At 37.5% G+C, this 72089-nt stretch overlaps 1 protein-coding gene and 1 long non-coding RNA gene across 2 annotated transcripts; both read left to right on the top strand.

Moving 5' to 3' along the window:
• Nucleotides 1-54125: 54125 nt before the first annotated feature.
• LOC111909248 (uncharacterized) lies at nucleotides 54126-56935 on the top strand. The gene is made up of 3 exons (XR_002856148.3): nucleotides 54126-55554; nucleotides 56030-56090; nucleotides 56762-56935. It is a non-coding gene; the product is annotated as an uncharacterized LOC111909248 (long non-coding RNA).
• Nucleotides 56936-65312: 8377 nt separating this feature from the next.
• LOC111909249 (probable LRR receptor-like serine/threonine-protein kinase At2g24230) lies at nucleotides 65313-68804 on the top strand. The gene has a single exon (XM_023905040.3). It carries the CDS (start codon nucleotides 66021-66023, stop codon nucleotides 68592-68594), a length of 2574 nt encoding a protein of 857 aa, XP_023760808.1. The 5' UTR covers nucleotides 65313-66020; the 3' UTR covers nucleotides 68595-68804.
• The last annotated feature ends 3285 nt before the right edge of the window (nucleotides 68805-72089 follow it).

Genomic DNA, 72089 nt, shown 5'->3' with positions numbered 1-72089 from the left:
AATTAAGGTTGGCCAGAACCCTATAGCACAAAGCAAGCAGCATTCGTGCATCGAGTAACCACTTCAAACATAACCTAATCAGGCCATCCTACCGCTGACTAGATAGTCCTAGCATACATCTCATACAACAGGAATATAAGGCATCCTTCCTAGATCCTTAGCCCTATTCTAGCATGCATTCCACATAATCATAAATCATATAACATATAAAGTATGGGTATCTTGGGGAAAACTTACTTGAACCCGGCCGGTCGCACGCATCATACACCCTGTCTTTCTCAAAATTCCTTCACTTAGATTTTAGAAAACCATTTTCCTTGTAAAAATCTTTTAGTCCCTTGATTTGAGTCCAGACACCCCCCGAGGGTGTGTCTGAATCCCTCAAACCAGGGCTCTGATACCAACTTGTAACATCCCAAAAATTGAGTCCAAAAATTTTATTTTTAAATTAAGTAAATCATAATTTATGTTACCAAAACATTGTCACTATTTCATCATTCATAAAATCATAAAATCATGTCTCGAAAACCATATCATCAGGAACAAGAAAATCAGAGTACAATCCCAGAAAATTCGATGCGGAAACCATGTGTGTGATGCGCTGCTACGCCACCGGCTCTTTCCCCTTGGATGAAGAGGTACCTAAAACCAAAACTAAAACTGTAAGCACAAAGCTTAGTGAGTTCCCCCATCATACAACATACCACATAACATCGTCGGTATCTTTCAACCGGTAACTGCCATCGGTATCTTTCAACCGGTAACCATCATCGGTATCTTTCAAACGATACACATCATCAGTATCTTTCAACCGCTACACACCATTGGTATCTTTCAACCGGTAACTGGGGACTATTTCACCCCTAGCACTAGCATACAGTAACGAGAGGTAATCATACAGTCAGACATAACTGGGTAGGGACAACTAATCCCTTTTTCACACATAGTATATCGCACAGGCATATCTCATGACCATAACACATTAACATACCAAGATAATTATCACATAGACAATCATCTTAAACATAACTACCTACTGGTGGGCCGGTATTGGTGCCTTAGATCCACCCCCACTGGAAGGTAACTCACCTCGTAGTAGTAGCTGTTGATCTGTGCGGGAACTCTTTGTCAGTTGCTGCTGCTCCGGAAATCCTCCGGCTATAATTCCCACAAAACACTCAATCAGAGTCTGATAACTACTCTTATGGTATAATGACTATTTTACCCCTGACCTAGTCAAAGTCAAGCCAAAGTCAACTTCCAGTTGACCTGACTCGCCGAGTTGGGCCGCCAACTCGTCGAGTCCTTATCCATCTTATTGTCCTCATTCTCGTCCCTACTCTTCGAGTTAGGCAATGAATAGATGAGTTCTCCTCCTATTCGAACATTGAATGATCCTTCATCCGACTCGCCGAGTTGTATGAACAACTCGCCAAGTTCATCTTCATGTGCTGGGAGATTGCCTTGGACTCGCTGAGTCTGTTCATGTACTCGCCGAGTCCCATAAACTTCAGGTCTAAGGCTAAGTCCAATGCGTTGGGTCACTCCTTTGAATCCTCTAAAACTCTTACATCACCTAACTGAGTTCCTTTGAACCCTACAGAAAAGGGAGTCAAGTCTCGGACTCGTCGAGTCCCAAGAACGACTCGCCGATTCGATAACGTCCAACTTTATTTCTTCGATTTCTGGAGTGCAACTCTTGTCCAAATGATAGATCTATGCCCCTAAAATTGATCTAGCACGTAAAGTTACAAACTTTACGTGCATGCATGGGACTTTGAGCCTAGAATGCCCAAAAAGAAGCTCTTAAGATGCATGGAGCCTTCCATGGGTGAAAAAGCAACCCCTAACTTCCTTGTGACCCCTCCAAGGTCCTAGATCCGAAGCCTTGACCCTCCAACCATGCTTGCAATCATGGTTGGTTACAAAATATGGTTTAAAAGCCCTAAATCTCCCCAAAAAGGGATCTAACAAAAGAATAAGCAAGGTATAGACTTTATACCTTCTGGAAACTGTAAATGATGAACCAACAAGGACTCCTTTGGTCTTCTCTTGATCCCTCTATGTTCTTCCTTCTTCATTGTGATCAAAACCACCAAAAATCACCACAAATGCCTTAGATCTTCACACACACAATTAGGGTTCTATATGGAGGGTTTCTGGAAGCAATAGGGACGAGTGGGGGCTGAATGAGATGATTAAATAGGGTGCAAACCCTCAGATCAGGGTTTTGTCTAGTCAGAGTCTACTCGTTGAGTCCGGACACCGACTCGACGAGTCCACCACTTAAACCCCGGGTCTAAACCGCTTCTACTCGACGAGTTGGGCCGCCAACTCGTCGAGTCCCAAGCCAAAATGCAAAATTCTTAAATAAAAGAAATACATACCAGGAACTAGGTGCTACAAAGGGCTTTCACATCCCGAACCTACAATTAATTTTAGGAATGGAAGAATCTACAACACCAATGGAAAATCATAGACCTAATAAAGGAGAACATGCTACCCACTCCCAACCCTACAACATCTCTCGAAGCGAGGACTCTATCCCACCAAACCAAATGCATATGACGATCATACAAATCCCCCCTACCCAGAAAAATCTAGCGCTCATTGCCTCCAAAGCGTTCAGAACCGTGATCGGGGTAAGAAACATGGACATCAAATAGCTACTTAAAGAACCCATAAATGACTTGATCAAAGTACCCCAACCACCAAAGGAAAGGCATTTAGCCTTCCAATTATCCAATCTACTCCAGAAATGATCCATAATCGAAGACCAAGAATCAATCCTACAAATATTCTGACCCATAGGCTTCCAAATGCATAAAAGGAAGGGTACCGAAAGCACAACCCATACGATGTGCAAGTAAATAGATCTGATCAACATGAACCCCCACTCCATACAATTTACTCTTGAGTAAATTTATTTTAAGATTCGAAATCATAAAAATCAACAAACAATATGATACACATTTTCAGGATCACAAGTTGTTATCAAGACTACGTCATCAACATTAAGGAGATGAGAGATACATATACCATCAATCTAAATACCTTATAAACATTAGACATTTTTTCCCTAACGAAAGTAACATGAAAACCCGCCATAGTCAAAATGAATAAGAACAGAGAGAGTGGATCACCCTATCTTAAACCTCCGTGCAACTAAAATTATTGAGAATGTGACCCATTCACGAGCACCGAAGCTCTTGCTGAAGACAAAAGCTTGGTAATCCATCCACAACAAATCGACTCGATACCCATAATTTTCATAATATCCAAAAGATACTTTCAATAAAGAGTGTCATAGACTTTTCAAAACCCACTTTAAAAATCAGGGGTTGATTTTTAGAAACCCTACTCCAAGCCACAATCTCATTAAGAATAAATAACCCATCTAAAATATGTCTACCTTTGATAAAGGCGGACTGGTTCATACTTACTACACTGACAATAACCTCCTCCAATCTATTAGCTAAAAGTTTACAAATAATCTTGTATTGGCAACCGATTAGACTAATACGTCTAAAATCTCTGACAGCCTTCAGGTTTCTAAATTTCAAGATAATTAGGAGTCTGATAAAGTGGAGAGAAAAGAGGGATATATAACCGGCCGAGGCCCACACTATTTTGAGAAAAGAGTCTGGAAATACTATCGAAATTCCTCCTTCACACGTCCCAAATCATCAACCCAAATTCCATCCTGTAAAACGCCAAGAATAGTGAATTAACGTCTTTTACGATTAATAGCTCCATGAAAATAACACGAGTTCTCATCTCCCTCAATACCTCCATTAAGTCTTCAAATTCTAAGCTAGATCCACTTGGGTAAGATGATCCAAATTTGTAATCTCCTTAAGAACCGTAACTCGCTGCTCACGTAAGGCTACCATACCCTCGTCATCCATAAGATGCATATTAATGGACTCCAACAACTCCTGCAAATCTTTATATTTAAACCACTTTTGAAATCGACTGCTAAAATTCTAAACATACAAATTAGATTTAAGAAGTTGCAATTTCTTCTTAACTTTAATCCACGAATGAGAAGACGACACCCATGTTGAAGATTGTAACAGAGAGTCTCAGACTACAACATCAAAACCATCCATATCAAACCAATAATGGACTAGACGAAAAGGAACCGGGCCATAATCAACTTTGTGCTCCAATAAGAGAATATGAAGATGATTTGGAATTTTATTCTCTAAAACCGTACCCAAGAGATGAGGGAACAAACTCAAAAAACCATTGGAGACCAAGTATCTTTCCAACTTACTGAACTTTTTGCCCCACTTATCACTCAAAGTAAAATGAGCGTCACCCAAGGGAATGACAATCAACTCAAATTGATCAATTAACTGGTTGAAACTCCTAGCAGATGTGAGATAAAATTGAGAACCCATTCTCTCCGACTCATCTCGAACTTCATTAAAATCTTCTATCAAAACACACTCAATTGGAGAAGAAACAATCATCTAAAGAGTTTGGGTCCAAAGTTGTCTCTTACAGTCTACTCCTTGTGGAGCATAAATTGAAATAACATAACCTCAAAACCAGAAATCAACCACAAAAAAATGAACATCCTTTTATGAGAAATACGATCTAGATCCCAAATAGCAAAAATATCACCCAAAGTGCCACAAGAAGATGAAACTACATGTGAAAAAGAATTATTACACCAAAAAATGTAGCATCCCGGTTTTCATTGCAAAATTTTCGTTTTTATTTATTCAGTTAAATCATAGTATGAGTAAATTATGCGGAAAACATGATGCAAATGTATGTGTGCACATTTAAGTCTTTCCCTTCTCACGATCCGGAGAAATACTTGAAATCATTTGTAAACAACTAGGTAAGCACGAAACTTAATGAGTTCCCCAAAATATCATATATCACAATACATAAACATACATAGAAACAATGGCTTTACATTGCCAAAACGCTTTGCTAAAATGTTCGGGACTCATAGGGTTGGATCTCGGAGATCGAGAGAGAGTGATTTGAGAGGAAATGAGTGAGGAAGGGAAGATCATTCAACTGCTATTTATAGGTAGATTTTAAGGGTGCACCGTACATGGTGTCTGGAGTGCGCCACACTTTGTGACGTTGCTCTTATCAGACGATGCCACATGTTCGCTTCTTGCTAGGCCACATCCCTTTGTTGGCTACCGCCTCCAACCTCGTCGCATGTCCAATTCTAGGTCAGCCATATGTCACTCGCTCGTTTTGGCATGTCAGCATGTCGCTTGAAGAGTTTGGCCCTCTCTTTGCCACATGTCACACTCTGGTGCCATCACGTCACCCCTAGCAGACATTTTTCGTGAATCTTCAAATAGCCATAACTTCCACATACAAGCCTCGATTTCGATGTTCTTTATATCCATGTGTAGGTAATTCCGAGTACTGCAACTTTACTTTAGATCTCAAAAATCTAATTCTCACTCTATTTTAAATTCAAATTTTATGGAGCTTACCTTGTTAAAATACGTGCAAAAAACATTACTCATTCATACGAACTTCGTTCTCGACTGTCTCTATATCGATGAATTCGTATTTTCGAGATCTTCAACTCTCTTTTACATTGTTTTGGCTAACAATCAACCGATTTTTATTTTGATTTATGTGTGGCCTAATGATGTATTGTGCCGCACCGAAACTTAGAAAAATCATAACTTCTTCCTACAAAGTCAGATTTACACGTTATTTATATCTACATAATTTTCATTACGACCACTATAACTTTCATGATGATTACTTTAGCTAAAAAGTAATATATTCCTACTTCGAATTTTATAAATAAATGGTTATATTAAAATCTACTGTAAAATGAAAATGACGTGTTACAAAAGGACCGAACCATACATAAATCAATATCTTCCATCATCGTTTCTTGTATTGCTAAAAAGTTAACTTTATGATTATGAAAAAAAGTTCTAATCCACCACCGCTTGTCTTTACAACCCGCTCTTTGGATGTTAATAAAAAGACAATTCATGTTAAAACCACTTTATCCCCGTTTCCCTCAACTATTTCTTTCACTCGGTCGAAACACCCTTCCAAATTATACCCCATTGCTTTTCCCATTTGCAAAGTATTTTGAATTTCACTAAAAAAACGAACAGTTATTATATGACTTCTCCGAGAACCCATCATTGCCATTAAAATTAGAAAAACCCGGTGGATGGGATAAGTTGTCCTCCAAATCTACTATCCCAGATACCCTACCAAAACCACCGGAGAAACCTACGAGAACAGTCCCATTTATACTTTTTGCAACAACTATAATAGAATCAGATGTAACATACGACTCATCATTAGGTCTTGGATCTGTTATGACGCCAACAACAACGAAAGCAACAATAGCTATGGTCATCAAAACAATAGCAGCAAACAAGTATGTTGTCAGTACGTCGGAGCATGAGTTGGGGTTGGGGGCGTGACTTTAACAACAGTAGGAGATGTAGAACATGTATCAAACTCAATAGCTATTGTAATGAAAGATGAGATTCTTATGGAATTTATACCATGTTCGTTCCGAAAATGCCCCTCACGGTGATCTTTAGCGTCCTTGCTAAAATTAGCGGATCGACCACCTCTATACTCAAATGAATCTTTATTATTCACCTCATCATCCTTCATTCTATCTAAAGTTCCATAAATACCAAATGGATCACACGAACCATCATCTTTTTCATGAAAAGAATGAAATTTTCCTTCTTCCTCAAAATGACCACGATCATCTACGTTTTAGACAAGATGGAATAATTGAGTTCTCATTAAACTCAATATTCCCATCTGGAGGGTGCAGTTATAGAGTATCCCTACGAGAGAAGACTTTCTTATAGAACCATTATGGTGGAGTCGATTATGTATTCGGTGTGGTCTCGTGCAGTGGAGATCATTGTTCATCTTTTTAAAGGTTGTTTTGAGTTGATTGATTTATGGTGTCGTATTGCTATCTGGTGGAGTGGTTATCTTTCTCATCAGATTTATGTACAATCTTTACTTTCTTGGTCTGATTCTGTCTCGTTGAGGGGCGGACAATGAAAGACTTTTGATAGTCGTTTTGACTACTTTTTGGTGTTTTTTGAATTTTTAGAATTCCATCTTTTTTTGGAACGATAATCCCTAAGAAGTCTTTACATTTTTATGATGTGATAGATATGACGTTTTTTGGATTTCACGTAGATCTAGCAATGATAAATTAGATTGAAATATTTGGCTTCATGACTCTACCTTAGCGTTAATTTTTTTTTTTTGTAATAACTTCTTTTCTAGTTTATTGTTAGTTTAATATAATTGTATCGTTCGAAAACAAAATTAAATTAAACCTAGAAAAAAAACACCAAATTGGTCATATTGCTACCAAAAAGTAATGTACTATTTAATAAGTTAAATTATGAGTAAATACCAGTTTTGGTCCCTATGATTGCCCTTACTTCGTAGTTTTAGTCTAAGTTTTGAAAAATTGATGTGAATGGTTCCCATGATTTTGAAATCCATCAAGATTGATCACTTAGCTTATAACCAATATTTCGCATCTGTTAATTACCTGTAAAATGACAAATGTATTGATTTTATATTTTTTTCCCTGTTATATATATATATATATATATATATATATATATATATATATATATATATATATATATATATATATATATATATATATATATATATATATATATATATATATAGTTAGGTTCAAATATTTTCACTATCTATTGTGTCTATTGTGTGCCTGTATGATTGATTCTGGACCAATCATTTTAATTATTTTAACAAAGTAATTAATGCATATTAAATGTTGAAGATGTAATTAATACATATTATATCTTCAACATGTAATATGCATTAATTACTTTCTTAAAATAACTAAAATGATTGGTCTAAAATCAGTCATACATGCACACAATAGATAGTGAAAACAAAATAACATAACCCTATATATATATATATATATATATATATATATATATATATATATATATATATATATATATATATATATATATATAGTTGTCATGTACGTAATGTTAGATATAAAACCATCAAAAACTATACAGTTTTAACGAAATGCAATCAAATCTCTCTACCTTATTTCTTGCATCCTCTGTTAATAAAAATATAAATAGAATCTAATTAATTTTTAAGAAACTTTTTGCTTAGTAAATGAAATTCAAAAACAAGAGCAAAAAATGAAGAAAATAATATCTCATCCATATCCTTTCAAATCTTTCATGTAGAAAGATCAAAAACTACATTATATACTCAGTTAGATAGATACTTATATTTATACTTAATAGCTATTAAGTGATAATAATAATTCCAATTTAGAATTATCAATTATAATAAGATATCTTTATATATAATAAGATATCTTTATATTATAAATATAAAATATAAATAACAATAACAAGTAGAAATAGTAAATCGAGGTAACCATTCTATGACAACTCTTAAATTTCCCTCTATTTTGGTGCCTTTAGTAGGCCTAGTATTTCTGGCAATCGCAATGGCTTCTTTATTTCTTCATGTTAAAAAAAACAATATTGTTTAGAGCTGATGGCACAAAATCTCATCTATTTTTGTTTTCAAAACTGACGCTTGTATCATAACACATATATCTATTTAGCAAAATATGGTATAAGCGGCTTCCGCCGAAAAACTCTTATGTCTCCAAAAAATGCTATAAGGATCAACGGATTCTAGCTAGTGATGATCGCGGTTTGGTTTGAAACCGTGAAACCGGCCAAACCGTTCATCGGTTTGGTTTCAGGATTTATATTTTTATTTACGGTTTGACTTGCGGTTTTGAACTTTTCAAACCGTCGTGAACGGTTTGGGTTACGGTTTTTAAAATTTCAAACCGGATAAAAACCGGACCGGAACGTGTATATATATATATATATATATATATATATATATATATATATATATATATATATATATATATATTAATTTTTTTATATATAATTGTATTTTGTTATATTATATACTAATTTTTTTATATAGATAATTAGATATTAGATAATAAATTTAAAAGCCCATTTACTGTATGAATCGATACAATAATGCTTGATGTAATAGAGCAATGTTTATTGTTTTCATTTACTGCTTTTTATCTATTGTTTGGTAGTTTTGACAACTTTAATATATCATTTTTTTAAACAATATTTGGTAGAATTTATACTATTTTGACAGTTTCAATATTGCTGTCTTTTTAATAATATTTGGCTGATTGTTTGTTGTAACAATATAACAGTTTTTTAACAATCTAATCGACTCGACTAAAATGGGCCTAAAAAGCTCAAACCGTGAAACCAAACCGTTAGTAACGGTTTGGTTTTATTCGATTTTAATTTTTAAACGGTTCGGCTTCGGGTTTTGTTTGAAAAAAACCGTAACTAACGGTTTGGCTTCGGTTTGAGCTAAAAACCGAAAAAACCGAACCGTGCACCCCTAATTCTAGCTATTTTCAAATAGACCCGTATTGACGGATAGCTGAACTGTAAAGTTGGTCTATCTATATCTATTTGGCTATCTTTAGTGAGAATCGTACAAGGGTATGTTATTAGTTTATATCTAACGAATTTAATGAATTACTCCTAAAGGATCACATCAAACTAGTGCTAGTTGATGCGAGTTACTTCGAGAAAAAAAGGACTAAAGTCAAATTCATTTGGTGTATTCTTTCAATTCCAAAAAAATCAACTGGATCAAGTATGAGTTGTGGATCAGAACATATATTGATAGAACCTATAACGGGGGCTCGAAAAACAAGTAATTTCTACTGGGCTGTTATCCTTTTTTTTTAGGTTCATTAGGATTCTTGTTGGTTGGAACCTCGAGTTATCCTGGTAGAAATTTGATATCTTTATTTCCGTCTCAGGAAATAGTTTTTTTTTCCACAAGGAATTTGATGTTTTTCTACAGAATCACGGGTCTTTTTATTAGCTCCTATTTATGGTGCACAATTTCATGGAATGTAGGTAGTGGTTATGATCGATTTGATAGAAAAGACGAGTTTATGCTAAGCTTTGTATATAGTTTTATGGAATTCTATAAGTTTAATTTTGCACCATAAACCATATATAAAAATATTTTACCAACTATTTGTAGGTCTTCAAACTGAAATTTAATACCGAAAACTACATTGAAAGATTGAAATTATTCATTAAAAAAATCACTAAACCTCTTTCCATAAGCCATCATAGAAAAACCATAGAAATATACATAAGACAAGTATTAAAGGAAGTTATGAAACCTACTAACGGTCTAATAAAAAAACACATTTGAAATAGATAGATATTTGAGATGAATCACGAAATGAAATACTAGGAAGAAGCCAAAAATGAAAAAAAAATGTATTTTTTTTAATCAAAATGAAGTCAATTTTAATGGTTCTATAGCTAACATTACATACATGACAACCACATATATATATATATATATATATATATATATATATATATATATATATATATATATATATATATATATATATATATATATATATATAGTGGTGGTTAGTGACATTAGTGAGTTTAAGGGTAGGGGTATGCGTTACTGTTAGAACCTTGGTATCATCAACGAGTTCTAAGATGGGACACACACACACACACACACACACACATATATATATATATATATATATATATAAAATAAAATAAAAAGGGCCCACTATCTACCTGTCCCATCCTTGAACTCGTCGATAATACCAATGTTCTAACACTACCGTCGATTCCTACCCTTGAATTCACCGATGTCACTAATCATCACCATTAAAAATGCCGACCACCATCATCACCACCACCACTACTAAAACACCCTCCACCACTAGCATATTCACATACTCGTTGCCCCAACCCCTCCCTACACCTTCTTCGTCTTTGGAAACCATCATCACCACTGCAAGTCTATTTAAAAAAAAAGACCTTAGTCATATATGTGGTTATGGGAGGCTAGCTAAACTATTTCAGCAACCTTGTCTCGTCCTCTTTATCTATGACACCAATATGAACAGTAGTGGGTGAAGGAAAGGAGTCAGAGGTTTAGTGGTTAGGGTAGGAGAATGATACCAACGAGAGAAGGAGAGCGGCAACAATGTGAAGTGAAGGTGGTGTCCGTTGATGGTGTCGGTCATCGGAGATAAATGTAGTCACTGAAGATGTAGATGTGTGTCGTCGGTTGTCTGCTACCGGCTACCGAAGAGGGGAAGAGGAACAAATGTGATTAAATTACAAGTTTAGCCTTTTTAATTTATAGCTTTGTTTTTAATTTGAATATGAATATGATTAAATTATAAATTAGCAATTTAGTAACAGGAAATTCTAGTTATTTTATACACATTTAACAGACATAGAGCAAAACTGTATTTGCTCTTAAAATTGAAAATTTAGGAGGCTGAAAGATTCCCAACAACAGTCACCAGGACACTTGGAAATTGTCCAAGAACAGAATCTTAACCTCGTTTTAATTAATGAAAGCTTTGCACTTACCACTTATCCATGCAGTTTTTATTTATTTATTTATTTATATATTTTTGTATGTTTTGTATTTAAAGAACATAACGTCTAGTTTTAATAGTATAAATCAGATAATTATTCGTATGTTACCCATAATATAATAATATTATATAATATAAAAATATGTTCTTAAAATAATTATTTTATATTATTAACTAGGTGTGAGACCTAAGTATTACTTGAGTTTATTTTAAAAAAAATTAAATATGAAATTTTAACAATTTGAGAAGTTTCAATTTATAAGAAAAATAAGAAAAAAATTAAATTATTAAGTTAATGAGACTTTAATACATTGAATACATTACATATATAAATCATTTCTAATAAATACCTTACATATATATTACCTTACATATTAAATGTGAAATTTTAATTTAATAAAATGAAAATTACAATAAAATGACAAGTGGAAAATAAAAAATTCAAAAAAATCTAGAAAATGACATGTGTCCAAATGAAGGAGAAGAGGACATGTGGCAAAAAAACCTTCATTTATTAAGGAGGATTTAAATCTATAATTTTTATTAATATGTTGTAAAACATTGTATTTATTTTAAAATACACAGTAAAATCCCTATTCTAATAAAAGAATAGTTTTATTCTCATTTTGACATGTGTCACCATATTAGGCCTCATAATTAATGCATATTTCCAATTTCAAATTTCAAATTTTCCACTTTAATTACATTAAATTAATAACATTAGAATGAAAATTAAATAAAATTAACACAAATTATAAAGTAATATAATTATACATATTTATTTAAAGCAATGATTATAATTTTATATAACTAAAAAATCTCTTAATGAATAATTTATTTAAAATAAGTGATTAATAATTTTGAGTTTTTAATATTAAAGTTTAATTAAGTTTGTAACCGTGGTTCCCACGGGTTATAAACTAGTAAAGATATGTTTAAACTATGTAATATGATAATATCAATAACTTCTCTGCGTTTCTTGGCTGTTGCAAATAATTTTTTTTTTTGGATTTATTGTTATTTTGATTTTTATGATGATTAATCAATATATATATATATATATATATATATATATATATATATATATATATATATATATATATATATATATATATATATATATATATATATATATATATATGAGCAAAAGAACCGACCCGGATGGAACCGGCCTGAACCGGACCCGGCTTGGGAACCGAACCAGACTGCTGGTTCTACCGGTTCCCGATTCCTACCGGTTCTTGTCGTGTCTTCAATGTTGGAACCGGTCCTCAAGAAATAGCAACATCTGGTTCCGGTTTTTGCCGGTTCTACCGGTTTTTACCAACATCATCATCACAGTGTATATAATTGAATCAAAGACAATATCATCATCACACACGAAATATAATAATCATCATAGTTTACATCAGTGTATTGGTTTACAAATTACATTCCAAATATCAAATGTATGATGATAACAAAAATACACAAAAATCCGCGTGTTCTTGATAACCTGCTTAACGATTATCTGAGAATACAAGTTATTTTGAAAACGGTCAACATATATAATGTTGGTGAGTTCATAAGAATGTTTGTAAGAAAAGTTTTGTATAATTTGTAAACTTCCAAAAAAAGCCGATATTTTCTGCAAAATTTGTTTGAGCGTTTTGTTTTAAATCTTGCATTATAGCATGTGAGTTCATATTTTGAAAGTGAGAGAGAGAAAGAGAGTTCCAGAGATTTCTATATTTGCTGTTGTAAGTAAAATGTAAGGTATCGTGTTTGTTCCCCATAAAATCTAATATTTTCTGTCCGTAAAAGAGTTGTAGTTATTAAACCATAAGACCCGAGTGTTATAGAAATGAATAGCTCGTACGTGTATCAAAAGTATAGTATAGGTATTCCATAAATTTATCGTGTTGTTAAACTCTATGTGAGTCATTATAACCATGCTTGATATGACTGATCTGTCTGTCATGACGTTTTTCAGGCGCCGACTTGTTTAAGGTAATACATTTATGACCCTAGACTGACTTAGTCTAGCTGTAGCCAACAGCTCAGGTGCGGGGCCGTCAACCCCGTATAGATCTATACAAAAACGCTCGATCTCCCTCCAGGAGACTCTAGTTATAACTACAAGACTTAACGTTGTACACTAGGTAGGTACGAATGAAAGAACGTCTCACAAGAACGTTAATTAAATTTACGCGAACAGTGTATTGCATTGTTTACCGTTTTAGAATAATGTTTCGAGTATGCATTTGATTACAAAACATTGGTGATGGAAATACCATTTTGTAACAACGTAAAAATTTAAAACAATTTTTCATTTTTCAAACAAATCATGTCTCATACAAATCATCTCAAAACTCGAGTATATCAAATGTTTTCATGATAAAACATGTCCCAGAATCTCAACTACAAATCCTCTATCAGTGTGTACAGATCATGTCGGCGCCTTCCCGCGATCCTCGCTAGTACCTGAAACACATATCACATACACGGTAAACATAAATGCTTAGTGAGTTCCCCAAAATACACATACAACACATAATGCCACTCGAGGCTATAACACGGTATGACCCTCCGGTCAATGTGTCTCGGCGGGACCCTCCAATCCTGTAGCTCGTTGGACCCTTCGGTCCGGTCTGATCGAGGACCCTCTGGCCTCATGAGTCGTTTGACCCTCTGGTCCGGTCTATATAATACATAGCATACATATAACACAATACACATAAATCTCAAACATACACATACACCTAGGACCCTCCGGTTTGCACATAGATACCACTCAAGGTAATGTATAGTGAGAAGACTCACCTTGTATGATGTTTAGTAACTCACGTGCTCGATATCTCCGAACTCGAATAATGACCTAACTCTCGCCTAATTACAACAAGTAATTATCTCAAATCAATAACGGCTCTCAAGGATAGACCCAACCCTTCCTATGTTCTCTTTCAAAAGGCTAAAAGACCATTTTACCCCTCTAATGATCTAAAAGTCCAAATGTTGACCACACCCTAAAAGTCAACTGCAGGGAGTTACGATGTGCGTACCAGCTCTGTACGCGGGGCGCACTCCGTGGCTATCCAGAATCGGGGTACTCGACCCCCTACGCGGCGCGTTCTGGGATTACGCCCAGCGTAAGTCCCAGTTTCACACTTCTCGTGGTTTTTGGTCTGAATCGGCTAAGTCATAGGCTCAAATCCCAGATCTAGCTACTCTAAAGCCTCTTAATCCATAAAGTCAGTGACTTTAAGCCTTTGCATGGCTGTAAAGATTACCTACCCCCAAATCATGCCATGTCATTCCTTAAAAGACTCATAACTCATGCATGGTCAGCTCTTAATGACCAAGATTAGATTTTTATGGCTCTATAACACAGAATAAGCCAACAACGGACAAATCTCGGGTTCTAGGGGCTTATCAACTCATAAAGCCATCAACTTTGGGGACAAAAACCATAAAACACCCCACACATGAACACAAACAAAAGAGTAGGAAAGCTTGGAGCTTTTTACCTCCAAATGAAGCTTCTTTCACTGCTAAGCTCAGATCCAAGAGATTAGGCTCTAACTCCTTCTTCTCCAAGACTTCATTTCCACTTCTAATGCTCAAAAACACACCCACAAGCTCTCAAAGGCACTCTCTTGCTACAAGAACGAGATTTAGGGTTTTGGGGAGGTTAAGTCTCTGGAAATGGTGGCCACAAGGAGGCCATAACGTTCCTTAAATAGGGGACTCACTTAGTATTAGGGTTTCAATCTGAGCCTGGTACGCCTCGCATACACCTTGGTACGCACGGCGTACTAGGCAGCCCTCTGCGATCAAACCCGCACACGAGTACGCTGAGCGTACACTCTAGTACGCCCCGCGTACCCGTCAACCACCCTTTTCTTTACAAGGACCAATATAGACATTAGCTCAAAGATTAAGGTTCACAAAGTATACCTGGGTTTTTTGGATGTTACACATTTGTTTTTATTAAAGTGTCGAGTATTGCTTATTATTGGCCCAAATTAACATAAAATGTGTCGTGAGGCCCAATAATAAAATCAATGGGCCTATAAGGCCCGAATAACATGCAATGAGAACACAAGGTCCAATAAGCATGCAAATAGGTATTTAAGGCCCAATTAAAATGGAAATGTCCTAATTAACCCGATTGTTATTATAATACTTGTGTTAGTTCTATTATTTACCAAAATGACATAAAAGACCAACTTTTAGTAAAGTTGACATTCTTGGCCTATTAAGTTGAGAATTTACATTAGAGGTCCATTTTTGATAAAAATGACACTTTGGGCCCCTTTACGACTGAAAGTTTACAATTAAGGCCCACTGTGACATCCCCATTTTCACGGCCAGAAAAGACCGATTTTGTTTATGCTTTATAAAAATCAGAGTACCTCTTTTAATAAAAATGTTGCGGAATTTGTTCCAAGTAAAACATGATAAATACGTTATCAAAGCATTTCCGAAGAAAAGTATTTTTTATTCATTTTAAAACATTTGGGATGTTATGGTCAATACAAAAACATAAGCATAAATGGAACTTACATTCATTATCACTAGGGATTTATATCTCCTTAATCTCTCAGTGTAATGTAACTTCATATCGACACCTGTGATATAAATAAACTGAGTGGGTCAGGTTGGGAAACCTGGTGAGTACATAGGGTTTTCAATCCATAATAATATAATTATTATATTTAAACATCTAACAATCAACCCAATTACCCATTCCCATTATCTTCTTAAGGATTTACCCTAAGGATCAGCTAATCCTTGTTCATTCATTCCTAAGGATCATCCTAAGGAAACAACATGAAGTCCATTGTTGCCAATGACACAGTGGTTAAGCGTAGCTGCTATTATTATCACTTAGGCACAACTGCCAGAATTGGGATATTTTCTATGAGGCGCTTCTGTCGATATTGACCTTTAAACGCTACTGTCATGGTCATAAGGCTCCCAATTATGCGCAGCTGCCGATACTGTCCATAGAGCGCAGCTGCTAGGTCGTTTACCATAGATCTAAATCATCTATGGGTTGTGGCGCAGCTGCCAGTGCTCATCTATAGGGTACTAGGTCCATTGCTGCCAATGTTTACCTATAGGCACTAGGTCCATACTACTAATGTTCCTCTATTTCAGCTTTTATCCCTCATCATTCATCTACCCATGTTTTACCCAATATATTTTGTAGATATAAAATACTTTATACAGTTTACATCATTTAAAACATGTATAAAATCATTCATCCATCATAGACAGCAAGTATTCAGACAATATGCACACATAGCACGTAATTTATATTAAAATACTTCATATCTATGTGTAAGATGAAATGGACTATGCACTCACTTGAAAGGTGGTGACTCAGCACTCGGACAGCGCTTCGATACTCTCAAAACAATTTTCATTCGATAAAACCTAATATCAATACCACTAAGGTTTAGTCTAACGTCAACCGCGACTAATTAATAGTCTAGCTATTATTATTATTATTTAAGCGTTAAATAACACTCAATATAACTCATAATAATAGCCCAAATAATTATTTTAAGGACCTACTAACATTACTATAATTATTTGAAAGCTATATTAAAAATTGCATAAGCGTAGCTCACTTACAACAGATTTTAAAGAAAATCGGGTTTCGCTTGGAGCAGCATTTCGAAACTGAAAGCCCTTTTTCTCGGGACTCCGGGAGCCTCGGGGCTTCCCTCGGGTGCTAAGGGTTCACCTAGACTTTAGGGAGGGTTTAAAACCCTAGAGAGAGAGATATGAGAAAGGTGTGAGAAATTCGGATGAATTCACATGCTATTTATAGCCTCAGCAGCCTCGGACGCACGTTGGGCGTAGTTCGCATCGGGCTACCAGATGGCTTCGTACGAGACACGCGTTGGACATCGGCTGGAGCTACGCGGCTGCTTGTGGAGCGAGGGGGCAGCTGTACGCGGCACGTACCGAGCTTCGGACGATGGGTGTAAGCGAAGGCGACGTGTCGCAAATCCGAAGCGAGGCGTGATCATCAAGCAACGGCTAGGATCCGGCCACGTCACCAAATCTCGCAAATCCGAGTCCCAACTTCAAAAATTCATAAGTCTCGCATATGAGCTCCGTTTTCGACGTTCTTTATATCCACGCAAAGGTGGGAACGTACTCTACAACTTTCATTTAGACTTCTTCGGTTAATTTTGACTTTATTTTAAAAGTTATATTATTTAACAGGCCGGGACACGATTAGTTCGTTAAAAATTCATAACTTCTTCATCCGACGTCCGTTTTCACCCATCTTTTTCTCATTACGCTACTCTTAACGAGATATTCGATTCTCGTTTAGGTCGTGTCGGCTAAAAACCGCTCGATTTATTATTCAAATTTCAGGTTGTACATTGTTAATCCGAAACTTCGAAAAATCATAACTTCTTCATACGAAGTCAGATTTGGGCGTTCTTTTTATGGACACTCTTGGTTTACCGTATTCTACGACTTTCGTTTAGATTGCTAAGGCTAAATCTCTCTCTATCGTAAATTCACTATTTACGCTTTCCGGTATCGTGTCGGTTCCGTGGCAAAACTTCGACGGTTCATAACTTCTTCGTTATAACTCGGTTTCAGCGTTGTTTATATGTATGGAAACCTTGTAACATATACTAGAACTTGGTTAAGATTATTTATTCAAGATAATATTTTGCCGAAAAGTCATTTTCGACCCCTATTATCTCTATATTAACTAGCCCATATCTACGGGTGTCACACCCATGTTTGGTAAAAATAACATTTTCAGCCCACTTTTGATAGAAATAACATTTTTGGCCCAATTTTAATGGAAATGACATTTTCAGCCCAAATATATTGGAAATAAAAATTTCGGCCCAATTTAATAGAAATGATATTTTAAGTCCATAAAGGCCAAAATTTACATTTTAGGCCAATGAAAATCGTGATTTTCTAATTAAGGCCCATTTTTTTGAAAATTGACCATTTCAGCCCATTAAAATCGTGATGGCCCAAATAGAAGCCCATTTTGTGAAAATTAACACTTTTGGCCCCTTTAAAACCATGAATATCATAAAGATCCATTTTTATCTAAAAATGACTCTTTTGGTCCTCTCAAAACCATGAGTTAACATAAAGACTCCACTTTTTGTTTAATGATTATAAAATGATGAGAAGTTAAATATTTTCCTACAAAATCTTCTTATTTTTTCTCCTACTTACTGGATTATTACAAGTGTTGTAATCATACATCATACATACTTATAAAGCTAACATTTTTTCTTGAATCTCATGCATTTGAAACCCCTTTTTTAACTACCTTTCACCACATTCATTTGAAACTCCCATGACTTTTCAATTTCTTTACAATAATATTATAGATAAGTTAAATAATGTTCTATTAACAAGAAAGGGTGTTTTATTACAATGTCTTCATCCCACATCGATGGTGAGAGTAAACAAGAGAATGTTTCCTCTTCTATAAATAGGAAAGGTTGTGAAATGTTTCAATGGGACCAAACCATGAGAACTTCCTCATGCCTACCTTTGTAGGATTTTGAAGGTATTATTTGGTGAGATTGTCTAATTGGCAAGTGTCCAGTTAACTTTTAGAATTCCAAAAATGGTTTTGAACCGAATTTTTTCAGGTTTAAACAGTGTTTCAGTTAGAAAAAAATTATGTAGTTTGGTATATTGAGTTGAACTGGAGCTGGATCAATTTGGACCGATAAAGGAATCATTTTCCTTTCACAACAAACATTTGAAACTCTCATGATTTTTCAAATTATTTCTAATAATATTATAAATAACTTCATAATTTTATATAAATATAAAAAAGCATCTACCTAAACCTAAAATTATAATTGTTTGAAAAATCACTTTGATTTAAAAGCACGAAATATATACAAATCGGGTTTCACTAGAAAAAAATATGTAGTTTGGTATATTTAGTTGAATCGGTCCGAGTTTGATCTATTTGGACCATAAAAGAAACATTTTCCTTTCACTACATACATTTGAAACTCCCATGATTTTTCAAATTGTTTCAAATATATTTTAAAAAAGTTTCATAATGTTATATAAATATAAAAAAAACATCTACCTAAACATAAAATTATAATTGTTTGAAAATTCGATTTGATCAAAAACACAAAATATATGTGCATATTATATTTTATAAATGAAATCTTTTTATAATGAACTTTTGAATCTTGAAAATACATATAAACAAACTTTCTGTATTAAGTACCTAACTGAATTTATGATTTTAGAATTAAACAAAAAATTATTCAATAAAAACTTACTTTTTGGATAACAACTTACGAGATTATAGAAAAATGAAACGATTGAACAATAAAGAAATGGTAAACAAGAGAAAGGGTATTTTACTAAATAAGTTGAATAATGTTTTATAAACAAGAAAGCGTGTTTTATTACAATGTTTTCATCCCACATCAATGGTGAGAGTAAACAACAGAACGTTTCATCTTCTATAAATAAGAAAGGTTGTGAAATGTTTCAAAGGGACCAAACCATGAGAACTTCCTTATGTCTACCTTTTTAAGATGTTGAAGGTATTCTTTAGTGAGATTGTCTTTATTGGCAACTGTCCATTTAAGTTTTAGAATCCCGAAAATGGTTTTGAACAAGATTTTTTTAGGTTCAAACAAAGTTTCAGTTAAAAAACCGTTATGTAGTTTTATGTATTGAGTTGAATCGATATGAGTTTGATCAATTTGGACCGATAAAGCAAGCATTTTTCTTTCAGCACATACATTTGAAACTCCCATGATTTTTCAAATTGTTTCTAATAATATTATAAATAAGTTACCTAAACATAAAATTATAAATGTTTGAAAAATAAATTTGATTCAAAAACACAAAATATATACAAACCGGGTTTCAATAGAAAAAACGTTATGTAGTTTGGTATATTAAGCTGAATCGGTCCGAGTTTGATCAATTTGGACCGATAAATGAAGCATTTTCCTTTTACCACATACATTTGAAACTCTCATGATTATTCAAATTGTTTATAATAATATTATAAGTTACATAATGTTATATAAATTTAAAAAAAAATCTACCTAAGCATAAAATTATAATTGTTTGAAAAATCGCTTTGATTCAAAAGACGAAATATATAATCAATTATATTTTATAAATGAATTCATTTTATAATGACATTTTGAATCATGAAAATACATATAAACAAACTTTCTATATTAAGTACCTAACTGAATTTATGATTTTAGGATTTAACAAAAAGTTATTCAATAAAAACTTAATTTTTTATAGCAACTTACGAGATTACTGAAAAATGAAACTATTGAACAATAAATTTTCTGGATAACGTTTTATTTCTATTATTTAATATTTTATTTAACAAAATTAAATTATTGCAAATAAAAAATGAGTTTAATTAAAATGTCTTCATCCCACATTGATCGTGAGAGTAAAGAAAAGAATGTATTCTCCTCTATAAATATGAAAAGTTGTGAAATATTTCAAAGGGACTAAGCCATGAGATCTTCTTTGCATCTAACTTTGTAGGACGTTGAGTGTATTCTTTGGTGAGATTGTCTTTGTCGACAAGTGACCAATTAAATTTCAGAATTTCGAAAATGATTTTGGACCGTATATTTTAGATTTGGGTCGAGTTTAATAAGGATCCGAATGTCTTTTGACTGAGTTAGGCAAACTCGCTTCCATTGGAGGTCGAGTTTAAGTAACATGCCAAGTATTTGGTTGTGTTAGCCAAATTTTACAACTCTGTATGTAATACAATTTAAAGTTTTAACCTTATAAAAGACGTCACTATTATCATATGTTCTACATAATTATGGTAATATTTATGATACAAAACATTTTTTTTACTATTTAAGATAAAAAAAATTGTCTCTATTATCATATGTTGTACAAAATGATAAAATTTAAGATAGATAAAAAGATGTCTCTATTATCGTATTTTCAACATAATGATAATATTTAATATAAACGTTTTAATTTAATATGAAATTATTATTTGATAGATAACAATAACGATTTACTTATTTTTAAAAATTAATTTTTCTATTTTAATCTTATAGCTTTGTATATGCAAAACAACTTCAAGTTCCAACCTTATCTCTTATAATATAGTTCAACATAATAACAATACTAAAAATCATTTTCTATATTTTCTATGAAATTATTATTTAATTGTTAATAACAATGATTTAGGTATTTTTAATATAAAATATTTTTTTATATCTCACGCAACGCACAGACATTCGTCTAGTCAAAGAATAAGATAAGAAAAGAGAATTAATAAATTACACTTGGCAATCAATAAATAGATAGAATGATGAAATAGGAAGATAAAATATGAATTAACTAGGTGTAAGACCAGTGTGTTACACGGGTTTGTTAAAAAAATAATATAAAATTTCAAACATCAACCAATTATTAAAGTAATACAATACATATAAGTAAAGACTTTATTGAATAAATATGTAACTGAACCCAAAATACAAAAAAAAAAATCATTAATGAAATATTCTAAATAGTTTTTAAAAATCATAAATTTTTAAATACTTCTTTAAATACAACATTAAATGTCTTATTGGTAATATTTCATTCACCGTCTAAATCTCCCATTTCAATGTAATTTTTTTTATATACAAACGAAAATATTTCATTGACCGATTTGAAGGAAATCAAGTAAAGGTTTTGAAGCAAATCAAGTAAAAGTTTTAAAATAAGAATGATTAATGAAATCAAGCTTAATTTTGTAAAGAAACAATATAACCAATGCTTTATTTTTGGAGGATAAATTGTAGATTGATTGAAGACTTTCCCAATATATGTTTTAAAAAATTGGTTGAATTATTTGATTTATTTAATTTACTTAATTTAGATCATATATGTTTTTATTATGTGGCATTGTTTTATACTGACAAGTGAAAATGATTTAATTGTAAATTATCAGAAATTGATATTTGTCAAAATGAAAGAGAACATGTCATGTAGCAAAAAATTCTTTATTTATTTGGAATAATTTAAATTTTCCTAAAATTATAGCATTAAAAAGACATTGAAAAATTAACTTTGAAAATTAAAATAATAAATAAATTTAACGAAAACGAGGATGACAAATATCATAAGATTGGCAAGGGGTTAGTGCTGTTCTAATCAGCCGACAATCTTAAATGTCTACCTGGTATTTTATAAAATTTTGTTAAGACTTTTTGGTCGGTTTTATTTATTTGAAAATGACATATTGAACAATTATATGTTGACATGGACATCAATGCACATTTTTCTTCTAATGTGAATGCCACATTTTTTGTATGGATCAGATGATTTTTTTTTTCAAATGGTTGTATGAGCTTTTTAGTTTCAAATCTTGTAGTTACTACTAGTTGAATTTTCATGTAGTTTGAAATTTTTTGTTTTAACCATGGATTTTTTGTTTCTAGTTTAATCCGTGGGAATTTTGGTTTTCTTTTAAAAAAAACAGAAAATATACCGTTAGAATTTCCGGTAATAAATTCAAAAACGACATAATTAGTATAGAAGTCTATATAATTAGCCAAATCGTCTAAAGCATGAATAAAATTGTGTTTGTTCCGAATGTCGAACGATTTAAGCAAATTCCTTTTTTCTTTTTTCATTTAAAGACAATCATCTTCTTTCTCCGGACCAATGACTAGCTTGTTTAACACTGTTAACTTTTATTAGAGGATTCCATCATGAATCTCGTGCAAGTTAGGTTGTGGTTGAATTGACCGCAAACGGAGCATAATCGCTTTCGATATGTGTTGGACATGCACTCTCGCATTGTGTAATTTCATATGTATGAAAGAGGTGGGGTGGTGATTAACCTCGATGCTAATGATTAGAAGCTTCTACGAATGAATGAAGTTATGTTATGATCGTTGTCGGATAGAGATGATAGTCTTCTGTTGATATTTCCAAGCCGAACATAATGCATCAATAGGCAAAACAACCAATACCAACATGTTCTCACCTTTCGATAGATATCAGGTTACTTCGAAGCTCAAACCATTTGAAACATGATTGCTATTTTTTCTTGTTATTGATAGTGTAGTATTCTCTGCCCATATCAAAGAAAATAGAGGAAAGTCTTTCTCCAATGAGAATAAATAAATTTTTTGGGCAAAACAATAAAGGAATTCACCTTTGACACCAAGGGATAATAGTATATTGTTGGCGATGACTGGTGAACAGAATATATGAGAAAAGGTTTTCGACGACCGGATTCCGACCTAATAGAGCGGGGAGACAATGAGTTTAGTTGAACAACGTAACTAGTCTAAGGGCGATTGAAAGGGGGCGAAGAAAAATGAAATGTGAAATAAATATATGCTTTAGGAGTGTGAGATAAGCGGGCAGGGAGTATGTAACCGAACAACTGTAAGGGTTTCTAGTAGTGATAGTTGAATTAACATGTAACGCCCGCAAATTTAGGCTAGACGTTTAAGAACGATAAAATAACATTTTAGATAAAACATTATTTTGAATAGATAATCCAAATAAAAGTCGTAGTAATCATAATTATGAATATGTAAGTATAAAAACGACGAAATATGGCTTCATATGAAGAAGTTATGATTTTTCGAAGTTTCGTGTTCGACACGATGCACATATGTGTCATAAAATATAAAATGAAAATAGGTTGAGCGTTTGACAAACCAATCTAAAAGAAAGTTGATGTCATCATAAATACGAATCCGCCAATATAAAAAACGCTGAGAACGGAGTTCATATATAGAAGTTATGAATTTCATAGAGTATTTTACAGTGTAACCTTCACGGACTGTAAAATTAAAAACAGAGTGCAAATTAGCTGACGATGTCTAAATGAAAGTTGTATTACTCATCGATACGGAACAGGGGATATAAATAAGGTCGAAAACGAATCTTATATGTGAGAGTTATGATTTTTTAATGAATGCGAAAAATACCCAATAATGGCTCCACACCCGGCGAGACACATGGCCCTACCGGACGGCCGACATGTGGAGCAACCAGAAAGACCCTTCCCTTACACATCGATGATGTGGCATGATAGGAGAATGACATGCGTTAGTAGGAGAGCCAAATAAGCCACCAACCGGAATTGTCGACGTTTCGCAAGGAGAATCAACCACGTAGGTAGGGTGCGAAGTGCCTAGGCGTGACACGTCATTCTGAAGAGTCTGTATATACTTCAGTTTTTGAGCATTTTACCCCACAATTCTCTTTAGTTTTCTCTCACTAATTTCCTGCAACCCGAGGCCCGATTTTAGGAGTTTTCAAGTGTTAGTAGCAAATTTCGATATCGAAGTGTTGCCCGTGCAATTTTTGGTTTTTCACTAGAAAACTTGTTAGTTGATTTTATACTTCCTATGCTTTACGTATAACTTATATTTATGGTCATAGTTGTCAGTATGAACTTATAAATAAGATTTATTAGTAATATCAATCGTTATACTGATCGATCTATTTATGAGAATGATGTCTAGGCTAAATCGGTAAGGTGTTTAAAATGTCTTTTTCAAAATAGTACATCTTTTTACCAAACGGATCCTACCTCCAAAGAGATCTTACCTGTCATTTGCCATTCATGTTCTTATAGAACTTGGTATTTCTTTAGGATTATTGAAGAATTTGGTAATGATTTGTATAACTTTATAAATATGAAAAAAAAAATATTAAGACTTAGTAATATTAGTAATTAGGTCGTTCAAAAGGAAAATTGAAGTGTTACATGGAGCGGACTTTCCCGTAAGTCTTCCACTTCAATAAGGTGAGTGCGTAGTTATTTTTATGAACATGATTTTAATAAAAGTATTTATTAAAAGTATTAAATATCAATTGAAAGTTTATATGAGAATTAAATGCCTATGATCTGGAATATATGTTAAATATATATTTGATAACATACATTGTGTGAACCAGATATTGTTATATATGTATAAAGTGTATATATGGTATTATTACATGAAAATATTAAGGGAAATATTACTACTTAAAAAGATTAATGTATATTAAATATATGATATTCTGTGTTAAAGATATATACTAAATTATGATGGTATTATCTAAACAGGGTTGTGACAATTGCAAAACCCGCCATCAATCGTCAACCACAAACATGACGAACATCAAATATAATAGACTAAATATGTAAATATTTGTCAATCTATGATAAAAATACATGATAACGTCTTCCAATATATAAGAAAAAAATCAGTTATATTTCCCAAAAACTAAAAATTTAGGTGTATATATTATAACACCCCGTTAATTAAATAAATAAATATATAGTAGCCCTAAAATCAATAATTATATATAGTAAGGTGTTGGTAACGAGGATCTGATTGTCATAATTTTAGAGATTGGGTGTTAAAAGTTTAAGTTTCGGATTGGTTTCGTAAATAATTATGAAGGCAGGGACTACATGGTAAATTATTGGGACTTAATTTGAAGAGATTTTGGAGGCTTAGGGGCTGAATGGTAACATAAGGACTTCAATTGAAAACAATTTGTAAAAGGAGGGGGCTGCTTGGTAAATTTTGGACTTGATTTGTAAGGAATTTTAAAAGGTGGGGTTTAAATGGTAAATTATGGGCTAAGATTGAAAAAAAAGAGGAAGGGAAGGACTATTGATGTCATTATGCCAAAATGTTTAGAATGGAGGCGGGTATATAATCCTCCCGACAACCTAACCCTAGGAGGGTGAAACAGCTGTCACCTCCCACTTATGCCTCCCTCACCGACCACCACCCTACCCCCTTGCTTCTCCGAGCACCGAGTCAGCGATGTGCCACTCCGCTAAAGACGTGAACCACCGTTACCCTCTAGCCATTGCCTTGGTAGGGTGATCACCACCACAATCGCATCTTCTCTCCGTCGTCGCCCGTTTCCGTTGAAGACAATGTCGTCAGTGGTTCGTGTGTGTCTCATCTGTACGTGTGTCGACTTGTTGATGGGTATAAGATCAAGAGGAGCCTTCGCCACCACTGTGAGGTGGTGGCTGTCATCGCAAAATCACCACCGTTGTCTCCTCTCCATGGTTCTGCCATCGCCAAATGTCACCGGAAGGGTGGATTCTGTTCCGGGCAAAACAAGTGTGTGGGTGGGTTTCCTGTTGTAGTGTGTGTTGTGTGTGGTTTGTTTGGCCGGAAAAATCGAGAAAAAGGCCACCACCCCCACTGTGAGCTGGTGGCTGCCTCCATCTACCACCGCCGGCCACCATAAGGGTGGCCGTGTGTGTGTGTAGCTTAGTGTGTGTGTGTGTGTTATTGGGATTTTGCTTTGTTTGTTGTAATCTGTAACAGAATAATAATAATAAAAAACTCAAAACCACCATCGTGAGGTGGTGGCTGCCGCCTCCTACCGCCACCAACCGTTGTGTTGGGTGACGGTGTGCTTTTTCTTGCATGTAGTTGCTTTTTGGATGCTTGGACAAAAACAGACTAGAAACCCTAACCACCACCATAAGGTGGTGGTCGCCACCGTCACACCGTGAGCCGCCGTTGACCACCACTACCCGAGATGGTAGTGGGTGGTGCCTGACTAGCAAAACTCTAATGGGCCTAGTGAAACCCTAATGGGCCTAATGAACCCTAATTGATCAAAAGACCTAGCTATTGGGCCTATTGGGCTATGGTTGGGTTGGAAACCCTAATTAGGGTTTAGAAAACCCTAATATTGGACATATGGGTTTTGGACTGTCGGGACATGCATTTTGGATGACTGCATTGGGATTGTATATTAAGCTCGGCCACACTACATGATTGACCCAAAAGATTGATGGACTTAATGGATTAAGTCCTTAATGGGTTAAGTGTTTCATCGTCATTTTATGTGAAAACCCTAATTTCACTTAGGCTTTATGTTGGACCTTTCTATTGGGCTTTGGTGTTTGGGCCAATAATGGGCCATCCAAGAACAATCATATGGACTAAGAATATATGAATGGGCTTTAGGGTAAGGCCCATATGAGGGTTTGCGCCCAATTTTGAAAATTAGGCGATAGGTGGGCCATAGTTGGGCCTCCGTGATTATGAGATATTGGGCCATTAGAATTGCCAAATGTTTGGAGTGGACTAAATGGTTGGGCCTTAGAATAAGACCATGTAAAGGTTTGGGCCCAATTTGGAAAATTAGGCCATATGTTGGGCCTTGATTCATAGTTTAACTCTTGGGCCTTTGGATTGGGCATTGAGTTGAATCAACTAACATAGGGGTAAAGCAATCTTTACCCAAGCATGGACTTATGATTTTTGTGTTGGAAACTAATTATTAATTGGGTGTTGTTTTGATATTGACAGTTAGGGAAGCTATCATCCAGCAGCCAGAGTTTCGTCTGCGGGACTTTAGCAGAGTGAGGTGAGTTACCTTCTAGTAGAAGTGGGTCTAAGGCCACAATGCTTGCCCACTAGTAGAGTTGTTTGATAGATGATTGTCTTTTTGATAATCATCTAGGTTTGCTACTACCTGATATGTTTATGTGCTAGCATGATATGATGTTATGTGATAGTAAGTAGTAGGGGGAATAGTCCCCGAGTACGGTCGTAAGGACCAAAGGGTAGGTCAGGCACCCCAGATATGCCTGACAATATCTTTTTGTTATGTTGTTATGTGGTAGTGGTAGGGGTGAAATAGTCCCTGTAACCGGTTGAGATAAACCGGAGGGTAGGTCAAGCACCCCAAAATTGCTTGACATGGGTAGGTCAAGCACCCGAGAATTTCCTGGTAGGGTAGGTCAAGCACCCCAGAATTGCTTGACATGGGTAGGTCGGGCACCCTAGAATTCTCTGGCAGGGTAGGTCGGGCACCCCAGAATTTCCTGGCAGTATGTTTGTTATATGGTATGTGGTATGATGGGGGAACTCACTAAGCTTCGTGCTTACGGTTTATAGTTTTGGTTTCAGGTATTCGTTTTCAAGGGAATGGAGCCGGCTTAATTGCAGCGCATCACACTATGATTTTCCACACATGAGATCCTTGGGATTACACTCTGATATTGTTTTATGATAACATGTTTTGATTACTGACACTTGGGTCTTGACATGTGATGTTATTATGAATGTTTTTATATTGTTGGTTTTATAATAACTTAATTAAAAACGAAATTTTTGGTCTTGAATTTTGGGATGTTACGAGTTGGTATCAGAACATTGGTTTGAGGGATTCGGACATACTTTCGGGTGTTTATGGACTCAAACTAAGGACTTGGTATGAAAAATTTTCAAAAGTAAAATCATTTTATCAAAAGAAGTTTGTAAAGAGAAAAGAACTTTGAAAAGAACAAGGTGTGTGATGCGTGCAATCAGCCGAGCTCAAGTAAGTTTTCCCCAAGATACCCATACATGTTATTGTTGGGTTTTGAGCAATCTAACACTTCCTAAGTGTGCATGGAACCCTAATAAACCTTGGATCTATGTTTGTCTAAATACATGCAAAATAATAATTTTCCAAGGTTCATAACCTATCTAACATGGCATGGGGAACATTTCAACATAAAAGAGTTAGAAGAGATTACATACCTTTTGATGAGTTTGATTCTTTAGGAGTTTGAGGGCCAAGCACCAATAGTGTGAATGCCTCAAATGGAATCACAAATCACCACAAACACTTGGAAAACTTTGAGAGAGTATACACACTTGCAATTTTCGGCCACACACAAGCACACACACTAGTTCACTAGTTGCCATTTCATGCACCATAAGCATGCTTATATAGTGTACATGGTTAGGGTGAAACCCTAATAACCCATGACCTTTCCTTTTCCAAGGATCCATGGGTTAAAAGCTCGATGGATCATCCATGGACTTCCATCCAAGCCTAGCCCATTAACAAATGAGTGTTAGCCCACACCATATAAAACCAATAGCCCATAATCTAATTAGTCTTCCTTTTAATCTCTAAATTAATTCATAATTAATTTAAGACTAAGACTAATTAAATAACATAACCTCATATTAATATATTATAACTTATAATATATTAATAAACATATGTGTATAACTCTCATAAAATTATCCATAAATTGTTCGGATGAAATGCAACCCAAATGGACCATGTCGGGTCGGGTCAAGTATATACCATATAAGTTATGGACTTAGACACCTTATCCAACAGACTCCCACTTGGATAAGTCTAATAACTCTATTTGCCTATATAACTTCAGGAACCAACCAGCAATCGTAGCTCTCGAAAACTTTGTTGAACTATGAAGCGCCATTTTAAGACAAGTGATCATATAATCCTCTGTTCTCATGATATCAGCCGGACAAACACATGGAACTATGTCTTGCTTATTGTCTGGCAGTTGTTTCTCGATTTCCGATTTGTTTGACAGAGAACTTTACTGAACACATCAGTTTAGTTCTGACCGGGCCCGGTACATGGGTCAACACAAAATCATCGAGGGGCCCAGATATCGCTTCTATTTCTAGAAGGAACAGATAAACTTCGACTCATATGCTTGTTCTACTACTTGTTGAATTGTACACGAAGGCACGTTTTATAACATCAAGTTACTGATGCGTTTTCGTGCAATCAATGCACAACCAACTCATAGGTAACAACTCATATCTCTAGGTTTGAAGACTTATATGATATTATCGTCTCACGATCACTCGAGATAAATTCCATGAAGTGATACAAGTGAGCGTGGGTTTATACCAATACTCATAGTTTATGAGTACTCATGAATGTTGCAGCAACCATTACAATGTCTAAACACCTTTAGCCATCTACAAACCCAATTCATGACAATCTTGATTCATACCTACTTCCGACGTATGACCGATTGTGGAGGTTTGAATAAATTAATTATTCTGGAAGTCAAAACATGCAAAACTGAAACAATAGTAAATAATTGACAATGATAGTAACACTTTACTCATAAATAAATCATAAATTTTATTCATCATCAAACGTCGATTACATTTTACAAGTTTCAGGAAAACTATCTAATCTGTAAAACTAATATCGTCCCTCAGCCCGATGCGCCTCGCATGCTGAAAATGCTTAACCCTCGTCAGTCCCTTCGTAAGGGGATCTGCAGGATTCTCATCCGACGATATCCTCCTTGTCACGAGGAGTCCTTCTTCAATCTTGTGTCTTATGAAGTGATATTTTCTGTCAATGTGTCGGGATCTGCCATGATCTCTTGGTTCCTTGGCTAAGGCAACCGCACTATTGTTGTCATAGAAAATCTCCATAGGTTCCTTAATAGCCGGTACAGCTCCAAGGTCTCCGATGAAGTTCTTTAGCCATATCGCCTCCTTCGCTGCTATATACTTTGATTCACAAGTCGAATCAGCCACCGTCTCCTGCTTGGAACTCTTCCAAGAAATTGCCCCTCCATTTAAGGTAAAGACCCAGTCCGACTGAGAGCGGAAGTTATCCCTATCAGTCTGAAAACCAACATCACTATACCCTAATACTCTCAAGTCATCACTCCCACCAAGGGTAAGGATCCAATCCTTAGTCCTCCGCAGATACTTGAGAATGTTCTTTACCGCGGTCCAATGAGCCTTGCCAGGGTTCCCCTGATACCTGCTGACCATGCACAAAGCAAATGCCACATCAGGGCGGGTACAAGTCATTGCATACATGATCGAGCCAACAACGGAAGCATACGGTAGTTGGCTCATCTCAGCTATCTCTGCCTCTGTACTCGGATTCTGAGTCTTACTTAGTTTGGCATTGCTTTGGATCGGTAAATCTCCTTTCTTGGAATTCTGCATGTTGAACCTTTTCAACACCTTATCCAAGTAGGTAGTCTGACTAAGTCCAATTAGTCTTTTACTCCTTTCTCTTAATATCCTTATCCCTAGGATATAGGTAGCCTCCCCTAGGTCCTTCATAGCAAAGCACTTCCCAAGCCAGGACTTAACCCCCTGCAAGGTTGGGATGTCATTTCCTATAAGTAGTATGTCATCCACATACAGTACCAAGAAGCTAACTATACTCCCACTAGCTCTGACATACACGCAAGACTCATCTTCACTTCTCAAGAAGCCAAACTCTTTGACCTTCTCATCAAAACAAAGATTCCAGCTATGAGATGCTTGTTTTAATCCATAAATGGATTTCTCAAGCTTGCATACTCTATTAGGGTACTCTGTACTGACAAAACCCTCTGGCTGATTCATGTACACATCCTCAGCCAACTTTCCATTAAGGAAAGCGGTTTTGACATCCATTTTCCATATTTCATAATCATGAAATGCTGCAATGGCTAGCATAACCCTAATTGACTTAATCTTTGCTAGCGGCGAGAAGGTTTCATCATAATCAATACCCTGAGTCTGAGTAAAACCCTTCGCAACCAGTCGAGCCTTATAAGTATGCACCTTTCCTTCCATGTCGGTCTTCTTCTTGAAGATCCATTTGCACCCGACTGTTTTACGGCCTGGTACATTGTCAACCAAGTTCCAAACTTGATTGTCATACATGGACTGTATCTCGCTGTCCATAGCCTCCTTCCATTTAGCAGACTCCGGGCCTGCCATGGCTTCCTTAACACTGCTAGGTTCATCCAAATTTACCATTGTACTATCGCTGATAAACGTATCACCTTCCGTAGTAATATGAAAGCCATAATAAAACGAAGGTGTGTTCCTAACCCGTGTGGAACGCCTTGGAGGTACAGACATGTCAGCTTGCTCAACAGGAGTTTCCTCCTCAGGTTGATTGCTAGTGTCTGAGGTTCCTTCACCAATTGCTTCTTGAATTTCTTCAAGATCAATTTGCCTCCCACTGTCTCCTTGGCTTATAAATTCTCTCTCACGAAAGACCCCTCTTCTTGCTACAAAGACCACATTCTCACTGGGTCTGTAGAAGAGGTAACCGAAGGATTTCTGTGGGTAGCCGATGAAAATACACCTTTCACTTCGGGGTTCGAGCTTATCATGAGTCTCACGCCTCACGAAAGCCTCGCAACCCCAAATCTTGATGTGGTTCAAATTGGGAACCTTCCCAGTCCTCATCTCATGAGGTGTTTTGGTAACCTTCTTTGTAGGGACTAGATTAAGGATATGGGCGGCAATCTCTAAGGCATACCCCCAAAAAGAGATTGGTAGCGAAACTCGACTCATCATAGAGCGAACCATGTCCAACAAGGTTCGATTATGCCTCTCAGCTACACCATTCAGCTGTGGTGTCCTGGGAGGAGTCAATTGTGAGACAATCCCACACTCCTTAAGATAATCAAGGAACTCGGTACTAAGATACTCACCACCTCGATCGGATCGAAGCATCTTAATGTTCCTGCCCAATTGATTTTCTACTTCCTGTTTGAATTCCTTAAACCTTTCAAAGGTTTCTGACTTATGTTTGATTAAGTAGACATACCCATATCTACTAAAATCATCAATAAAAGTCACATAATACCGATTAGCATCCCTTATGGCGGTTTTGAATGGCCCACATACATTAGTATGTATTAGGTCCAACAAACCCTCACCCCTTTCACAAGTTCCAGTGAAGGGTGATTTTGTCATCTTTCCAAGTAGACACGATTCACAACTATCATCCTATTTAAGATCAAATGATTCCAAAACTCCACTCTTTTGGAGTTGACCTATGCGTTTCTTGTTTACATGTCCAAGACGACAATGCCACAATGATGATTTATCTAGGCTAGTAGAAGAATCAATATACAACACATTATTTCCTAAGTTGTCTACAATCGACACAGTTTCATACACACCATCACAAGGTAATGCTTTAAAATAAAACACATTTTTAAAGAAAGCATTAATACCACCACATTCATTATTAAACGAAAAGGTAAAACCTTGTTTGTACAAAGCATGAAAAGAAATAATATTCCTCGCCATTTCAGACGAGTACACACATTTATTCAAATCTAATTTTAACCCATTATTAAGCAACAAAGTATAAACTCCAATCTTGGAAACAGGTGAAGCCTTCTTATTCCCCATGATCAAGTTTATCTTCCCGTGCTCCACATCCTCACTTCTTCTTAGGCCCTGCATATCAGAACATATGTGAATACCACATCATGTATCAAGCACCCAAGAGTTAGAATATGACGAATAATTAGACAATATAGTGTAAATACCTGCATGGGTGAGTTTCACTTTCCCATCCTTTAGATCCTGCAAGTACTTAGGGCAGTTTCGCTTCCAGTGTGCCTTTTCATGGCAATAGAAGCATTCAGCATCCTTGGGAATGGCAGAAGGAGTGACAGAACCGCTCTTGGTCTTCGATGAGGAGCCTTTAAGAGACTTTCCCTTGGTACCCTTCGAAGGGTGCTTCCTCTTTTTCCCTTTGCCTTGCCCGATAGCCAAAACAGAGGTAGATGTTGGAGTAGGAGTAGTAGAGGTAACAACCGCCTTGCCCTTAAGACCGGTTTCCACTGTCTTCAAGAGTCCTTGAAGCTTGCTGAGGGTAGCTTCCTCCTTGTTCATATGATATGTCATACGAAATTGGTCATAACAAGAAGGTAAGGAGTGCAAAATGATGTCAATTTCCAACTCCTCAGGGATGTTCACATTCAGCTTCAGCAAACGGTCCACATACCTTTGCATCTTTTGCATGTGAGCCGTGACGGAATCACCGTCCTTCATGCGGGTAGTTATTATGGAGGAGATTATTTCATACCGCTCCTGACGAGCACTCTGATGGTACCTTTCCATCAGGTCTTGGTGCATCTCAAAAGGGTAGAAATATTCATATGACTTTTGGAGCTCGGCTGTCATCATGGCCATCATGATACATGCCACCTTAGTAGCATCTCTCTCATGTGTCCTGAATTCAGCGATCTCCTCAGGAGTAGCAGTAGACTCATCAAGTTCTTTTAACTCCTTATCGAGGACATATTCCTTGTCCTCATAACGAGTAACCATCCTGATGTTCCTAATCCAATCCATGAAGTTGTAACCATCAAAGATGACCCTCCCACAAAGATTCATGAGAGAGAAAGAACCAGTTGGGTTAGAGCCTGAAGCATTAGTGTTGGAAGACATATGAAAGAAGAAGGCAAGTTTAGATTAGATATATAGAATCCTTAATAAGACACCCAAATGTAATATTAAGGCTAGGACCCAATCACAATATATTATACTTAGAAGAGGGATGTCGTAATCTAAGTAATAATATATTTGAAAGGTAGGTGAATGACGATTCACCGATTTCCACCATGAAAAACAAAATGAATTATTAGGTTTTAATTGGATTTGAAATTCCTAGATTCTTTTGAGATTCATTGAACTTTTCAATGCCATGTTTCAATCTCGATTGTGCCCTTCAAGTTTTGTGACTGGGATGCCGAGGATCACAAAACAAGGTGTGAATAACCATGCTAATTCACTTAGTACCCTTAATATTATCACCTAATCAATGTGCTGGTTAACCACACACGCTCCATTGATCCATGACAAACATTAAGTCACCCTTCGTGATCCTTACTAGTGCAAGTTAGTGTGCCGGTTAACCACACACGCTCCACCAACGACTTGGTAAGGTACAAAGTGTGAATTCCATGGACTAGCACCATGTTCACATTTTTCCTAAAATAACTAAGATTGGGAATTAAAAGGTTTAGTTACTTTATAATAATCATTATACTTTTAATGAGGATTTAAAGTCATTGTCCTACTCGTTCGGCTAACGACCCTCCACCAGTCAAGCAAGCGGTGGGTGAGAGTGGACACCCATTAAGTTGCCATTTTATAGGCAACAACCTTATACCCACCTTATAGACCGGCTTCGTGAATGAGACCTACTAACGGTATAACGACTTATTCTTATATATATATATATATATATATATATATATATATATATATATATATATATATATATATATATATATATATATATATATATATATAATAATTAACCATTAATGTTATAAATAGTATAAGGGTTGAATTTTAACTATTAAAACTCTAAGGGTTGGAATTAAAGTTTATTAAAGTGTGTGAAACTTTACAAATTCCAAAACTTGAGGACAAGTTTTGTAACTATCCAAAACTTTTCATTTCATAACTCATGAATTAAAGGTTCATAAAAATGAAGACTCTTCATTTTCATGTAACTTATGTGTTTAAATGTGTGTGTTAAAGAAAGCGACCTTTGGATATCCATAACTTGAGGAAAAATTATGGACTCCATTAAAACACACAAATGATCAAGAATTAATTCTAAACAATTCAGCAAATAATTCCTATCATCTTCTAAATTCATAAGAACATGAACATGATCATCAAAATTTCAAGAATTATATGAACACATAAAAAATCATGGAATTTTGATATATGCTATTGTAAATGGATTAGAACTACGATTACACCAACTAAAACAAGTTTTAAAACACCAAAACAGTTTAGGGTAATGTTTCTAGTCCATTTCCAGCAGCAAAAGTCGAAAATCTGCACTCTGTGGCTCCTACTCGTCGAGTGCATGAACCTACTCGGCGAGTAGGTTGAAGATACACATGGACTCGGCGAGTTCATCAGGCAGACAACAAGTTTTTCGACTTTTTCAACTATTTTGCATCAAGTATCAAACAAGCAAGCCTAGGCTCTGATACCACTGTTAGGTTTTGAGCAATCTAACACTTCCTAAGTGTGCATGCAACCCTAATAAACCTTGGATCTATGTTTGTCTAAATACATGCAAAATAATAATTTTCCAAGGTTCATAACCTATCTAACATGGCATGGGGAACATTTCAACATAAAAGAGTTAGAAGAGATTACATACCTTTTAATGAGTTTGATTCTTGAGGAGTTTGAGGGCCAAGCACCAATAGTGTGAATGCCTCAAATGGAATCACAAATCACCACAAACACTTGGAAACTTTGAGAGAGTATACACACTTGCAATTTTCGGCCACACACAAGCACACACACTAGTTCACTAGTTGCCATTTCATGCACCATAAGCATGCTTATATAGTGTACATGGTTAGGGTGAAACCCTAATAACCCATGACCTTTCCTTTTCCAAGGATCCATGGGTTAAAAGCTCCATGGATCATCCATGGACTTCCATCCAAGCCTAGCCCATTAACAAATGAGTGTTAGCCCACACCATATAAAACCAATAGCCCATAATCTAATTAGTCTTCCTTTTAATCTCTAAATTAATTCATAATTAATTTAAGACTAAGACTAATTAAATAACATAACCTCATATTAATATATTATAACTTATAATATATTAATAAACATATGTGTATAACTCTCATAAAATTATCCATAAATTGTTCGGGTGAAATGCAACCCAAATGGACCATGTCGGGTCGGGTCAAGTATATACCAAATAAGTTATGGACTTAGACACCTTATCCAACAGTTATAATATGATATGTTATGTTATGATATGATTATGAGAACTGCATGCTAGATTATGGCTAAGGATCTAGGAAGGATGCCTTATATGCCTATTGTATGTGCTTGTAGACTTGCATGCTAGTACTGATCAGTCAATGATAGGATAGCATGTTTAGGTTATGCCTGATTGTATGAGCCTTTGAATTGCATGTACAGGTTCCTAATTAGAGGATAGAATGGTTTGATTGGAATATGATGGTTAGGTTTTCCATTGTTTGAATGTTGTTTACTTTGTGCTTTGTGGGACTCTTAGTAATGTGAGCTAGCTATTAAGTGAATATGCTAAGTCACATGTGGCACAGGCTGGATAATCTCAGAGTGATAGATTTGACCCTATTGTGTGGCTCTTGTTTGAGTCCAACCATTCTAAGGATGGGTCTTTTAATTGAAGGATTATCTTATCTCTGTTACATGTGGCTATATTCATGAGGTAGCTAGTTGAAATTATTGTGAATCTTTCAGCAGCTGAGGACTAGGTGAGTTCAGGAACCTAGGAAAGCCTAGGATATGTTTTAGTGGGTTAGTAGTGAGGTTTAGTGAGACTGGGTGTATCAGTTTAAGAAAATGACTTGGAGGATTCGGGAGGATTGCTGAGGAAAGTATGGAAAGGTGTGGAAGGTAGTATTAGGCCCGTACTACTGAAAGCACAAGATGCATACTCGAATCATTGAGAGTCTTAGAGAATTTGAGAAGCTTCTGGGAGGATTTTGTGAACCGGTTTGGGGACAAAGGATGTTCTAGTTGTTGCAGCTTAGCCATTGAAAAGTGAGCTAGTGAGTGTGACAGGGCGTTAGACCCTGAATGATATGATTTCCAAGAGTTTCAGATGCAAGATCGATTTGGAGCACCCTGGGAAGAGAGGGTTGTGCCATGTGCGTATAGTAAAGGGTCCCGGGAAGAAATCCATGACTTTTGATCATCGGGTGAAAGGCCAGCAGGGTCGGAGTCAGTGCAGCACGTACGGGAAAGTGCACAAGGGAGTTTGTCGCTCCAAGGGTTTAGGCTGCTAGAGGGTAGCGAGGTTGGTCATGTCATCAAAAGGTGATTAGGATTCCTCTAGAGGTTGCGGGTATGTCATCTTTTACTGCTACTAGGTGGATGTTGGGAATATATATCGCTTTGGAATTGTGAGTGAGTTTGGATGAGTCAGATCTCGGGTCGGTTTTTTGCTAGTGTATGGGTTAACAAGGATCATATATGCCATCCTGCATGCCGAAAGGTCCTTGATGAACCCACAGAGGGACGCATCTTGCGGAGTGGGTTCCGTGTGTACTGTTATCATTCCCAATATTTGTCGGGATCAGTTTAGGAGTATTATCCAGAGGATATTAGGTCAGGATTAGAGAAATAGTTCTCCAGTGAAGTCCGAGTTCAGTGGTCCTATCCTTGTTTGGGTATGGTCGACAGTTGTCTATGGAAGAACTTTGGAGTTCAAGGCACTACTATTGCTAGGAAAGGACTGGTAGCATGAAGATAGTGGAGTTAGTTGTGAGTGTTAGATGCATGAGTATTAGGGCATTGGATGTTTAAGGGAATTGTATTTTTTGCATGGGTCGTGTTTGATTAGAGTTTAGTGGTTCTGCAAGGATTCGTCAACTAGAGTAAAGGTTAAGGTTTCTAGTCACCAACATGGGAACTTAAGGAGTTGGTATAGTAGCCTGAGGAGTGGATTGAGGTGTCGAACTGGACCAGATTTCAAGAGTACTCTTCAAGTCTTTAGAGAATGGGCGATCTTGAGGTTTGACTGGTAATTGATCATTAGCATCGGTAAGCACAGGTTGCCATCAGTGGATTATTAGGAAGCAAGAAGGACTGGGAATTCTTCAATTCTCATGATCCATGAAGACTTAGCTGAAGCTAAGTTGGGGAGAATCAATAAGGTACTTAGGAGTAGGGATGAAAGTGGGTCCAAACCCGGACCGGATGGACCCGGACCCGGACAACCCGGAACCGGTTAACGGGATTTTATAGAACCGGAAACCAGACCGGTATATAGGAACCGGTTCCGGTTCAGTTCCGGGTAAAGTAGTCCTAGACCCGGAAAACCCGGAAAAATCAAAGTGGGTAGGTTGGAACTAGATAAAGTGGGTTTAGAACAGGAAAACCCGAAAAAACCGGAATTTTTTGGTAATTACTTACTACTTAATGGGTTGAACTTTGAAAATTTCCATATTGATATCCCGACTTTGGGGGACTGTAACTCATTGAATACGAAACCAAAATTAACAAAAATATAGTCTAAAATCATGTACAAACTCTAAAATACACTCTAGAAAAACGCGCATGTCAATCCGACTTTAAACGAATAAGATATGCTTGTGTTAATATTTTCACAGAATACAAAGTACAAAAACAAATAGCTGAAAAGTTAAAAATTTTCAGTTTTGATATCCCGACTTCGGAGGACTGTAAATCATTGAATGTTAAACCAAAAATGACAAAATTATAGTATGAACTCATGTAAAAACTGAAAATAATAAGTTGCAAAAAACCACATGTCAATCCGACTTCAAACGAATTAATTATGCATGTTTTAAAACTTTCACCGAATACAAAAAAACTGAAAAACTAAAAACTTCCAGCTTTGATATCTCGACTTTGGAGGACTGTAAGTCAATGAATATAAAACTACAAATGACAAATTTATAGTCTAAAATCATGTACAAACTCTAAACTACATTTTGGAAAAAATCGTATGTCAATTGGAGTTGAAACGAATAAGATATGCATCTTTTAAACGTTTCACAAAAACCGGTTCCGACCCTAAAAGTGGTTCCGGTTTTTAGACCCAATTTACCCGGACCCGATGGACCCAAACCCGGATTACCCGGAACCCGGATAAAGCCAATTTTTAAACCCGGAACCGGACCCGGTTCTACATATTCCGGTTCTAACGGTTCCGGTTCCGGTCCGATTCCGGTTCCAGTCTGGTTTTCCGGTTCTAAATCTCATCGCTACTTAAGAGCCATAATAGGTGTGAAACTAGGATGAGTTTCATATCCTCGTCAGGAAGGAGGGCGGACGAGTGGTCGTCTAGGTTGAGGATTGGGTGAGTTAGGAGTATAGAAAATGTTCCAACTTTTGGTTCGTGTTTTCCTTGGAAACAGATAGCAGGATTCAGGAACCAGGTTAGAGCTTCAGTTAGGACTTAAGTTCAGTTGAGTGTTAGGTCAAGTGCGTGCTCGACCCGGTTTGGGCAATGTTGTAAGAATACGGGGGTAGCCGTAGCATTCACTAACAGTCAGATAGTATGGAAAGTGTTGTAAGACTACGGGGGTAGCCATAGCTTTCACTAACAGTCAGTTAGCATGGAAAGTGTTGTAAGACTATGGGGGTAGCCGCAACATTCACTCGCAAAAGATAGTGCTAGAAGTGTTGTAAGTCTGCGGGTGTAGCCGTAGCATTCACCAGGTTATCAGATAGTGATAGAAGTGTTGTAAGTCTGCGGGTGTAGCCGTAGCATTCACAAGGTGGTCAGATAGTGTTGGAACTATTGTAAGTCTGCGGTTGTAGGCCTAGAATTCACCAAGTTGTTAGATAGCGTTAGAGTGTTGTAAGCCTACGAGGGTTGACGTAGCTTTCACTACGTTTACAGGTAGTAGGGATGTTAGATCACGAGGAGAACAGTAGTACCCACCAGTTCGGGTGCAACAGTGAGGATATGGAAATCCACGAATTGGATTTTGGAATTACCCAGATGGATTAGATCTGGTTGAGCCAATGATAAGACTGTAGGGACACCACTACAGTTACGAGATCAAGGAAGCAATGGACTACTTAAAGTCGTTTGTGATATAAGGCTACCATTGGTCAGGTAGCAATCACTCTTAGCCTTGGATTTGGGTGATGTCAAGATTCGACACAAGGATCCGATCAATTGGATCAGGAGGTTGTTAGTGCCACAACTACATGATAACTAGTGGCAACTAGTTCTAGAGAAGGATTTCGTTCAGAAGTCATGTGAGATGACTATTAGGAATCCTTTAGCTCCGCAGCCGGGCCAGAACCCGATATTTCAAATGATTTGCGAATGAATTGAGACCAGGGAGGTCTCGGTAGATTTTGGAAAGCAGCCATGTGGCAACATGCTATTTTAGGCGGCTCGGTGTTTCGGGTAGTTTCAGTGTTTTGGGCAGTATTAGTATTTGTGTTTTGGGTTGCAAGTATGGACAGATTAACATATTTCTTGGGTTGTGCTAAGTCACTCACAACGGTATTATCTGAGCCTTGGCCAAGTATAAGTGATCTACAAAGATAATTGGGTTTTTGATCATGTTTTATAGTGGGAACCTCGAATTATCAGAAGTTGAGTAGTCAGTTGAGAGATAAGTGGATTGGATTCAACGATAATGATTCAGTATGACTGGTCTGTCAGGAATCAGACCATCTCAAGACAGCAGATTTCTGACAGAGTGGATGTGATCTTGTTGTGAGGAATTCATTCACCTGCAGATTTTAGGGCTTTGCAAAGATTGGTCACGGCAACCCTGGGAAGGCTAAGGTGTGCCCAGGATGGTGACCATGTTACTAGATTGGTTGGGCGAGTAAGGAATGTTAAGGAATGATTTAAAGGACGAAATCTAATTTAAGTGGGGGAGAGTTGTAACACCTCGTTAATTAAATAAATATACATAAATTAATGAATCTATAGTAGCCCTAAAACCAATAATTATATATAGAGAGGTGTTGGTCTCGAGGAGCTAATTGTCATAATTTTAGAGATTTGGGATTCAAAGTGTAAGTTTCATATTGGTTTCCTAAATAATTATGAAGGCAGCGACTACATGGTAAATTATTGTTACTTAATTTGAAGAGATTTTGGAGGCTTAGGGTTTGAATGGTAACATAAGTACTTCAATTGAAAACAATTTGTAGCAGGAGGGGCTGCTTGGTAAATTTCGGACTTGATTTGTAAGGAATTTTAGAAGGTGGGGTTTAAATGGTAAATTATGGGCTAAGATTAAAAGAAAAAGGGAAGGGAGGGACTATTGTTGCCATTATGGCAAAACTAGGGATGAGCAACGGGCCAAACCCGGACCAGACCGACCCGAAGACCGAAAACCCGAAGACCGAAAATCGTGAATTTTCTTACCTGAAAACCGGACCATTTTTGGATGTATCGGGTTCGGGTTCGGTCCGGTCCAGTCTCGGGTACTAAACCGGGTTTCGGGTTTTGGACCGAACTAGGCTTTGAAATTTGTACAATGCGGGACTTTACTTAGATCACGTACAAATGAGGTGTCTACAAAAAAATACAAACCTTATTAACATTTTGAGCAAATAAAAATTACACTATTTAGCACAAAAAGTACAATTTTTATAAAAAAATGCATGTTTTAACAAAAAAGAAACAACATTGTTAATAAAAAAAACTGCATTTTAACAACTTTTTTGTGTAAAAAACAACAAAAACAACATTATTTATAAAAAACTGCATGTTTTTATAAAAAAAATTGCATGTTTTTATAAAAAAAAATTGCATGTTTGAACAAAAAATAGCATGCTAGATACATTTTTTCTTATAAAGTGATAGGAACAAACGTTGATCAAGATTTATAAATAATGTTACAATAAAAACATCAAGTTTTATAGATAATGTTATATATAACATTAACTAATAATTCAATATCCTTATCTATATATTTTAAGGAGAAAAAAAATTTCGGTCCGGTCCGGGTTAAATCCCATATACCAGGTACGGTCCGGTCCAAACCCGAAACCCGATTAGTGGTAAAAACAAAACCCGAAAACCGGCCCATTAATATGTATATCCGGTCCGGTCCGGGTCCGGTCCCGGTTTTTTTCCGGTCCAGTCCGATCCAACGGGTCATATGCTCATCCCTAGGCAAAACATTTAGAATGGAGGCAGGTATATAATCCTCCCGAAACCCTAACCCAAGGAGGATCAAACAGTCGTCACCTCCCCCTTATGCCTCCCTCACCGGCCGCCACCCTACCCCCTTGCTTCTCCGACCACCAAGCTACCGTTATGCCACTGCGTTGAAGACGTGAACCACCGTTGTGACAACCCGAAATTTATTCTGTCACTGTAGCCCACTTCCGTTAATAAAATTTATATTATTATTAAAGTTTTCCGTTAATTTTTAAGTTAAGTAAATCAATTAGGGTTATGTTCGTAATTTCATACGTGTCGGAAAACGATAAATCACGCGAAAACCCCGTTTGCGGTTGGTGTTGGGTGGACCCCCACCGTAAACTCAACCCTATATAAGGGTTGAGTGGCCTTTCATTTCAACCTTTTCACACCCTAGAACTTTCTTTCTCTACTCTCTCTCTACAAAGTTGGAATTTGATCAAGAATCACCCCTTTCAAGCTTCACAACAGTAAGTAAACCCTCCTAGCTTATTGTTTTGCTTAGTATACTTGCAAATTCGTGGTTTAACCACCCAAAAACCCCCTAAGAACATGGGTTTACGGTTTGGGAGCATCCTAAAACCGTAAACACCCTAAAAGGGGGTTTTGATGCCCCAAAACCCTTAAAATGCTTGGCTAGTGTCCTAGAAGCTTGCAGGAATGATCTTAGAACCCCAAAACATAATAATAGAGGAGTAAACATGAGTTTACGGTTGGGGAATATCCCAAAACTGTAAACACCTTTTTAGGGTGTTAAAGTGCCCTTAAACACCTTCTATGACTTGAATGAGTGGCTAGAACCTTGCATGCTTACCCTAGAAGCACCAAACCATGAAAGAAAGTGAAAAACATGAGTTTACAGCCGTAAAATCATGTGTTTATGACCGTAAACTCCCCAAGGAGGGACTCAGAAACCGTAAACTCCATATAAGGTCCATTTCAAGCCCCAATCACTTCCATAGCCCTTGATTCGAGTCTAGCATAGATCCTTGAGTAGTATAAGACCTTAGAGCACCCAAACCCATCATTCCCATGAGTTTACAGCCGTAAACTCATGGGGGATATGGTCTTAAAACCGTAAACACCCCCTAAGGTCACCACTTGAAGAGTAAACTCCATAACGAGGCCATACACTCCTTAGATGCAACCCGTATCATTCCTGACACTTGAAATAAAGTGTTTTCGTGCATTAGAGTGTATTTACTTACTTAATTAGTGATTAAATAACTAATTAGATACAATTATGTATCACTTCATGTTACATAGGATCCCCGCGTGTGTTCAAGTCCTCACTTAACACCTAACATTCTTACCCGGCACTTTCATCCATTCACTGCAGGTGAGTGCATACCCCTACACTTTTCCGAGTTTTTCATGTTTTCAGGGGGGAATACAAGCAAAATCATAAAGGATTTCGTAATTTAAAAACTGATGTAATTATATCGATTTTCTATCAAACTTTTAGATACCTTTATCCCTTTTGTAACATGTGGAGCATAAGGGACACTTTCTAAATATAATTACATAGCTTTCAACATAGCGTGGGAACTTATCAAACCATTCAAATTATTATGGGAATAATTTGGGATTTTCATTACTTGTTTTACGGATTCGAACTTCATGCAAAGTCAATATATAAACTATGTCTGATTTAGTTTATCCATTATTAATCTAGAGTATCATACTAAATAATCACCTTGTGTTTAATTATTTATACTCTACTTTGTTCCAAACGATTTCGAAACTCGATAACAACCAATTATCCCGTGAATTAGTTAATACTATCTTGTGAGACTTATCTTCATTATACTTTTCGGGGTACCAATAAATCCTCTCCGGTAGTATAACTAGAGTCTCTTGGAGGGAGAACGTGAAATTTGTGGATGGATCTATTTGGGACTGACAATCCCACACCTAAACTGCTAGCTACAGTTAGGCGGGCACGCCTGGGGTGACAAATTTTGGAAATCGTACGACGCCTGAAGAACGTCAAGGAGGTCACGGGTCAAATCAGTATGGTTATACAACTCACAATACGTATAAACTAACTTTGTTCACGGATTTCTTTCTTTCTTCTATAGTTTTATTTATGTAATAAAACTACCTACCTACTTACTGGATGGTATTCCAGGGATACAACTTATGGTTTTATCTTAAGTAGTAAAACTACTATACTTACTAGTGGTAACCAGGGTTTTCTTATCATATGGAAATCGACAAACATGTTAGAAAATATGAGATTTTCTTGGAAAACATGCATATGTATTTCATAACTCAGTATTAATGGTTTTCGATATTACTGAATTCTTTATCAATGGAACTGAAGTATTTTCACAAGATTTAGTAACCAGTTTTTCCTTACAAAACATGCTTATGAACTCACCGGCTTTATGCTGATATTTCTAAAACTGCTTGTATTCTCAGGATCACGTTAGACAGGTATCTCGCTTACTTTTGGAGAAGACGGAGCATAGAAGTCTCGTCTTTACTTTTGTTTACACTGATATACTTAATATATGTACAATCTTCACTTTCAAACAAATGCAAATATTCTTATGTAATGTAATGGTTGTGTTTACTATGCTTACTATGTACAATGGTTGTGATACTACGCATGACGTCCTCCGTCCCGGAATGTTTCCGCCGTCGGTTTCGGGGTGTGACAGATTGGTATAAGAGCCTTTGTTTATAGTGAACTAAGTATACCGAACCTCACATGGTATACAACTATAAACGCTAAGGGGCCGAAGCGCTCTGAACTAAAAGTATACTTTAAAATACAAGTATTTTTACAAAAGTATACAAGAATACCTAAATATCAGAAACAGTAACCACGAGTAGAACAAAACAAAAGTAATTGGATGTTGGGCATTGCGGTTAAACCTGGGTAGTTATGTAGTCGTGTCTAGGGTCAATATAGCCTGATCAACCATATTCATTCGAGACACGGCCAACATGTGCTTGGGAGTGACTGTGGTGTACAGCAGGCCTAAAACTTACCAAATATCAAAACAACGAGTCATCGTTACAACAAAACATAAAATACTATAGGAGTATTTTCTAGAATCAAATTCGTTATAAAGATTCTCATCTAAGTGTTGCTACTCATTCCCTTTAGTGATAATTCTCTTGTATTGGTAGTTTTCCTATATATTATCGCATAGTAGAACACTTTATCTGCCATAATGAGATATCTCTTGATTCAACGCAGAGGACTTACCATCCTCTCTCTTTCCCTGATCATTTTAGATCAAGATGCCTCCAAAGAAAAGACCCAGCTCAAAGAACAACAATCCTCCGCCACCACCTCCTCCTCAAATCGATTCTGTCATGTTCAAAGCAGTTGTTACTACTGTTGTGGATGCCGCGATGTCACAGATGAATCCTGGCGGAGCTGGTGGACAGGGAGGTGGTATACATCCCCAGAATCTGGAAGGTGGTCAGGGACACCAGAAGGAGTCTTCCTATAAAGACTTTATGAATGCGAAACCCACATATTTCAATGGCATTGGAGGTGTTACTGCCCTGACTCGATGGTTTGAGAAGATCGAGTCTATCTTCGAAATCTGTTCCTGTTCGGAAGCTAACAAAGTGAGATTCGCCGCCTGCACTTTCACTGATAAAGCATTGACTTGGTGGAATGGCCGAGTCAAATCCTTAACCCTGCCAGTAGCAAATGCTATGGGTTGGGAGAGCTTGAAAGAGCTCATGCTTGTCGAGTACTGCCCACGGGGCGAAATGCAGAAGCTGGAGCACGAACTATGGAACCTAAAGATGAAGGGTTCCGATGTTGCTGCCTACACTTCTAGGTTTGAAGACCTAGCACTCCTTTTCCCGGGGATGGTCACCATGGAAGCAAGAAGATAGAAAGGTACATTTGGGGATTGACACCCCCAACCCAAGGAAATGTCTTGGCTGCTAGGCCAAACACTTTAGATAGCGCCAAGTGCCTGGCGCAGACCCTTATAGATCATGGGGTCAACCTGGATAAAGTAACAACCACTTCGAAACCAGCAAAGGAGAGTGGGGAGAATAAAAAGAAATTCTAGAACAAACGGAAGGGTCAGGGTTCGCAAGGATCCTCCAAGAAGCAACAAACTGTGGCAGTCCACGCTGCTACTACTCCTGTCGCCGCTCCTACAACTCAAGCACCTACCAGTGTATATACTGGTACCCTCCCGTGGTGCAACAAGTGTAGTTACCACCATCGTATCCCTGGTATATGTCGTGAAATGATCTGCAACAACTGTCGCAAGAAGGGTCACCTTTCTCAGAACTGCATAACACCAACCCAACCAACCAATCAAGCATCCGGAGCAAGTGTCAGTCAAGCCTGCTATGGTTGTGGTGAGGCTGGGTATTACAAGAGGAACTGCCCAAAAGCAACAACGACCAACAACACTGGGAGAGTTCTAACGATGGGGCAAGAGGAGGCAGTCGCCGATCCCACCGTTTTCACGGGTACGTTCCTTCTCGACAACTCTTATGCATGCATCCTTTTTGATTCTAGTGCTGAAAGAAGTTTTGTTAGTCATGCATTCAAGCCTCTTCTTAAACATAATCTTCAAACGCTAACCGAAACATTCACTGTCGAGATGGCTAATGGTGAGAAAGAGAACGCTAATGATATATATGTAGGCTGCACCCTTACCCTCAACGACCATTATTTTCCCATCGACCTTATGCCAGTCTCTATAAAGAGCTTCGATGTTATCATTGGCATGGATTGGTTGAGCCCCAATCATGCTGATATTCTTTGTTACGAAAAAGCTATTTGTCTCAATCTTCCCTCTGGCCATACTCTCATGATCTACGACGATAAAACTTAGTTCCAATCTTCGCATCATTTCATGCATCAAAGCCCAAAAGCTTCTACGAAAGGTGTGCCATGCATTCCTAGCCCATGTGATAAATGAGAAACAGGAAGCTAAAGACCTCGAGAGCATCCCCGAAGTCTGCAACTTTCCTGATGTTTTTCCCGAAGAGCTCCCAGGAATTCCTCCCGAACGCCAAGTTGAGTTTCGCATCGACCTAATCCCCGGAGCTACCCCCGTAGCCAAGTCTCCGTATCACTTAGCGCCAGCAGAAATGCAAGAGTTATCCAGTTAGCTTAATGAGCTACTCAGCAAAGGGTTCATCAGACCGAGTTCCTCACACTGGGGAGCCCCGGTATTATTCGTGAAAAAGAAGGATGGATCCTTTCGAATGTATATAGATTACCGGGAATTGAACAAGCTGACCGTCAAAAACCGTTATCCTCTTCTTCTTATAGATGACCTTTTCAACCAACTTCAAGGAGCCAGTTACTTCTCGAAAATAGACCTTAGATCAGGGTACCATCAGCTGCGAGTTCATGAGAGTGATGTTTCCAAGACAGCATTCAGGACTCGATATGGACACTACGAGTTTGTAGTGATGTCCTTTGGTCTAACCAACGCACCGGCAGTGTTCATGGACCTGATGAACCGGGTGTGTCGTCCCTTTCTGGAAACATTTGTTATCGTGTTCATTGACGATATACTTGTCTATTCCAAAAGTGAGGAAGATCACAAACAACACTTGAGATTAGTACTGGAAACACTTAGATCGGAGAAGTTGTACGCAAAATTCTCCAAGTGTGAATTCTGGATTCGGAAGGTAACTTTTCTAGGTCATGTGGTAAGCGAGGAAGGCATACACGTGGACCCTTCCAAAATCAAGGCGATAGAGAATTGGTCGGCACCGGAGACACCCACAGAAATCCGTCAATTCTTGGGTCTTGCCGGCTATTATCGTAGATTCATCCAGAATTTTTCTAGAATTGCCAAACCCTTAACTACTTTGACACAGAAAGGTGTACCCTTTTGTTGGAGTGAAAAGCAAGACGCTGCATTCCAAACGTTGAAGCGAGCCTTGTGTAGCGCACCTATTCTGTCCCTGCCCGAAGGGACGGAGGACTTCGTTGTCTACTGCGATACGTCCAATCAAGGCTTAGGTTGTGTGCTTATGAAGCGAGGAAAGTTTATTACTTATGCCTCGAGACAGCTGAAATCACGTGAAGTCGACTATACAACTCACGACCTGGAGTTAGGGGTAGTGGTCTTCGTACTGAAGATTTGGAGACATTATCTCTACGGGACCAAGTGCATGATCTTCACGGACCATAAAAGCCTACAACACATCTTCAATCAGAAGGACTTAAACATGAGACAACGGCGATAGGTAGAGCTACTCAGTGACTATGAGTGCGAAATCCACTACCATCCCGGCAAGGCCAGTGTGGTGGCAAATGCCCTTAGTCGTAAGGAAAATTTCGGCCGCAAGGTAAAGACACTGACAATGACCCTCCATTCCCACTTATCCGCACAAATCCGAGAGGCTCAGTTAGAAGCCCTAAAATCAGAGAACATGATAAATGAAGCCTTGAGGGGAATGGATAAGAATCTTAAGATCAGAGGTAACGAAGTCTATTGTTTCATGGATCGAATCTGGATCCCAAAGCTCGGAGGTTTCAGGGAGATTGTCATGAACGAAGCTCACAAGACTAGATACTCCGTGCACCCAGGTTTGGATAAGATGTACTTGGATCTCAAGAAGCTATACTGGTGGCCAAACATGAAAGCCGAAATCGCTACCTTCGTGGGCAAGTGTCTGACTTGCACCAAGGTAAAAGTCGAATATCAGAAGCCCTCAGGTCTACTCCACCAGCCCAAAATACCTGAGTGGAAATAGGAGATGATTTCTATGGATTCATTACCAAATTACCCAAATCTCCGAGTGGGTATGATACCATTTGGGTAATTGTCGATCGACTGACAATATCCGCTCACTTCCTACCGATCAAGGAAACGTTCAAGATGGAAAGACTCACGCGAATCTACACCCAAGAGATAGTCCGACTGCACGGTGTGCCTGTGTCCATTATCTCCGATCGAGATAGCAGGTTTACCTCGAGATTTTGGCAATCCTACAAAAGGCTCTTGGAACTAAGTTAGACATGAGCACGGCTTATCATCCTCAGACAGATGAGCAGAATGAGAGAACTATCCAGACTTTGGAAGACATGTTGAGAGCATGTGTCATTGATTTCGGAAAGTCGTGGGACACTCATTTACCCTTGGTCGAGTTCTCATATAACAACAGTTACCACACCAGTATCAAGGCTGCCCCGTTCGAAGCCCTCTACGGTCGAAAGTGCAGATCCCCTCTGTGCTGGGCCTAGGTAGGGGACACGCAACTAGTCAAGGGTCGAGTCCCCAACAGTGCTCTCACTGGCCCTGAAATCATCCGTGAAACCACTGAAAAGATCATCCAAATCCGAGAATGATTGAAAGCTTCTAGAGACAGACAAAAGAGTTACCCCGATAAACGACGAAAACCTCTGGAATTCCAAGTTGGAGATCGTGTCCTGTTGAAGGTCTCGCCCTGGAAATGCATGATATGATTTGGGAAGCACGGGAAATTAAACCCAAGGTACATCGGACCTTTCGAGATCATCGCTAGAATCGGTCCCGTAGCCTATAAACTTCGATTACCTCATGAGCTTAGCAATATCCACCCTGTCTTCCACATCTCTAATCTTAAGAATTGCCTATCAGATGAAACCCTTATGATCCCTCTTGATGAGATCGAAATCAACGAAAACCTAAACTTCGTGGAAGAACCAATCGAAATCATGGATCGAGAGATCAAACGTACAGAGCAAAGCCGCATCCCGGTAGTGAAGGTTCGCTGGAATGCCAAACGAGGACCTGAATTCACTTGGGAGCGCGAAGATTCAATGAAACAGAAATATCTGCATCTCTTTCCAAATCCATGATTTGTAATTCAATTCTAAATTTCGGGATGAAATTTCCTCTAACGGGGGGATGATGTGACAACCCGAAATTTATTATGTCACTAAAACCCACTTCCGTTAATAAAATTTATTTTATTATTAAATTTTTTCGTTAATTTTTAAGTTAAGTAAATCAATTAGGGTTATGTTCGTAATTTCATACGTGTCGGAAAACGATAAATCACGCGAAAACCCTGTTTGCGGTTGGTGTTGGGTGGACCCCCACCGTAAACTCAACCCTATATAAGGGTTGAGTGGCCTTTCATTTCAACCTTTTCACACCCTAGAACTTTCTTTCTCTACTCTCTCTCTACAAAGTTGGAATTTGATCAAGAATCACCCCTTTCAAGCTTCACAACAGTAAGTAAACCCTCCTAGCTTATTGTTTTGCTTAGTATACTTGCAAATTCGTGGTTTAACCACCCAAAAACCCCCCAAGAACATGGGTTTACGGTTTGGGAGCATCCTAAAACCGTAAACACCCTAAAAGGGGGTTTTGATGCCCCAAAACCCTTAAAATGCTTGGCTAGTGTCCTAGAAGCTTGCAGGAATGATCTTAGAACCCCAAAACATAATAATAGAGGAGTAAACATGAGTTTACGGTTGGGGAATATCCCAAAACTGTAAACACCTTTTTAGGGTGTTAAAGTGCCCTTAAACACCTTCTATGACTTGAATGAGTGGCTAGAACCTTGCATGCTTACCCTAGAAGCACCAAACCATGAAAGAAAGTGAAAAACATGAGTTTACAGCCGTAAAATCATGTGTTTATGACCGTAAACTCCCCAAGGAGGGACTCAGAAACCGTAAACTCCATATAAGGTCCATTTCAAGCCCCAATCACTTCCATAGCCCTTGATTCGAGTCTAGCATAGATCCTTGAGTAGTATAAGACCTTAGAGCACCCAAACCCATCATTCCCATGAGTTTACAGCCGTAAACTCATGGGGGATATGGTCTTAAAACCGTAAACACCCCCTAAGGTCACCACTTGAAGAGTAAACTCCATAACGAGGCCATACACTCCTTAGATGCAACCCGTATCATTCCTGACACTTGAAATAAAGTGTTTTCGTGCATTAGAGTGTATTTACTTACTTAATTAGTGATTAAAGAACTAATTAGATACAATTATGTATCACTTCATGTTACATAGGATCCCCGCGTGTGTTCAAGTCCTCACTTAACACCTAACATTCCTACCCAGCACTTTCATCCATTCACTGCAGGTGAGTGCATACCCCTACACTTTTCCGAGTTTTTCATGTTTTCAGGGGGGGAATACAAGCAAAATCATAAAGGATTTCGTAATTTAAAAACTGATGTAATTATATCGATTTTCTATCAAACTTTTAGATACCTTTATCCCTTTTGTAACATGTGGAGCATAAGGGACACTTTCTAAATATAATTACATAGCTTTCAACATAGCGTGGGAACTTATCAAACCATTCAAATTATTATCGGAATAATTTGGGATTTTCATTACTTGTTTTACGGATTCGAACTTCATGCAAAGTCAATATATAAACTATGTCTGATTTAGTTTATCCATTATTAATCTAGAGTATCATACTAAATAATCACCTTGTGTTTAATTATTTATACTCTACTTTGTTCCAAACGATTTCGAAACTCGATAACAACCAATTATCCCGTGAATTAGTTAATACTATCTTGTGAGACTTATCTTCGTTATACCCTTCGGGGTACCAATAAATCCTCTCCGGTAGTATAACTAGAGTCTCTTGGAGGGAGAACGTGAAATTTGTGGATGGATCTATTCGGGACTGACAATCCCACGCCTAAACTGCTAGCTACAGTTAGGCGGGCAGGCCTGGGGTGACAAATTTTGGAAATTGTACGACGCCTGAAGAACGTCAAGGAGGTCACGGGTCAAATCAGTATGGTTATAAGACTCACAATACGTATAAACTAACTTTGTTCACGGATTTCTTTCTTTCTTCTATAGTTTTATTTATGTAATAAAACTACCTACCTACTTACTGGATGGTATTCCAGGGACACAACTTATGGTTTTATTTACGACCAAATAGTTGTCTAGGAATGTGTTCATGGTCTAACTTGGTATTTTAGAGTGTTTACACCCAATATGTTTCCTAGGAATGTGCTCATGATCTTATAAAGGTGTTTATGGTCTTATTAATTTACTTATGTTGGCCTTATAATTCAATTATTCAAGATTGTAATATATACACAAGCCTTTATGTCTATATCGTGATCCACATTAGCTTTGCTATAATCATTAGGGTTTAAAATAAAATGAACCTCAATTATATATCATAGTTGTATCATAAATAAAACACTTGCATATACAAGGCTCTTGAACTTGGTTTTGACTTGAAATTTCTAATTGTGACAGATTGTAGTTTTGTTTAAGTTTTAAACTAAAACGTATAAAGGATGCCTAGTTCCAAATAAGGTGAAAAAGGGTATAGTCATACCCCGTAGTATTGTATGAGCAGGAACACTGTACTAAAATGGAACTGCATGTGTTGTGATTTGGTCTAGTTACAAACTAAGTTTTGTCAATATTTAGTTCAAAGGTAAGTTGAACGAGTGTTTAGTTATACAATGTATTTTAATGATATTGCATAAGCAAGAAAATAGTGTTGGAGATCAATTGTGAGTTTTGTAGTCTTTGTGACTATACCCGTGGGTCGAATGCACCAATTTCGGCACACTAGAATCTATTATATGATAGTTGCCTTTGTGACTCTCGCATGGTATGTTGGGCGAGGCCCATTATTGTGGGTTGGGCCCAATGTGAGGGATAAGCCCAAGGATATGTATGGTATGTGGTATTTTGGGGAATTCGCTAAGCTTTGTGCTTACAGTTTATGTTTATGGTTTCAAGTACTTACGTTTCGAAAGGAAAAGGTCCGACGTGACTGCACAACATCCCCCAAAGTGTAATTTCGCATTGATTATTTTTACTCTGATGTTTAAATGATATTTTTATCTTGAATGGTTTGAGAAGAATTTTTTATATAAATTATTGTTTTAAAAATGAAAATTTTATCTTGGATTTTCGGGACGTTACAAAAACACTAATGATGAGATGTTTCTGCAAAATAGATGCATGAAATGCACCTGACAGGGGTCCATCTTATTTTCTTACTTTTTAAAATTAAAATTTGATTAAAGAAAGTCTAAAATAAATTTAAAATTGTATAAATGTCTTTTTATATACATAAATGACCCTCTATTCAAAAAATTTGAACCAAAGGGCCATTCTTGATAACCTAAAAATTTAAGAACAATTTTTTTGAAAACCACATAAACCATTTATGAGAGATTTTCCTTTAATTAATAAATATTATATATATATATATATATATATATATATATATATACATGTATGTATGTATAGGAATGATCATTTGTGAACTTATAGTTTTTCGAGAATCCGAGAACTAATTTTAGACCATTAGATCAAAAAAATGGAAGGCGGTGATTTCTAATGGCAGTTTTGTAAATAACTGTGAAAAAAAATAGAGACGGAGGTATCTATGTTTTTCTTAGCCAGGGGTGTTATCGACATTGAAATACATCCAAACTCTTTCTTTCTCTCTTTCTCTCTCTTAAAAACCAATGTCACACCTGCAGATCTTCAAAGATCTCTCCTCTTCTCCCTCTGCCCTGCCTTCTAATCACGAACAAATTCCGATAGAATTGATGACCTCGATGTTGCCTCTGGTGAGAGATCTCCTTACATCGTCGCCTCACCTCCTCGCTGATGTTCTTATACGATGTTTCCTTACCACTTCCATATTTTGACCCATCTCATCTACTCTCCTAATTCTCTAGATCCTTAATTTATCATCGCCTCCACCCTTCCAATGCCTGACATCGGTCATGAGTTTGCCGCCTTATAGTTCCAATATCAAATTTCACCTGATGTGTTGAAGATCGAAAGAAGATGAAGGTGAAAGTTGTTCTAGAGTTCCAACGAGATGTTTTCTCATAAAGAGTTATCTCTGACGTCCCTGTATGAATGAAATTTGAAATTAAATTTTTTATCAGCTCCTGTGACCTTGTAATCGTCCAAATCAATCATCGGTGTACGGTTAGATTCTAATGTTTCATGCTGCTTTTACATTTTGATCTCGGTTATTCCAACAAATGCTTTAATTTAGTATATTTTGGTTACCATACGAGGGTGAGGGTGAGAGTGAGATGTGAAGGTTATCTAACTAATCACTTATATCTACCTCAACTCATTTCATAAACAATGCAAATTGTTGCTGATGAATCCAGCTAGAGTAACTGATTATGGTGGTTATCATCATTTTCCTCAGGATTTGTTGATGTTGACCTGTTGGTGATGAATTCAAATTGATTTTTTTCTGGAATTCCCAGAAGGTGTTTGATGTTTTTTCCATATGTAGTTATGTTTGTTCAGGGTAGGATTAATATTCATATCTTCTCTCACATGTTTGCTTACCTCCTTGAAATGATCTTACTAAACATATATGTCTGGAGCTCTTGCTCTAGGGTGTAATGGTTTTCAAGTTAATAATTATCATATATGTGTTGATATTCTTTATGTTCTTCTTGCATTAAAGTAGATTGTAAGTCCATGTTGCCACCAAACTTAGGACCTGGAGATGGAAATGCTCTAGCAACTCCGCTTCCACCAGGGACATACATGACCGGAATATGCTTCAGGGATCAATGATAGTTGAACACATACCCGCTTGACCGCAATCTTGTCTTTGATTACTTTGCACTTTCTTATTTCTATGATTACACATGCAACAATGAACAACTCGGGATGCGCTCAATTCACGCTTTAAACATCTCTCATCTTTCATAAGTTTTTCTTTCCATTCAGTTTTCAATTCAAGTGTTATCTCTAATCTGTATAGAATGAGATTATGATCGAGTCTTTACATACAGTAGAATGAGAATGATCGAGGTCACGCTCAAGGGAACGTGCTCGGGATTATGATCGTCAAAGGTATCTTTTTTAAAAAAAATTTACTTATTAGTGTTTGGTATATATGATGGAATGGAATCACAAAGGAATGGAATGAGGAAGGTAATTAGAAAACATAAAAAAAAATATTTTTGAAACTAAATTTTTAAACAAATAAAGATACACGACTACATTTATGTATTTCAATTAGTGTAAATAATATTTTTGTTATTTTTGGAAAATAAAAAAAAAAGAGTATAATTGAAGTTTGAAATTATTTAAAAACATAAAAATATTATTGAAGATTATATAAGTAATTTTATTTTTGTGTATAAAAGTTGTTTATTATAGTTAAAGTATGAACACTTATTTTATTCCTGGAGGCCAACCAAGGTTATGGATTGTAAGGGCTCATTCCATTACATGTTCATTCCAGTCCATAAATCAGTCCCTTATATTAGATAACATCTCTATTCATCTGATCCCATTGTAATTAAATTTGAAAACTTATGAGCAGGCGTTATGATCGACACTAGCCATGAAGTAAAGCGGATGAGAAAGAAGGTTTCTTTATATTGGTTGGTGGTGTTTTAACCTTAAATCAAATTTACAAGTGCTTCTAATTTGGTACTAAAAAAGAGAATTCAATTTGAATTGCTTATGAAATGATGATAAAGGGATATTTTGCTTTTATTGTAAATATATGTAACTGATTTTTTTTCAATACATATAAGTGGATATTTTAGCCTTCTAATTACATGTGATTCACATGTAAATCAAATGTGATTCACATGTAAATCAAATATGATTCACATATAAATCACAAGTGAATCACATATAAATCACATGTGATTCACATGTAAATCACAAGTGAATCACATATGAATTACATGTGATTCACATGTAAATAACATGTGATTCACATGTAAATAACAAGTTAATCACATATGAATTACACGATTCACGTGTAAATCACATGTGATTCACATGTAAATCACAAGTGAGTCACATATGAATTACATTATTCACATGTAAATCACATGTATTTCACATATGAATAACATGTAAATTACAAATGAATCACATATGAATTACAAGTTATTCAAATGTAAATCACAAATGAATCTTAAAAAATACAATCACATGTGAATCTTACATGAAATAATCACTTATGAACCTTACATGATTTATACATATGTTTTTTGTGAATGTTTTTGCATTAATCAATATCTTTTTAATTTTCTTATAGATTTGGAAGAATATTGGAAAAAATTGAAGAGTGAAAAGTGATAAATTGAAGAAAATATATAAATCTTGACACAAAGACATGAAAGCGCTTTGAAATTTTGTAGCATTTTTTTTGTATGGAATAAAATACTTATACCATTGTGTTTATAAATTAGTAAATAAAAATTGGTTTTTTATGATTTATTTACGAGTATTATAGTATAAAATATATATACGTGTACTTCAAAAAATATGCATATATGCTCCTAAAACATTGATTTTTTGGTTAAAAAAATATAGTTTTTTTTTAATATTCCATTTTTTTTAAAATTTACAAATTTTTAAAAATTTCCTGTTTTTTAAAAAAATGCAGTTTTAAAAAAAATCCAACTTTTTTTTAAAATTTTATGTTTTCTAAAAAACGTAAAAAATCAGCAATTTAATAAAAACAAAAATTATTTTTTTATAAAAAAAATCTAAAAATTTATTTTATAATGTTAATTTGAGAGCTTTTTATTAATATTTCTAATAATACAAAAAATTACATCGGATTGGTATGATGACGATCATGCCCTTAACGAGTTAATTTTGATCCAACACTCCACCTTTAGTTCTCGGAAAACTATGAGTTCTTAACGGATCTCACTCATATATATATATATATATATATATATATATATATATATATATATATATATATATATATATATATTGTAAAACCGAAAATTTCAAAACAATTTTTCATTTAAAAATAATCGTTTAATTCTTAAAAACACTTTGCTTAAAATCTCATTCATAATCGAATTACAAAACATAACTCCATTTTCACTTGCATAATAAACCAGGATCCTCAAAACAAGACTCTTTCTCCGGTGTGTACAATCGAGCCGGTGCCGTCCCGTGATCCTGAGAGAAACCTGAAACACATAACACAAAACACTGTAAGCATGAAGCTTAGTGAGTTCCCCAAAATACCACACATAACACATATTAGCCACTCGAGGCTATAACTCTGTGGGTCCGTGGACCCTACTCTGTGAACCTTCCGGTTCTAACTTTGGGAACCTTCCGGTTCTAACTCTGTAAACATGCACAGCATAAATCACATAGAAATAATGCAGTACAACACATAACATACACAGCATACAAATACTATGTCACATAACTCTGGTTACCTACTCAAGGTAAAGTATAGTGAGAAGACTCACCTGGCAATCAGAAAGCAATTATCTGCACATGCGAACCTCGGACTCACCACCGCATAACACATAAGGCAAATATCTCTAATTAATACTCGAAGTCCCAACTCTAATTAAACGGCGGTTAATCTTTCCCTCTCTAGTCATGTAATGGGTAAAAGACCATTTTACCCATCCCTGACCTCTATTACCTCTGTTGACCAAAACTCCCAAAGTCAACATAAGACAACTCAAGTCAACGGTCAACACTGACCAGACTCGGCGAGTACACAAGAGTGACTCGGCGAGTCCATGCGGGTTCTCTAAATCCTTTTTAAACCTCTTAGACACGACGAGTTCCCTCTCCACTCGTCGAGTTACTCGGCAACAAAACGCGGGGCAACCCCGACTCGACTCGTCGAGTCTGCCTATGGACTCGGCGAGTTGCTCCCATGACAACCCTCATCTGACCTTCTGAGGTCAGATCTGCTTCACCAAACCATAGATCTAACTCCCTCAAAGCCAATAACCACGAAAAGGTCAAACCTTGGGCACTCATGCAAGGTTCTACAAGCTCATTTGGGTGAAACCCTTCATTACATAACAACCCTAGCTCAAAACTCCAAATAGAATGCATAAAGCAGGATGGAAGGGACTCTCTAGACCTCTTTGGGTCCAGATATATGGCTTCACACTCAATGGGACACTATACTCCACAAATCAAGCCATAAAAGAAGCTAGAAAACCCTAAAATCACCAATCTTACCCAAAACAGAAAAGGGAGAACGATTTGATACCTCTATGGTGAAGATGCAAACTCAGAAGCTCTGAATCGACACCCCCCCTTGACCTCCCTTTGCTGGAAATGACTACTCCATTGCACAACCACCTCAAGAATGCTCCAAAATGGCTCTTCTTCACTCTCTCAGCTCTCTGCTTCGATAGGAGTCTCTCAAAGGTGTAGGTGGCCGCCACTGAAGGCCATAAGGGCCTTTAAATAGGTCCCAAACCCGGACAATTAGGGTTTTCCTTGACAGCGCCGACTCAACAAGTCCAAATACCCGACTCGTCGAGTCCCTTCATTAAACTGGTCCCCAAAACGCGATCCTACTCAACGAGTTGAGGCGTCAACTCGCCGAGTCTCCTCATTCCCCAATATAAAATACTCAAATTCCCATACCTGGATATCCGGATGTTACAATTCTCCCCCACTAAAATCAGACTTCGCCCTCGAAGTCTCACTCTGGAAAAAACTCTGGATGCTGCTCACGCATCTCACGCTCCGGCTCCCAAGTAAGCTCTGACCCCTTCCGGTGTTGCCACTGGACCTGCACCAGAGGCACCTCTTTGTTCCTCAGAACCTTGATCTTTCGATCCCGAATAGCCACCGGTCTCTCAACGTAGTTCAGGCCCACATCCACCTGAATATCCTTTAATGGCACTACTGCCGACTCCTAGGCTATACACTTTCGCAGCAGCGACACATGGAAAGTGCCATGGATCTGACCTAGCTCTGCAGGTAGCTCCAACCGGTAGGCTACCCTGCCTACCCTCGCGATCACCCGAAAACGACCGATATATCAGGGTCCCACCTTGCCCCTCTTCCTGAATCGGATCACTCCTTTCCAAGGAGAGACCTTCAGGAGTACAAAGTCACCGACCAAAAATTCGAGCTCGGACCGGCACCTGTCCGCATAACTCTTCTGGCGACTCTGAGCGGTCAACACCCTCTGCCTGACCTGATGTATCTGCTCTGACGTCTGAAGCACGATCTCTATACTTCCCATCACAGGTTGCTCTACCTCTCCCCAGCAAATGGGGTCCGATACCCCCTTCCCTACAACAGCTCAAATGGCGGCATACTAATGCACTAATGATGGCTGTTGTTGTAGAAAAACTCTGCCAAGGGCAAATACAGGCCATAATTTCCCCCCAAAATCTAATACACATGCCCGAAACATATCCTCGAGCGTTTGAATCGCTCGCTCACTCTGAAGTGTCCATAGACATCACCATGGTAAACTCTAGCTCATTTCTCATATTCATCTTCGATACCGAGCACCAGATCAACTTTTGGCCCCACAGCTGAACCCCCACAGGTCACACATAACATGATCCAAAATATCTCACTAACTTCCTCCCCGTGGCCACTATCACGGCCCAGTGACACGCAAGTCATGAAATTCCCTTTTCCTCATAAAAAAAATACAATCCAATCGAAGATCGACTCAGCTCTAACCTCTGGCGTCTGCTGCGCATATTCTCCCGCGCGCCTCGCTGACCCTCCCGACAGAGACAGAGACCCCAACCTCGCCCCAGTTTAACCACTAGGCTCCAAAAACTCAACACTAGGGCTACTCAAGCCTAAAATTCTTCTGCATCATGCACTTATCGGAGAACACTCCATCATCACACTCTCTTGCCGTCTAGTGGGTACTATGGCTTCCCGCAACAATACGACAACCTCTGACTAGTGAGTACTACAACTCCCCGTAGTATCACAACGCCAACTACCTAGTGAGTACTATGGCTCCCCGTAGTACCACGACTCCCTCCCTCTGACTTGTGAGTACTACGGCTCCCCGTAGCATCACAACACCCTCTGACTGGTGAATACTACGGCTCCCTGTAGCATCACAACTCTCTCTCTCTCTCTCTCTCTGACTTGTGAGTACTACGGCTCCCCGTAGCATCACAACACCCTCTAACTGGTGATTACTACGGCTCCCCGTAGCTTCACCCTATACTCTCATTCTCATTACAACGCCACACTATGTTCACTAACTCATGCACCGAAGACTATCATAGATAGTTACACACACACTTGCCCCGATATGCATTACAGACTCTGGCGGCAACCGCCATAACACAGAACCTACCTATGCGGAGATCCACTTCCTTAAATAATCCCTCTTGATGACAATACATGAAGGGCTCCCACTGGAATCGTGGATACATGATACATCACTAGTCATCTTAAACCCAAGACTTTAAATAACTCCGAAATCAGGACGTTATACGCGGAAACCACGGAACACCCTAACAGAGCATCACAATGTCCTGCCTCTACCACTGATTCCCTTACTCCCAGCACCATACACATACAACAATACATTTCCTCTGAATCCCATAACAATTTCCTATTTCACTCAATGCGCAACTTCAGTGCATCCAAACACTCAATTGGAATACAAGGAGGGCGCTAACTCTTCAGAACACACTGATGATCCTCCGAAACCCTTTCCACTACTGCTCAAAATCCAAGCAAGAATACACATCCCAACCCGGGAGTTGGCTACTCAACAATCTTCTACCCATATTTCAACCCAGAAGTTCTCAACTGCCCATACCATCATTACGAGTCTTCCACTTGAAACGACTCTGACCACCACCAGATTCCTGACCATTGACCACCTGCCGTAGAGACACCCATCCTTCTCTCAGACATATACCACATGCATTATCTCACCCTGCACCTTTCCTTGATCACCAATGACCCTGATCTCATGAATTCAAGCCGCAGGTTTCTGTATCCAGCCCCTAACCGCTCTTGCACAAATCTATGGTTCTCACAATAAACCACCCGGTTCTCCCCTACTTAGGGTTCGAACCATCACTATCTGACACATCAACAACCTCACAAACTATTTTCACCAGCAATAACGCACCTGCCCCTGGAAAGTGCTACGCAACGCCCGATAATCCCCTTTAAGGAAATCAATCGATCTCATAACTCTGAACCTCAGATGAAATCCTCAAGAACTTCTCTTCACGACTGCCTCTAGTCGTTCCAAGTCTCGTACCAATCCAATTCCAAACAACTCAACTGTCCAATAACATCACTGACTCATAGACTGGACCACGAAATCATCATACTCCCCCACCTCGACTCATCAACCGAAGTTCCAACACATGGATCATCCTAAGAACAGGGACCCACTCCCATATTCAATACCCAACATAGATAGAAAAACCATTGCACTAATTAACTCGACTGGACTCCCCACTGATACCTCTACAATACGCCCTACTATACTCAAATAGGTGTAACGTGGTCCTCGACTATCTCAGTCCCAACTGACTATCCGCTCATGGTAAATCACTGCCTCGCGGCACACATGCTACCTGATACTCTGATGGAAAATCATCATCAATGGCAACCTGTAGGGTTTACCCCCAACCCAAAACTTAAACATTATTCCTCTCATGTTCCGTGCACGAACATAAATAGCACCACCCAGGTCATAGAAGGTGACATCTCCTCTATCGACTGATTGCTCAACTCAGACCGAAATTCTCCCCTCCCTCTGACTCCTTACCAAAATACTCTGAAAGGCTCTCGACCTCCCTCTTAAGGGATGCCTCTTCGAACTCAATCATGGCCCACATGCCTAAAACCCATAGCGTCCAATCTCTACCTCATCAATCGTGACCGGATAACCGAAGAACCACAAGCATCATTCACTACAAACCATGGTACTCATACCATGACATCTCTTCTCAATATGCTCCGGTGTATGGTACTCGAACCATAACTTCACTCCTCGATCCGCTCTGATGTATGGTATTCGAACCATAACATCACTCCTCAATCCGCTCCGATGTATGGTACTCGAACCATAACATCACTCCTCAATCCGCTCCAATGTATGGTACTCGAACCATAACATCACTCCTCAATCCGCTCCGATGTATGGTACTCGAACCACAACATCACTCCTCAATCCGCTCCGATGTATGGTACTCGAACCATAACATCACTCCTCAATCTGCTCCGATGTATGGTACTCGAACCATAACATCACTCCTCAATACGCTCAGATGTATGGTACTCGAACCATAACATCACTCCTCCATCCGCTCCGATGTATGGTACTCGAACCATAACATCACTCCTCAATCTGCTCCGATGTATGGTACTCGAACCATAACATCACTCCTCAATACGCTCCGATGTATGGTACTCGAACCATAACATCACTCCTCCATCCGCTCATTAGAACCTTCAGAATACTCCCTGTATCAAGTATGGGTCCTCTACTTTCAGTAGTACGGGCCCATACTACCTGCCACATCTACCCATACTTTCCACACGGACTATCCCGGAGCTCCTAAGTAGCTGCTCGACCTTTTCGTTCACCAATTCCGTCGCGCGCTCGCTCCTCAGCGAAATTTTCTACTCTGCTAACGCACTCATCTGGCTAAGGTTACTCCCTAGGCTCTTCCTAGATTCCCACACTTCTCTGCCATCAGCTGCTGAAGAGCTCTTAATGATGCCAGCCATCTACCTCCTAAATATCGTCATATTCGCTTGGTAGCTGACTCCCATCATCGAGAGTTCCACAAAGCACGAAGCAAGCAGCATTCGAGCATCGAAGAATATATATGACTCACTCTGGGTGATAACTCCGCTTGCTCTGCTCATCCTCGAAAGTACCACCAAACTCTGCAACTCTTCCCCTTGCGGGTTCTAACTATTCTTTCGCTAAGTACCACGGTACTTATCTAGGTATCTCCCCTAGATTACTCCTCTACTCAAATCCCCTAAAGGATTCCAACTAAATATTCTCACTCATCACATACTCAAAAGCACATTGCATATAACAACAATTCCTAGGCTAAGGCATCACAAATCAGGCCACTCTAGTCCTAAGATATGGAATACCTAGCCTGTCTCTAGCATGCAATAATTTCTCATAAAGTGCATCATAAATATCTCATAACACAAAAGTAAGGGTATTTTGGGAAATCACTGTTCGGGCTCTGACTAATTGTACACACTGCTCTTTCTCGCTTTCTCTTTGAACTCTTATTTGCTTTAGAAAATTATTTCTTTGAAAACTTTTCTTACTTCCTCAGTTGAGTCCAGATTTACCCGAAGGCGCATCCGAATCCCTCAAAACAAGGCTCTGATACCAACTTGTAACACCGAAAATTTCAAAACAATTTTTCATTTAAAAATAATCGTTTAATTCTTAAAAACACTTTGCTTAAAATCTCATTCATAATCGAATTACAAAACATAACTCCATTTTCACTTGCATAATAAACCAGGATCCTCAAAACATGACTCTTTCTCCGGTGTGTACAATCGAGCCGGTGCCGTCCCGTGATCCTGAGAGAAACCTGAAACACATAACACAAAACACTGTAATCACGAAGCTTAGTGAGTTCCCCAAAATACCACACATAACACATATTAGCCACTCGAGGCTATAACTCTGTGGGTCCGTGGACCCTACTCTGTGAACCTCAAAATACCACACATTCTCTAAATCCTTTTTAAACCTCTTAGACACGACGAGTTCCCTCTCCACTCGTCGAGTTACTCGGCAACAAAACGCGGGGCAACCCCGACTCGACTCGTCGAGTCTGCCTATGGACTCGGCGAGTTGCTCCCATGACAACCCTCATCTGACCTTCTGAGGTCAGATCTGCTTCACCAAACCATAGATCTAACTCCCTCAAAGCCAATAACCACGAAAAGGTCAAACCTTGGGCACTCATGCAAGGTTCTACAAGCTCATTTGGGTGAAACCCTTCATTACATAACAACCCTAGCTCAAAACTCCAAATAGAATGCATAAAGCAGGATGGAAGGGACTCTCTAGACCTCTTTGGGTCCAGATATATGGCTTCACACTCAATGGGACACTATACTCCACAAATCAAGCCATAAAAGAAGCTAGAAAACCCTAAAATCACCAATCTTACCCAAAACAGAAAAGGGAGAACGATTTGATACCTCTATGGTGAAGATGCAAGCTCAGAAGATCTGAATCGACACCCCCCTTGACCTCCCTTTTCTGGAAATGACTACTCCATTGCACAACCACCTCAAGAATGCTCCAAAATGGCTCTTCTTCACTCTCTCAGCTCTCTGGTTCGATAGGAGTCTCTCAAAGGTGTAGGTGGCCGCCACTGAAGGCCATAAGGGCCTTTAAATAGGTCCCAAACCCGGACAATTAGGGTTTTCCTTGACAGTGCCGACTCGGCGAGTCCAAATACCCGACTTGTCGAGTCCCTTCATTAAACTGGTCCCAAAACACGATCCTACTCGACGAGTTGAGGCGTCAACTCGTCGGGTCTCCTCATTTCCCAATATAAAATACTCAAATTCTCATACCTGGATATCCGGATGTTACATATATATATATATATATATATATATATATATATATATATATACACACACACACACACTAGACGTGTGCACGCGCAAAACGGCCGCGAAAAATAGTGTCCGGACGATGATTAATTTATTTCGGTGAATAGTTTCATTGTGGCTATCGGATTAAACCATAAAAACCTTTAAGTATAACATAGTTACAATATTAATAATTTTTTCGTTTTTACAAAAAAAAAAAGTTGAATTATTTTATATAAAATCCAAAGTTAGTAATACATATACAAAATAAATAAATAAATAACTATTAAGAGATCGTATACACCAAAAAATATATTGTATTATTTTATATAAATTCCAAAGTTTATTACCTCTTAATATCATATCAACCTTTTCCTTTTTGCTTTCTAAAAAGGTGAATTTCTACCCATTATTACTTCCAAATTTGATGATTAAAAAAAAAAAAAACATAAACAACTTGAGTAAAAATGATGTCTACCACACACACACACCAAAACACACTCAAAACGCACACAGTATTGCATCATTGAATACCATAATAGCTTTATCTGATACGTTCACCAACCCTTGGCACATTTATGAACTCCCTCCGGTCTCCACAATCTCTCCACTCACTCTTTTCACTAAAAAAAACTGCCAAAATCTCCATTCCCAACATCTCTCCCTCCCTTTTCTTCTTTTTCATCCAAAGTTTGAACCCTTTTCGCATGCCCTTTTAACACAAAGACAAAAAGTTTTTAAATTTCCCTGTTTTCTCTTTTGGCTTCTTCGATCAGATGAGTATTTTCCTTGAAACACCCGAATCTTCAGGATAGCAGATTGCGGTGGTGGTGGTGGCAGGTGGCAGGTGGGTTGGTTTTGCAGTTAATGTGATAAACATTAATGAGGTGAAAAGGTGCTTGGAAGGGTGATAAAAAGAATTGACTCTTCCTCTCTTTGTTTAGCTGATTTCAGAAATGGGTTTTGCTTTGTTGGGTTCCATTTTGATTCTAACACTTTTCTTGAAGTCAAACCTTGGCCAACAACAAGAACAGTTAATACCCAATACAGATGAGTTCTTCATCTCTAGTTTCTTTGAAAAAATGGGTAGAAATTCTTCATCTTCTCATGTTTTCAATCTATCTTCATCTGTTTGTTCATGGCAGTTTGTGTTTTGTGACGCCAAACAACAAAATGTCATTGGTCTTGTTGCTCCTAATTTGGGACTCACTGGTCCAATTCCCGATAACACCATTGGCAAACTCAAAAACCTTCAAATTCTCGATTTAAACAGTAATCAAATCACTGATTTCTCATCCGATTTTTGGAGTTTGGTTTCACTCAAAACGCTCAATCTTTCAAACAACAAATTCTCCGTTAATCTCCCATCTAACATTGACAACTTTGAATCTCTCGAAAAACTTGACCTTTCTTTCAACAATTTCTCCGGGAGTCTCCCTGATTCTTTCGATTCTCTTCCCAGTTTACAAGTTCTTAATCTCAATCGAAATCAGTTCGAATCAATCGTTCCATTAGGGATCATACGTTGCCACTCGTTGATATCTATCGACTTTTCTATGAATAGTTTCCATGGGAGTCTTCCTGATGGTTTTGACACTGCATTTCCGAAGCTCAAAAGCTTGAATCTTGCTGGAAATGGAATCAGAGGAAGGGGTTCGGATTTTTCAAAGATGGTTTCATTAACTTATTTGAATATTTCCAAGAATCTTTTCACGGGTGCTGTTGTTGAAATCTTTAAAGGGCCATTAGAGGTGGTTGATTTAAGTAGTAATCATTTCGAAGGTCATATTTCTCAGGTAAATTTCAGTTCTTCCTTCGATTGGTCTCGTTTAGTTCATCTTGATTTGTCCGATAACCAGATTAGCGGAATGTTTTTCAGTAATTTAAGTCAAGCTCATAATCTCAAACACCTTAATCTCGCGAAGAACAGATTTTCGAAACAAAGTTTCATCCACATCGATGAACTCCATAATTTAGAGTACCTTAACTTGTCAAAAACCAATTTAATCAATCGAATTGGTGATGGGATTTCGAAGTTGAATCATTTAAAAACGCTCGATCTTTCAAGTAATCATCTTTCTGGTAAACTCCCACTTCTAAGCTTCAAAACCCTGCAAAATCTCGATCTCTCAAACAATAACTTAACGGGAGACATACCGTTATCTCTCTTGCAAAAACTTCCATGGATGGAAAGATTCAACTTCTCTTACAACAACTTAACCCTTTGTGATTCAGAGTTTTCACTCGAAACCCTTCAAACAGCGTTCATCGGGTCATCAAATGGTTGCCCAATCGCTGCAAATCCGACCCTTTTCAGAAGAAAAATCCATAGACATAGAGGACTCAAGCTCGCCTTGGGTTTAGCCATCACTTTAATCTGCTTGCTCGTCGGTTTGCTACTCTGTGCTTTCGGTTGTCGGAAAAAAACGCGAATGTGGGATGTTAAACAAGAATCTTACACCGAAAAATGTGCAATTTCTGGGCCATTTTCATTCAGAACGGATTCAACCACTTGGGTAGCAGATGTAAAGATTGCATCTTTAGTCCCTGTTGTGATCTTCGAGAAACCATTGTTGAATTTTACATTCTCGGATCTTTTATCAGCTACTTCAAATTTCGACAGGGATACCCTTTTGGCCGAAGGGCAATTCGGACCGGTTTATAGAGGGGTTTTGGGAGGTGGGGTTCATGTCGCGATTAAGGTTTTAGTCCATGGTTCCACCATGACTGACCAAGAAGCTGCAACAGAGCTCGAGTATCTCGGACGAATCAAACACCCGAATCTTGTTCCTTTGATGGGATACTGTTTGGCCGGAGAACAACGAATCGCGATTTATGATTACATGGAGAACGGAAACTTGCATAATTTGCTTTACGATCTTCCTCTTGGAGTTCAAGTGACTGAAGATTGGAGTACAGATACATGGGAAGAAACAGAAACCGATGAAAACGGGATCCAAAACGTGGGTTCGGAAGCGCTGTTGATCACATGGCGGTTCCGGCACAAGATCGCCCTAGGCACCGCCCGTGCCTTGGCGTTCCTCCACCACGGATGCTCACCGCCGATTATTCATCGAGACGTGAAAGCGAGTAGTGTGTATCTCGATTATAATCTTGAACCCAGATTATCGGACTTTGGGCTCGCTAAAATCTTCGGCAACGGTGTTTCTGATGAAACCGGTCGTGGGTCTACCGGATACTCGCCGCCGGAGGCCACCGTCAGTCCAAAATCCGATGTGTATGGATTTGGGGTGATTCTTCTTGAGTTAATCACGGGGAAGAAGCCTGTGGGGGATGAATATCCAGATGAAGATAACTTGAAAGCAACAGGATTAGTTGATTGGGTCAGAGGACTTGTGAGGATGAACCATGGTTCGATAGCCATAGATCCCAAGATGCGAGGCGTCGGGGATGAGGGCCAGATGGTGGAGGGGTTAAAGATTGGGTATCTGTGCACGGCGGATGTTCCGGCGAAGCGGCCAAGCATGCAACAAGTTGTTGGACTTCTTAAGGATATTGAACCGAAGTGAAGAAAGTTGAAGTTGGTTTTTTGCATGTGGTTTTCATGTTACTCGTTTTGTCGTTAGATGACGAGTTTTAGGCGCCGAAATATGTATTCATGGTTTTTACTTTTTATGAAAGAAATCAACAAGAGCCTAAAGAGAAAATATGGTGTTAACTCGTGGATGTAAAAGTTGTATATCGTAATGAAATGAATGTTTCCTGTTCTTTTTTACTTTTCGTTTAAACAAATGATCCTTTTTTGTGAAAATGTCAAAAAAAAAAATTACCGGCGAGGATAAACAAGTTTATATTTATATTAAAAGAAATTAATATAAAATTTTATAGAGATATTAAAAACAAGAGAAAATGACAAAAATAGTCATTTACACTAATTACATTACAAAAATAGCCAAAAAAAATCGAAATTACAAAAATAGCCAGCAATTTCGCAGATGAGAAGGTCCCATCTGCGAAATGACCTTCTCATCTGCGAAAGTACAAGCACCTAAAGCACAGCTGTGCTTTAGGTGCTTGTACTTTCGCAGGTGGAATTATTATTTTTTTTTTTAATATTTTTGCTGTATATATAGGGGTAATTTCACAGATGAAATAGGTCCATCTGCGAAATACTCTCACTCTATCTGCGAAATCGTGGTTTTTTTTGTATTATTTTTTTTTAAGTTTGACTATGAAATGAATTGTTTTGACTACGAAATCATGTTGCTATATAAAAAGTTTTGTAGAAAAAATATCATTTTGGTTGTTATTTGTTTAGAAACTCTCTCTACAATTTGCTTAAAAAATGATTGAATATTTGGTTTGTTTTGTAACCGGTGAGAGATGGCAAGTTAATGAAACTAATCTGGAATACATATGTCCACAGAGAGGTATTTCTGAACTTGCTTTGATATTTTCTGAGTATATTAGTTATAGTGATTTTGTATCTTTGGTAAGAAGCAAAATTGGTTTGTTAGACAAATATAGAATTAGTCTTCGTTTCCACCATCCTGAATTAAATTATTATATAGCTATAGTTGAAGACATGGATGTTAGAATGTTGATAAACGTAATCAAATGTAGTGGAGGAAGGGCTGTGAAAGTGTTTGTGGTGGTTGATGAAGTTGAGGAGGTTAATGGGGGTGGTGAAATTGGAAACCAGCTTGTTGGTAATTTATGCAGTTATAAAGGGAGCAACGATCCGATAGATACTTTCAATACTCCTAGTGTACCTCAGTTTCACAGTGTTGCTGAAAATGTTAATGTTAGTTATTCAGTTATTCACTATGTGGATCCCGAGAATTACAAGTCTGTTGGTGATGATGATGTTGGTACATATCTTAATCATGTGGGTGGTCGTTGTGATGATGTTGTCGAACAAGAAGTTAAACTTATGAATAGGCGTATGGTAGATAAAACTAAAAAGAAAAAAAAAAATCAAGTCAAAAAAATGAAAAAAATCATGTTTACGGGCATTATGTTGATGTTGGTGATGTATGTTTAGATATAACCGAGCTACAAAGCAATTCCGATAGAGATGAGTTGGGTGATGAAGTTAAAGCTAAGTTTCCCGATAACCTTTTTCACGGTATGCCCCCTGTACCAGCATGGCCAGTTGATATTAATGAAGATATCCCAACACAGATGGTAGACATGAATCTTCAAAAGATTCAATGTGAGAGTATATTTAAGAATAAAGAACTTTTAAAGCGGTGTATTGGTAAAAAAATGTCTTCGAGAAGGTTTCCAGACAAGGACAAGTAGATCCACCAAATCAAGGTATGAAGTTGTGTATGTTTCGAAAAATTGTTTTTGGTTACTAAGAGCAAAAGCAATTAAAAATTTTGATGGACTTTTCCAAGTGAATAAATTTGTTGATGTACACACATGTTCTTCAACATTGTTGCAACCTAATCATCGACAAGCAAACAAATATGTTTTGGGTGAATATGTTGCTGATGTTTTGGCTGAAGACTATAGGAGAGTTTATCGGGGAAAAGAAATTGTTAATGATATGAATGCTCAATTGAATATCAATATCTCATACCATCAGGCATGGCGTGCGAAGCAATATGCATTGTTGTCGTTAAGGGGTACGAAAGAGGATTCTTTTACCAAACTTCCGGCGTATTGTCACAACTTGGCCAAACATAATCCGGGTACTGTCACACATATTAAAACAGATGCTGATGATCGCTTTGAGTTTTTGTACGTCGCACTCGGTTGCTCGGTTAGTATTATCATATCCTAATTTAATTTTTTAATATTTATTTTGGTGTATTTGAATAGATATACAATGTATTGTAGGTACGAGCTTTTGTCAATTTTTGTAAGCCGACCCTAGTAGTAGATGGAGCTCACCTAAAGGGCAAGTTCAAAGGTACCATGCTACTTGCAGTTACTAAGGACGGACAAAACCAAATATTACCGGTTGCATATGGTATATGCAAAAATGAGTGTACCGATTCTTGGACATGGTTTTTTCAAAAACTACATGATTGCATAGGAAATATGCAGGAGCTTACAATTATATCTGATAGGTCTCCATCTATAGCAACATCCGTTGCCAACATTTTTCCTCACGCTCATCATGGAATATATGGTGTCCATTTGTATTTCAACATAGTATCTAGATTCGACAAGAGTAAGACGGTTAAAGGAATTTTTTGGGAGGCGTGTAGGGCGTACACAGTTGATGCTTTTGATGCTGCCATGGATGTTATGAAAAAGACAAAAGAACCAGTATGGGAGTATTTAAAAAGTATAAATCCAGAAACCTGGTCAAGGGCACATTTTAAAGGGAACTGATACAATCTTATGTCGTCCAACAGTGCGGAGTCTATAAATGCATTATCTAGACACGCACGTAAGGTGCCAATACTTATGTTGATCGGTTTTTTTCGTGCTACAATGCAACAATGGTGGTTTCAAAGACGTAACTTTGCAGGTATTAAGTAAATTTGTAATATTAATGTTTTATTAGTTTTGATGTTATTGATCTTAACTTCTTCATTTTGGCTGTTTTTTTAGCGGAAGCAACAACAACACTTACCCCTTGGGCGGATGAAGTTGTAAAAGAAAACAAGAAAACTTTTACCAAATCGGATGTTCGCATGATCTCAAATACGAAATGCGAGGTCAAAAAGGGGGCACAAAATGTGATTGTTGATTTTCAACATATGACATGTACATGTAGGCATTGGCAACTTGATGGGATACCTTGTGGTCATGTCATAAGATGTTTAACAGTGAACAATTACCAAGACTGCTCGAGGTTTGCATTAAATGTTTACCTTACCGAAACACTGAGGAAAACATATGAGGAATCAATAAACCCTCTACCGAAGCCATTCGAATGGGAGATCCCCGATGATTTGATGATTTTTAAGCCACCTATAATGGATAAACGTCAGCCAGGCAGGCCAAGAAACACAGACCGCATTCCATCCCAAGGCGAGGGTCCAATTATAAAAGAGTGTTCTACATGTGGTCAACTAGGACACACGAAAAATAATTGTACTGGA

The sequence above is a fragment of the Lactuca sativa genome, chromosome 5 (assembly GCF_002870075.4).
Source record: "Lactuca sativa cultivar Salinas chromosome 5, Lsat_Salinas_v11, whole genome shotgun sequence".
Classification (NCBI taxonomy): Eukaryota; Viridiplantae; Streptophyta; class Magnoliopsida; order Asterales; family Asteraceae; genus Lactuca; species Lactuca sativa.
This window is presented reverse-complemented; position numbering and strand designations above follow the sequence as displayed.

Coding starts and splice junctions, on each gene's coding strand:
- LOC111909249 (XM_023905040.3), top strand. CDS start 66,021: ATGGGTTTTGCTTTGTTGGGTTCCATTTTGATTCTAACACTTTTCTTG.